Consider the following 72,089-nt stretch of genomic DNA (forward strand, 5'->3'; position numbering starts at 1 on the left):
TGACAATCAAAGCTCGAAACGTAGAAAACTTCTTTTGGAAAAATATAGTGTGCCGCTTCGGGTTACCTTGGGTACTGATTTCTGACAACGGTAAGCAGTTCGAAGACATTAAATTCCAGAACTGGTGCCAAGACATGGGAATCCGACAGAACTTCACTTCAGTCGCACACCCTCAAGCAAACGGTCAAGCAGAAGTTACAAGTAGAGCTATCCTCCGTTGACTGAAGGCACGGTTAGACTGAGCTAAAGGACAATGGGCAGACGAGCTACCCAGTGTTCTACGGGCTTATCGAACCATAGTGAAGACCACCACAGGAGAGACCCCCTTTAACCTCACCTACGACACTGAAACAGTCATCCCAGCTGAGATCGATGTTCCCTTGCTACGACTAGAAGCATATGACGACAAGGCAAATGAAGACGAGCTACGTACCAACCTCGACCTACTTGACGAAGTAAGGGACCTCGCACATATCAGGATCGCAGCCTACCAACAAAGAGTAGCTCAGTACTATAACACCAGGGTCAAGAAGCAGAACTTCCGCGTTGGCGACCTGGTCCTTCGTAAAGTTATGGTACCTGAGCTCGGTGTTGGCAAGCTCAGACCAAATTGGGAAGGAGCCTACTGAGTGAAACGGGTGCTCAGGGAAGGAACATACGAGCTCAAAACCCTAGAAGGGAAACAAGTACCTCGGGCGTGGAATACTGTCAACTTAAGTCAATATTACCTATAACTACTGAGTAGACCACGAGTCACTCTCAAAGCCTAAGGGCCACAATGCCGAGCTAACGCAGACCTCGGCGCGATAAGACCCAATCGCCTCTATGGCATGGGTGAACTATTGAGTAGACCACGAGTCACTCTTAAAGCGTAAGGGCCAAAATGCCGAGCTAACGTAGACCTCGGTGCGATAAGACCCAGTCGCCTCCATGGCATGGGCAAACTCCAAGAGTGGACTATAAGTCATTCCCTCAGCCTAAGGGTTAAAGCGCCGAGCTAACTAAGACATCGGCACTGTGAAAGACCCAACCGCTTCATTAGCAAAGGCTAAATATTAGTATCAGAGGCATATGTAGCTTGGGTGTGAACCCTATGAAGCGTAGCTCGTCTCGGTATACTGGTTGAACCCAACAAGGAACGACCTGTGAACATACAGATCGGGCATACGTGGTAATTACTTTGGGGTATACTATAAAAATACCTCAAGCACCAAGGGACAGCTCGGGGTAACAACTACCAAAAATCCTAATTCGGGTATGTAGCTCTAACAGCTCGAGTGATAAAATCACTTCGGCAGAAAGTAAAGAGCACACCATACTTAGTAGAAAAAGAGAAAACATTTCATTACTAATTTATATAAATAAAAAATCGGACTTAACAGCCTGGGAAGAGTTCAACAAAAACAAATAAAAGTAGGGCCCAACCGCCCAAGAGAAAGATATTTAAAATCGGGTTCTAATACCCGAGAACCACCAGAATCCATCCAAGAAGAAGAAAACAGAAGAGCAACCGTCCTCAGGGATCCACCGCCCCCACATCATCATCGTCCTCTGGAGAGTCAGGCTCCTCCTCCTCCACTAGGTCCGTCGTCTCAGGATCCAGACACTTCAGTGTTATGCCATCGAGGTTGAGCCCGGAGAACTTCTTTCGGACCAGCCAGTGGCAGAGTTTGAATCCAGAGGGGTAGGAGCTCGAGACATACTCCACTTGGAGGTCGTGGTACTCCTGGGAGTCCTTTGAAGTCCCACACCACCTTAGCCCGCTCAGCCTCCACCATGGAGTCGAAGTTCCGAGTTCGGTCCTGAAGCGTGGACTCCAAATCTCGAACCTGTTGGCGAAGAAGCTCCCTCTCCACTACCACCCTCGACGACTCCTCCCGGTAGCGAGTACTCTCCTTAGATATCGAGGCGATCTACGCCTCCTAGTCCAGGACGAGCAGTTCTTGGGCCTCGCTCCCCTTTCGAGCCTGAAGGACTTCACCTTGGGCCCGATCGAGCTCGCCCTGGAGCTTTTGCACGTTGACCTCTGAGCACGAGCATTGCTGGAGTGAATGTTGGTCTAGAGGGTCATGAAGTGGATGGCGGAGTTCACCTGCCAACAAAAGACTAAGGTCAGAAAAGAGAAAAGGAGAGAAAAGAAAGAGAAGGAAGAAAAAGACCACTTACCACCATGTAGTGAGTGGAGGCTAGCTTGGCAAGCTCCTTGGGGTCCATCCCTCCCCAGCTGGCGACCTCCTTGTGGCAGACCGCCCTTCGGCTCTTTTGCGCAGCCACGATGAAGTCATTAACACTCACCCAGTTCCCGGTAGGGAACTGCGGGAAGGGGAAGGGGCGAGATGGCCCAAACGGAGGGAACTGCCCTTGCCCCGGGAGCTCACCCTCCTCAAGGCCACCTTCCGTGGCAACTCCCGCGAGTGGGACCGGTGGGACCTCGGGTAGTGAGGAAGCAAAGGCCGGATCAGCAGCCTCGAACTCAGCGCTCCTAGAAGTGGAAGCTCGGTCAGGACGCGACCTCTTCGCCTTGCGCTTCTGGTTGCTGAATAGAAGGCGGCGTGAGTCTACACCAGACATGATGGCTGTCAAAAATCACAAGGTATTAGTCCAGTAAAAAAAAATTCACAAGGCACTACGTGACTTAAAAGGCAACCTACCCGGACTCAGGCTGGCCTGCACGAGCTTGTCCTCGTCAAGTAGTCCGACCAATGGAAGCCAACCGCTGCCCAGGATTGCAGCGTTTCCCGAACTTTGGGTCCAAGTCAACCCCCAAATCCTGGATGGCGGCCCTCCAGTGAGTTAGGAAGGGCCACCCTTCGGGCTTCCAAGCCAGGATCTTGTTCGGCAGATCGTGTAAGAGCTTGAAGCCGCAGCGGGGAAAAAAATAGTAGGAACGCCTTTCTGGAGGCGCTCCGGGAGAAGCATTCTTGATGCAAAGGATGGTAGAGAAGATGCCGAGGTTAAGGGGAAGACAGTACTCGTAAAAAAAAGAGATAGTCCCAACTACATTTCGGATGGAGTTGGGGTGAAGCTGGTCAACAGTGACGTTGAAGTGGTTCAAAACCTCCACTATCAGAGTATGCAAAGGAAGACCTAAACCAGCCACAAGCTGTTCTTGGAAGATCACGATCTCGTCGGGACCGTGCTCCCAGGGATAGTCACCGAAAGGGAGACTGTAGATAAGGTCTCCGGGAAGGTTAAACTGAAGGACTAAGGCCCTAAGTCTCTCCATCGACATGGAGGAAGGACGAAAGCTATCTGGCTCCCTGCCCCGAGAGGTGGAAGTCGTCTCACCGGAGGCCTCCCGAGCCTTCGAAGCCTGCCCCCAAGATCCCCTTGAACCCGAGGGGGCATCATCTTGGTTACCGCCCCGGGAAAAGACGTGGTATGGATATCTAGATATATTGACAAAATGATAAGACTCACTAGGAAAGAGATGAACCGAAGAGATGGTGTGAGCAGAAGAAGAGCTCGAGCAGCTAGATGGAGACGTGACCTCAGAATCTGAAAACAAGGCAAGTTAGTGTAAAAGAAAATGAGGCCTGGGGCCCTCCTATTTATAGCCATTGTGCCCTCAAATCGACGGCCCGGATTAAGACAGATCTGACGGTTCGCAGCCAAGTTGACCGCACGTCTTCTGAAACCAAAACGTGACTGGATGCACGTCTCCCATGATTAAGGTAATGACGGATGCACGACTTCCGGAGTTAAGAGCCGCTTCGGCGCATTTTTCGGCATTCGAAAAGTCCATAAATCCCCTGACTTCCGCACGCACATTCAATGTGAGTGGTCAATCAAGTTTGAACTTCGGGTCAAATCCACCCGTCACACTTCATGAACTCCTCACGCTAAGGTAGCACCCTTAGCCCGAGGAGTGAGGGGCAATTGATGGAGGGTGATTTGACACGACCCCTTGAGACGGTGACACATGGACATGATTCAGCACAAGTAACAGCTCAGCACCACAGCCTGACCGCGACTAAGTAACGAGCCCGCAGGACAGCTCGCTACGCCACAGCTCACGCAGGGGTGAGCTCGCTACAGCGCGAGCTCGAGGACCCCCGACGTACTGAAAGGGAATACTCCAGGACAAGTCTATCCCAGCTCGCGAGCTAGGATAACCAGCTCGCTTCAATACTTAGGCAGAAAAACTGCCTCAAGGGCCACTTCAAGAGGAATCACCTCGAAGTACCCCCAGGAGCTCGCTGCAAGGTAGCTCGCTACTAAAAGACGCGACGTTTTCAGGAAGCTTCTATCTGACAAGACCGTACCCATCAGACTGCACCATGTCTCCTGACTGGCGGCACAGTCCCTGCCAACCCGATAGACTGCTCCCACGTCCCTCGACAGATGGTGGTGTGTCTGTCCTTCTGAGACGTGTCACTCATCCGATTGGGTAGTACTCTGCAACGGTCACCTGTGCAGCCCTAGCAGATAACGGCTGTGACAGAGGTCCAGTGGCGGTTACACCCGATTTGACATGTACGCTCATATTTAAGAGCCCCATGGTCGAAGGGGAAAAGGTATCTTGAGTATATCTGAACTCTATCTTGAGCTAATCTTGAACATTCAGTGATCCAGCGCGACCTGCACTCTTAGCCTTCTTCGCACTCTTTATTACTTTCTCCAGCGTTCTAACTTAACCATCAGAGTATTCCCACCAGGCAAGTCCCCCGGGAATCCTTCACCGTTTTCTTCTCAGGTACCGTCCGTCGCCAGCAGGAGCCAGTCAGCTGCCAGCTAGGAGTGCCCGGATTGCGCACCATCACTTAGTATATCCTTTTGATCATTTTTGCCATCAAATTGAATATTGAGTTGATAGGGAGTGGGTGCCTTGCCTTGAACCCACTTGACACTAGGGACAGGGTGTGGAAAATTTGAGGATTCCCCATCCTTGATGAGGAGTGGGTGCCTTGCCCTGAACTCGCTTGACACTAAGGACGAAGCGGGGAAATTTGAGATTCCTTGTCCCTAACATAGAGTGGGTGCCTTCCCTGAACCCACCTGACACTGAGGATGGGGCGGATATGGGGTAGACTGTCTTGAATATGGGGCAGGGACAAGGATTGAGTTTCTTGCCCCAAACCTGCCCCATTTCCATTACTATATAATTGTTAATTATTAGTCAAATTAATAAAAATGTTAGCTTTGTAATTATTATTATTATCATTATTATTATTATTTAAAGTCAATCAAAATTTCATTTAAAATAATGAAAATAATAACATTTATTAAAATTACTACAAATGATTAATAAAATTAAATTTATTAAAAAATATTTGTTTGTATTCAATTAACAATAATTTTTTTCTTTAAATCAACATTAAATGAAAAATACAATTATTAAAATTGTAAATATTAGCAATATATTTGAATATTTTTAGTTAATTAACAACAAATTTTGATTATTAATTTACCCTTTTCTCTCTTCTCTCCTTAAACCTCTCTCCTTTCTCCCTTACCCTTTTCCAACTCTCCCATTCACTCTATCTTTCCTCTTCTTCCCTACCCAGCCCACCCATTAAGCCACAAGGCAAGGGAGTTAGTTATCAAGGAAAGAAAGAGAGATTTGGTTTTATAATATATAGCCAAGTGGCACCACTATCCCCACCTTCCCCTAAATTACATAATATTTTAAACACAAAAAAAATAATATTTTTATGGATTACTCTATTTAATAACTAAATAATATTTTAAAAATTTAAATGACAAAATTATTTAAACGCTATTCACATAATAAAAATCTATAACTAAAAAATATTATTTAAATATTTCAACAACTAAATACTTAAAATAACAAAACATCAAAATAGATAAATAATTATATAACATAAAATAAACAAATTTTAAATATATTACATATTATTTAAATATTTAAATATTTATTATAAACACAAATAGTATTTTTATGGATTATTCAATTTAAAAACTAAGTAATATTTTAAAATTTTAAATGACAAAATTGTTTAAATGTTATTCACATAATAATATTTAAATAACTAAATATTTTAAATAACGAAATACTTAACATAACTAAATTTTAAATAGCTAAAATAACGAAATTATGCAACAAGTTAAAAAAATTTCTAACAAGTGGAAAAGTAATCATAATATATTTCATAATATTTGCAATAATAATATAAAAAATTATATAATAATAGTATAAGTAGTAATTTTACAAATTACAAAATTCAATAAATAATTAATATTTTAAAAATATAAATAATAACATTATTTTAATAAATTAACAATATTACAAATAACTAATTTTTAAATATGCTAAGTATACAAAAAATTAATAACTACATCATATTTTGAATATTAATCAAAAACTATATTAAATAAGGAAATTATGTAATAAAATTTAAAAAATAATATTTATTATTAATAATTTTAAAATATTTATCTATATTTATTATATATTTTTATATACTAAAATTAATATTTAGTGTATTTTCAATAACTATTTATTGTATTTTTGTGATAAATATATTTTTAACAATTATGTATAAATCTATTTTTGTTTTTGTTATTTAATAGAAAATTTTCAATAATTATTGGAGATTAAAATTTTATTATTTAACTTTTAAAATATTATTTTCAATAATTATTGGGTTGGCTTGGCTTGGCCCATTCAAAATCGGGCTTGGACAACATTTTAAGCCCATGGGCTCAAGCTCGGGCTTTAAACATTGGGCCTGACTATTTTTTGTGCCAAGCTCGAGCTTTCCCAAATAAGCCCGTCCCAAGCCCAACCCAATAATATTGTATATAATAAAAAATATAATATGCATTAATAATACAAAAATATATATTATATAATAATAAAATTAGTAGTGAAAAAGGAATTATATATTATAATATATAGATAGAACGCTATAAAATATATAATATGTTAATAATAATACGTAATTAATAGAATATAAAATATTTGTCTAGATCGGGCTTTGGGATTGGGCTCAAGATCTAGGCCTGAAGGTCAAGCCAAGCTTGGGCTTAGGCTTGGTCATTTTCTATTCATAAAGAAGAAAAGCCCAGCTTGGGCCTACCCGTGTACAAGTCTACCCGAAACCGACCAACCATTAGTAAAAATCAACCTAATTCAAGTGAAATTAGGTCGAGTTGGTTGGTTTCATCGATTTCATTAGTTTGATGAACCATCCTAGCTGAAATTAATTATTGTTATTTTTATATTGAAAAAAATTATTACAAGTATTATATAAAATATAATTAATTATTGATTATTTAAAAACTTAAAATATAAAACAATTGTATACTCTTATGTATTTGTATTATTTAGCTTTCACTTAACAAAGCCTGTGCATCGCACAGGTCTCACCGCTAGTATATATATATATATATTCTTCCAAAACAAATGTCCCTTAGAAGACCCACTTCCAATTTCATTGTAAGGAGCTTGGATAAGACTTCCATATAGATAGTATATATAAAGATAGGGTTAAATGTTCTACTTACAGTATCATTTAACAAGATAGCTAATTGAGGAGGGGAAATGCAATAATGAATTGAATAAGATCACAAAATTTTGCAACAAATCCCAAGGAGTTAAGAACCTTAGGCTCCATTCATTTTTTGGTAAGTTATTTACCTAGGTAAATGTAATTACCTGGGTAAGTTTCTCCTGGGGAACACTTAGCCAGGTAAGTGCATTTACCCATGTTCTTTTATTTCCCAGATAAATAAGGCAATGCTCATTTTAGCAAAAAACTCCATTATTAAAAAGAACGTTTTTGTCTCATTCAAGTGTTGGCAACTTTTCCCCCTAGGTGGGAAAGTTATCTACCCACCGAGTAAGTGATACATAGGAAATAAACTTTCCCTGATCCCCACATAAATTTGAAAAAAGAACATGGGATTCTTGGTCAATGGGAACCAAAATCCCATTGACCAACTTTCCTCCCTCTCAAAATCCAAAAAAAAAAAAGAACGCCCCCCTTAGGCCCCGTTCACTTTTTAGTAAGTTACTTACCCGAGTAACACTTACCTGGATAAGTGTTTCCCATGAAAGATTACTCAGTAAGTGCAATTACCCATGTTCTTTTATTTCCTTGGTAAATAAGGCAATGACCATTTTAGCCATAAAAATTCATTGTTAAAAGGGACATTTTTGTTCCATTCAAGTGTTAGTGACTTTCCTCCCAGGTGGAAAAGTTATTTACCCACCTAAGAGATGAGTATCACTTACCCGGGAAAATAAAATTTCCCTACTTCCAACATAAATCTGAAAAAGGAACATGGATTTCTTGGTCAATGGGAATCAAAATCCCATTGATCAACATTCTCCCTCTCAAAATCCAAAAAAAAAAAAAAAACAAAAAAAAAAGAACGCCTCTTAATAGAAGATGCCACTCAACTTGATCATATCTTTAGAACGATAAAGTTTTAAAAGTAAATATGACTGCTTACCTCTCTCTTTCTTGTTTCTTCATAGTATGAACTACTTTTGCAACGATGATATTGTTTGTGATGTGCCTCCCTGGTGAGAAGGTATTCTGAAAAGGGCAAATAAATTTTTGTATAAGGGATGTCACACTATTGAAAACACATTTGCATCATCAATTGCACTAGTTTATTACCAATAGTGTTCCAGCATTTCTGATGGTTAATTAAACTGCAGCTTGACTCCATCTGGGCCTGGGCTTCTAGGGAACCAATACCAAAAACTACATTTTTGACCTCCTCAAAATCTGGTATTTGACAGAGAGTACTGTTGGTTTTCATCATTTGTAACCACCGAAAGGAAGCCATCAAAATCATCTAAAGATGGAGAGGTGGATGTAAATAATTGTTCAAAAAGACAAAGTAAGAAGAGAAGAAACCTTTGGCTATGAAGAAAGTCCATCTACCATTCGCCTTTTTGAGCCAATGGATTGAGTTTCAACGCTTATATTTCAAGCCAAAACATGAAAATAGCTCGTGTTATCACCATCTTTTTTTTTTTTTTTCCAGTTCAACTGAGCTTTCTCTCCAAAAGATTGCTTGCTCTAGAGGTAGGGATGAAAACGAATTGGATCGGATTCGAATATACTTTATTGGATTTTCAGATCTGATTTGATCCAACTTATTTTCTTTAAAAATTAATAAATTATTAAAAGAAAAATAAAATATATCAATTTAAATAAAAACAAAAAATATAAGTATTTTTTAATTATTTTCATCATATATATATTACATATTTTTTATAAAAAATAAATAATATAACAAATTTATAAAACTACAATATAAGTAATATATTTATAAATAAATAAATAACACACACATATATATATATATATTTATAAATATATAACACATTGGATCGGATCTTTTCGGATCGAATAGGAGGGTGATCTAAATCCAATCCGAAGATCCGACCAGGGGTGATCCGAATTCGACCAAATAGGATCGGACATTGGATCATGATCTGATCCATTTGCACCCCTACCTAGAGGGAGGTTCTCCTTGAACTAAAAGCAATTTTGCTTCTCAATTTCAGAAACCTTAGGCCTTGTTTGGTTTGTGGGAATAGAGGTCTGGAATCAGAATCGGGATGGGCTATTCTGATTCCAACTATTTGGTTGAGCAGAATCGGAATCCCATTCCCATTCCTGCTGGAATGGCATTCCCCCATTTGAGGGAATGGCTATTCCCTGCCCCTCCTTTGGGAATGAAATCCTACTCTTACCGATTCCAATTCCCATTCCCATTCCTGTCTGGACCAAATAAACTATAGGAATAGACCATTCGGATTCTGATTTCGATTCTAACTACGAACCAAACGGACCCTTACTTCTGATAGAACTAGTGGCTCTACCCCTTGCCGCTGGAGCATCTGCACTGAGCCATGTGGAATTGAAGACATCATTAAATGCAGGATCTTCAAACCATATTGCCTCAAACTAGCTACCTTTACTACTTCAATTACTAAAGAACTGTAGAAGGATGGGAGAGTGGTCACTTGGCACTGCTATACAAGGTGATGAATAGCAGAATTCAGGAAAATTGAAATCCAATTTGCATTAACTATGACTTTGTCCAGTCTCATCTTTATTGGGTAACTGTCTCTATTGTTATTCCAGGTAAAATTGGGGGCTCATTAAAGCCCAAATCTAACAAACCACAATCAACCACTACATCTTTGAATTTAAGCATTTGAGATAATGAGGGAGACTGGCCTCCATTTTTTTTTTTTTGCTAACAGGCCAAGAATGCAATTGAAGTCCACCATAATACATAAAAGATCATTAATTAAGGACACTTTCACTTGCTGCCAGTGAATCAAAGAAATGTCGTCTACCATTCAATACTTGGATGCACATAAAAACAACAGTTATAACATCCAAAAGTTTTTTAGCTTTCCTCTCCTAGCACTTTGCTTCTCAACACCATAACACTACAAGAAAAAACGGTGAAAGCCGGCAGTCGGAGGACCGCTGCCTTTGACATTTAGACCGCCACCCTAGAGGTAAGGCGGCGGTCATGAGTCCGCCCCCTAACTAAACCACTGCCGGCCTACGTCAAGACCACCGACTTAGACAGAAAAGACCACCGCCTTTAAGGACCGGTCTGATGCAGTTCAATCATACCTAAGCCGGTGGTATGTCGCAACCGCCGCCTTAGAGCTCTTTGGACTGCCGCCTTAGGTCTGTCAATATATTTATTCCATTTTTAGGTGGCGGTTAGGATCGCCACCTTAGCTCCGTCAATATGTTGCTTCTGTTTTTAGGTGGCGGTTAGGACCGCCGTCTTAGACCTCTTTGGACCACCGACTTAGGTCCACCACCTTAGGTCCATCGATATGTTGCTTCCATTTTTAAGTGGCAGTCAAGACCGTCGTCTTAGACCTATTTGGACCGCTGCCTTAGAGCTCTTTTATGTCTAAGGCAGCGGATGCATGACCACCGGCTTTGATTTATTTTTATTATTTATATCAATTTGATTTCAGCATTTTTTTGCACCAGTTTAATACAAATTTCATGATAGATAATGCATAAAAATTAATTTAAATAAAAAAGTTTTATTTAAATTAATAATTATTATAATATCCAAAAACAAATTACTTAAATACAATATCCAATTAACATAAAAAAGTACAAAAACAATATAAATGCAATTTGAAAGATTTATTTCCATTCAAATTTTTTCTACCAAAAAATTAATACATTCCAATTACAAATTAATACATGTTAAGTTCCAAATGAATACAAATTAATATATGAGAAATATCATGGCATTATGCTTGTGTGGGCTCAAGAACAATAGTCAATGGAACACCAGCAACTAGAATGGCAGATGTCAGTGATAAAGCCTCTTGCATGCTTCCCAGTTTCATGCATGCTTGGATTTTTGGAATTGAATCACTTCTTAAAGCATCAAGAACTCTTCCATGTTGCTGCATCCACATTGCCACTTGTGCTTTCTCAGTAATAACTTGTTTCATTTCATGATAGCTTTTGGAACTTTAGTCGGAGAAAAAAAGAAAGAAAGTTTATTTTGTTTAGTGCACATTCACAGTCAATTCTGTTTAGGAAACAAGGTTATCATTCAGAGAAAGAGAAAGCGTACAGTCAATTCCATTGCTTCAACCACCTTTGCTTTCAAGGCTTCAGGTGACTCCAACAAATGCAAAACCTCAGTCAGGTCCATCTTTAGGAGCATGCCTATCACCTTGGCTGCCATATCATGCTCCAACTGATCCACTAGAGGGTAAAGACTTTCACCAAGCATCTAAAACAATAAAAAAATATAGAACAAAAAGGTTGAGGAGAAATTACTAAAAACCCCTAATTTTTAAGTTGGAGGCAGCCCTGGCCAAGTCTTGGAATTTGCAGTTCTCACCTTTTTTCTTCAGTACAACCTTCTGACTAGGTTGGGTGTCTGGGCAGACCTGAAACCAAAGTAAAGTTAATCATGCCAGGATATTCAATAGTCATTCTTCATAAATAAAAATGGCCCCTAAAATTTACATGTTTCCAACTTTGGATTGCACAGACTTTATCAAACAAAAACCCATGATTTTCTTTTTAGACCATGTTAGTTTCGAGTCCGGATCTCTTGCCCACGAGAACCCTGCCCACATCTACCCACAACACACTATCCCCCGTGAACTGGGAACATCACCCCCTACATAATATTATGCAGAGGATGAGATGTTCTCTATGTGTGACTATGATAAATATGGGCAGAGTTTCTGTGGGCAGGAGATCTGGGCTCATTAGTTTCGTTGCTGAATAAGATAAATCTATTTGATTAGTAACATGATTGATATTTCAAACAATCTTGAGAACACCATCACCTGTGAGAGTAGGGACCTGGATGTTTCCTCCTAGAATTTCCTACACAAGGAACAAATACCATTTAATAAATGGACCACAATGACTAATAAAGAATATTAATATCACTTTTGAGGGGGAAGATCCTGTAAGAGGAATCAGATTGAGTCGGCCTCTTGGCTTTTAAAAACAAAAATTGAAAGCCAAACCGTTCAACCTATGATACCCAGATACCTATACAAGTGTGTTGTATTGTGTTGGATACCTCAATTTTTTTTAGTTTAAATTTCATATCTTATACCATATCAAGCTGTTTCCTTGCCATATCTAAGTGATATAGTTCATAATTGATGCAGATAGAAAACCAATATAAAATAAATTCAGGTAAATCTACCAAACTTGACATAAAAGAGTCAAAGAATGGTATAGGTCATGATATATTTTGCAATAGTTTAATAAAATAGTTACTATTGATAAAAAAAAAGAATAATTTGCAAATTGGAAGACTTTGTGGCTTTTCTTATATTCAGCATGAAGATCATCTACAGAAAAAAAAAAAAAAAAAGAAAAAACATTTTTTACATATTGATAATGAAACACCACCTCAAGAAACTATCTCATATTGTACTCATTGGAAAAATCAGTTTATTTGTACATCAGGGAAAAGAAGGTTTCCTGGAACAACATCAACATGGATGTCAGAGCCTTCTCTCAGAAAAACAAGATCTTCTCGAACCTAGAAATGAAAAATTCCATCAAACTCTTAGAACCAAACAAGGTATGACAACAAAACATTGGCAACAAGTTGAAATATAATACATGATGAAAGAAACTAGATGACTTGCCTTAATTGTAACATAAAGATCACCGGATTAAGGAGGCATTCTTTACATCCATTTGATATAAAGGCCACGAGTAATGGACAGCAAGAGACATGATCACACGAATAGAGTTCATTTTAGCAACTGGAGCAAAGGTTTCCAAATAATCAATGCCATAAGTCTGAGTGTATAAACCCACTTACACCCAACAGGAATCTTATCTTTGGGGCAAGAAACAACCTCCCAAGTCTGGTTCTTTATTAGGGCCTCCATTTCTTGGTTCATAGCTTCCTTCTAGTGGGGACATTGCATTGCCTTTGTAACACTGTGAGGGATAGAAACAAAAGAGATAGCAGAAATATAGGCACAATAGGAAGGTGAAATAGCATCATAAGACACATAATTAGTGATAAGATACATTTTACATGTCCTCTTCCCTTTTCGAATGACAATAGGAAGATCGAGGTTAGAATCAATAATAGGATTATCAGGAGGTTCAAGATTACCTGAGTCCGGGGAATTAGATTATAATGGGATTTCTACTTCAGGAGCCACCCTCTTACTACGCCTGATGAAAAATTGCTGCCAGGACCGAGGTCGATACATTGGAGGAGGAGGAGGAAAAGGAATAAAGGTAGGAAGAAAGGAAGGATTAGAGGTAAGAACAAAAAGGCAGAAGGGAATCCGATCTTCACTTGCCTTCTCCCCCTAAAGAGAAGGACGGTGTGACTAGAAAAAGGAAGAGGATTCCAAAAAAGTAACATCCTTAGAGACATATCTCTTGCTAGAGAGAGCATCAAAGCATCTATAGCCTTTCTAGACTGAAAAGTAACCAAAGAATACACACTTAACTGATTTAGGATCAAACTTGTGCCAAAAAGAACTCATATCATGAACAAAACAAACACAACCAAAGACCTTAAGGGGTAGATTAAAAGGAGGCTCATCAGGGAAGAGTAGTTGATGAGGAGAATGAAGGTTAAGGACCCTTGATGGGAGTCTGTTAATGAGATATACAACTGTCTCAACAGCATCACCCTAGAAATGAAAACATGAGTTTGGAACAATAAGCCTTGAACAACATCAACCACATGCCTATTTTTTTTTTCAGCCACCCCATTTTGTTATGGAGTATGACTACATGAACTTTGGTGAATAGTGTCTTTGTCTTCAAGAAATGTATGTAAGTGATGTTCAAAGTATTCCCTGGCATTGCCAAATCTTATTATCTTAACTCTTTTCTCAAATTGTGTCTTGACCATATTCATGAAGTTTTGAACAATCATAGAAACTTCATTTCTACTTTTCATCAAATAAAGCCATGTATACCAACTATAATTATCAATGAAGAGAATGAAATATCTGTACCCTCCATACAAGGGACAACATATGGGCCCCAAACATCAGTATGGATCAAGTGGAAAGCAACATTACTTCTTTTATTGCTTGCAAAATATGTGTTTCTATATTGTTTAAATAAATGACAAACTTCACATTCAAAATTCAATTTAGACACAAAATCCAACAAGTTTGGAAACAAAAACTTGACAGAATTGACAGGCATATGACCAAGGCGACAATGCCATAATTTCAAAAGACTCATTTTCTCATTGGAACAAGACTCGGTCTGGCTTGACAATCCATTCTCTGAAGGTCCATCCAGGAGGTAGACTCCATCCACTATATGCCCACTTACAATCATCTTCCCCATGCTCAGGTCCTGAAAAATACAATGGTTGGAAAAAAATGTTGCTGGGTAATTGTGGGATTTTGTTAAAGAATTAATAGACAATACATTTTTTTGTAGTTGAGGCACATGTAGAACAGAGTCAAGAGAAAGGTTATTAGTGATTCTGACTTCACCCTAACCCGAGATTGAGGTCTGAGATCCATCGGCAACATTAATCTTGCCCTTCCCCGGGGTTAACTTATATGAGGTAAAATGTGAAGGCATACCAGTCATATGGGCACTAGCCCCAGTTCTACAATCCATGGGCTAAAGGGGGTGGAACAAACAAGTGTAGTACCTGTCTTAGCATATGAACTAGAAAGATTACTAAGTCCATAACCATATGAGGAGGATGTACCTGATGTACCACCCTTCTCTAGCTGTAACAATATATTCCTGAGTTTGTCCATCACATCAGAGGAGTTAAGCACATTCGAGGGCTGAGCATCATTACCAACTGTAGCCAAGTGAGCATTGCCCTTCTTCCTGATTTTGTACTTTTCCGGCTTTAGATGAGGATTGAGCTTCCATCACCTTTCTTTAATGTGTCTTGTCTTCTTGCAGTACTTACAAATAACATCATCGACCTTATCTGCAATGGGATGTTTGCTAATATTTTGCTTGGGTCGTGATGACATAGAGGCAAAATGATCACTCAAAGAGGATTGCATCATGGCGGTTCTTCGACTTTCTTCCCCTTGTACAAGAGAGTAAGCAGTAGTAAGAGAGATAGCGCCTGCACTAAGAATGTGTTGTCTGGTGAAAGAAAACTCTTGGTTTAAGTCTGCCAAAAAATCAAAGACTCTATTCTCTGTTATGTTTTTCCGATACTGTTCACCATCTTCAGAGTCCTTCCAAACTAGAGATTTCAAGTGATCAATTTCTTCCCAGATAGACTGTAGAGAAAAGAAATACATAGCAACAGATCTCTCCCCTTGACACATACTGTAAGTTTCCCTCTGGAGTTGATACACTCTAGCAGTATTGTTAACTTGGGAATAAGTAGCAACCACCCTACCCCAGATATCCTTGGCAGATGGAAGAAACATGTAATTTCGGACAATATGAGGTTGCACTGAACAAATCAGCCATGACATAACAAGGAAGTTATCATGTTCCCACTTTGCAAATTTCGGGTCTTCAGGACTCAGCTTCACTTCCCTTCCTGTGATGAATCTCAGTTTACCTCTCCTAGTATGATAAGTTTAGCAGACTGAGACCACTCTAAAAAATTAGTTTCATCTAGTTTAACAGTAGTTATCATACCAATGAAAATATCTACAGTTCTCGAGAGCATGTTAGGAACCAATTTAAGCTTTTAGGTGCAGTGGTTCTTTGAGAGAGAGAAATGTAGCTTCAGCCCAACTTAAAGTTGATGATCAAAGATGCATATCTCCCCCCTCATTACCTGTCCAAGGCCTCTGCTCGGCCTTAGGGAGACTAACTACATATCAGTTGGAGATATAACATTGCTAGCATATCCTTTACAAACCTATGGGCCTAAAAGTACACTCCAACTTAGACCTAACCCCCTTCAGTGCAACAAGCTCAACTATGAAAGGAACTATCTCAAGGGTCTCGCTTTCTAAGGGGAATCCCAATCTAGCAGCTCATACGCCTTACGCTCTAAACCCAAAGACACGTTAAAAGGGAGGAAACTTGCGGAGACCGTAGTGGATGAAGTAGGAAGACGAAGATGATTTGAGATGAGCTGAAGAGAGCTGGATAACCTACTTAAGAACAGTGGAGGAGAAGCAAATGGTGAGAAATTTATCTCCACTCTCTCCACTTTTATAGGTGAGAATCATGTCACTTAGTCTCCCTATGCTAATAGATGCCACGTGGAGAGCCTTGAAAACCGAAACAACACCTCATCAGCATGCTAATTCCTGAGTTGTCGCTTTGCGTCCCAAGCTTGACAATTTGATGGTTCGACGAATTGGAACTGTCTCATTCCACCAATTCCCAGACCACATGAAGAACTTTGCATCAGTGCGATGGGCTTTCTCTCAGCCTAACCATATTACTTCCTTCACCCAAAGCCAACCTCAGAAATGGGGGCATGTGATATAACTAAATTGTTCAGCTCAATTGGTGTGTAATATGTGGCAGCTTTGGGTGCAGCCTTGTCCTTTCACAGGCTTTGAAGGGCAATTGTGAGATTTAGCCCATCTTAATGGCGACCTCCTTCTGTCCATTATGACCTTGTCCTAGCGCCCAAGCTCATTAAATGCCAGAGTAACGTAACGTTCGGCCACATGGTCTTTGTTTTTGATGGGGTCAGCATTCATTGCGAGCCAACTTCAAGAGCCACTTCAAAGCCCCTTTAATATGACATTCAATAGGGCCTCACCTACAAGAAACTATAGGAATCCCTCTTACACATTCTTGCTCTCTTACTCACTCTTGCTTTTAATGACCTCAACTAACTTGATTTGTCGAAATTCTCACCCCTGGCCAAGACTACACCCTAGAGACTATCATATTTTTTGCTTACAAGTGGGATCCTCGGTCCTATTTATATATATTAAGTTAATGATATGCCATGTCAGATAGCCTCTTTGTGCTCCATTATCTTAATAAAGTAATTCTAGAGGGGGTGCAAGATTTCCTCTAAAAACCTATGGAGTTGCTATCTAACATGCTAAATTCCAATTTTCTTGCCCAATAAATTAGGAAAGTGAGAGTGAGTAAATCCACCTTTAAAATTCAAGTCTATCAACTAACCAAGAAAATTGTTAACTACAAATACATCTCACCTAAACACATAAGGCCATCTAAGTTGGCTTTTCTTTAGCTATTTTAATTTTTTTTTTTTTTAATTTTGGAGAACACACATCTAAACAAGGTTTTAAAACCCAACCCAGAACTGAAACCATTATGTCCATCGATTTCTAGGTCAGCGGTTCGACCATTTAGTTCGAACGGACATCCCATTCCAACTTAAAAAATTAAAAAAAAAATAAAAAATAAAATAAAGATAAAATAAAAAACAGCCAAAAACTATTGAATAGGTTGAATGGGTCAACGGTTTGAATGCCTAGGTCAGCGGGTCACTAACCAAATCAATGGTTTTTTGCCAAGGACCAGGTTAAGGGTGAAACGGGACTGGTTGCCTAGACAGTTCCCAAGTGGAACAGTCCAACCATCTGGGTCAACGACGGTGAGAAAACACTACATCTAAATGTGTAAATCAACATTCCCATAATTAAATATTTTAAATAACAAAATATTAAAAAACAGCTAAATCATAATAACTCTAAAATAAATAAAATTTAAATAATAAAAAAATTAAATATTTTACATATTATTTAAATAACTAAGTATTTTACATAATGAAATAATGAACATAACTAAATTTTAAATAGTTAAAATAAAGAAATTATGTAATATTTTGAAAAAAAAATCTTAAAAATATAAAAATAATTATAATAGATTTCATAATATATATTCAAAATAGTATAAAGTATAATATTATGGATTATTAAATTAAATAAATAATTAATATTTTAAAATTTCAACTAATGATATTATTTAAATAACTAAGTAATATTGTAAATAGCTAACTTTAAGTGTTCTAAATATCAAAAAAAAAATAATAACTAAATCATACTTCAAATATTATTTAATAAGAATATAAAATATAAATAATTTATAAAATAATTAAATAATACTATAAATAAATAATTTTTAAATATTTTAAATATCATAAAAATTAATAACTAAGGCATATTTTAAACATTATTTAAAAAATAAAAATAGGTTAAATAATGAAATTATGTAATAAATTTAAAAAATTTATTAGAAACACAAAGTTAATTATAATATATTTAATTTGTGTATTTTTGCTATAAATTTTCAATAATTATTGGAGATTTAACTATTGTTATTTTTTAGAATTAAACTATTAATTTAGTTGAAATTAAGAGTTTTCACCGATTCGTTTGGTTTGGTTTAGTTGCATATTGTTTGGCCAACCAAACTAATTTGCTTGGGTTGGAGAGTTTGTTACTTGAAACCGACCGATCACTAGTGAAAATCAACCAACTTGAGTTGTATCGATCAATGTTTTAAAAACTGACATAGATACCCACCCACTTTTGCATCTAGGTTACGGTCACCAATTTAACTGTGCAAAAATAGTTGGGCAAGGCACGCATGGCACCTTGGGCACATAGATACTAAAAAATTACCCAAAATAAAAAAAAAAATCACCTTAATTAGGCATCGAAGTGTAAAGTTATGGCCTTTGAAAGTTTGCACATACATTAACTAACTGTGCAACCCGCAACCTAGTGACTAGGTCGAATGCGTCAACGGTTAAACCATCTGGGTCAGGCGGGTTTTGACCAAGTCAATGGTTTTTTACTGAAAGGGCTTGTTTTAATAAAACCAAACCTAGAATCAAGGTTGGGTGATGCTTGAAAGGGTTCAACCGGTTGGGTCAACAACAAATTAAAAACATTGGTATTGGTTTGGGTCGATTTTCAGTTTGGTTAGCCGGTTCAAAAAATTTAAACCTTAAAAATTAAATTTAAATTCCAAAAAATTAGAAGGATATTATTAAAAAATAAATTTAAAATCTAAATTTACAATATAAAATATTTTAGATTAAGAAATAAGGGAATTTTCCTACTTTCCTATACTTAAAAATTGTATTTAAAATATAAAATGTTAATATATATCTATGGTCGGGTCGGTTTACAAGTGGCCAAACTAAAACTCATCTAACATGGTGAAGTTGGGAAATTGCTGAACTGAAGCTGAACAGAAATACTAGAAAGTGACTAACTCGGGTCGAATAAGGTTGGTCTGGTCGGTTTCATCGGTTTGATGAATAACCTTAGCTATAATTAATTACTGTTATTTTTGTATTGCAAAAAAATAGTAAAAACAATATATAAAATATAAATAATTATTGATTATTGATTATTAAAAAAATTAAAATATAAAATAATTGTCTACTCATATATTTCTATTGTTTAGCTTCCGCTTAAAAAATTCCTTGCAAGACTCGAGTCACCACTGGTTCAACTCTCAATTTATGTATCACGAGAAAGGTGAAGGCTTCTAGGGCCAAGCTACCTAGGCTTGCGTAGCTCCTCTTTAATTTCTTAAAATGAAAAAAAAAAAGAAGAGGTGAAGGCATCATTGAGTTCGCATCAGTGTCCCATAGACGACCCACACAATCAAACAAGGGCATTTGTCCCCTGCACAAACTCTATCTCAAGTTCACATCTGCACCCCACAATACCCCATAGCACATCCCGACCTTGTATTTAGAACATCTCTCGATAATGTCTTATCATCTCCCATACTTATCATCAAGAGATGTTCCCAATACAAGGTCGGGATGTATTGTGGGGCATAGATGTGAATTCCTCTATCTCTAATGCGTGCAGACCCAAATTTCACCCAAAAGGTGAAAAAAAAAACCAAAAGCCCCTATTTTCGCTCAGCCCTCTCTCTCGATTTGACTACGGAGCACCCCTATTCAGCATCCTTCCATCTCCACTTCCTTCTCTAGTGCCGGTGTTCGTTCTGGCATCACTGGTGACCACTGGCACCATTGAACATGTGCAGTTTTTTTTTTCTTCTTCACTCTATTTTTTTTTTTTTTGTATTTTTCCCAACCTATTATAATGTTTTGTGTTATAGAATACATCACCTGAGAATATGAAGGTTTGTTTTGCCTCTTCCCTCTTAGCATGGGCAAGAAGCCTCTCAAACATTATGAATAGAACATATCCAAGTGGTGCCACTTCTTTATGCAGGTCCAACGGATACTCCCTCACACATTGGCTGATTTATTATCTTCTTGGAGAACGTGCCTATTCTCAAGCACAGGAAAATTCATATGGAGCTGTCTTCTTTTTTGCCATCTGTTGGATAGTTTGGAAGAAGCTGAATTTTTTAGGCTACATTTGGATGCGATGTAAATCAAGAACCGATGTAAAATTTACATCGGGGTTCAGTTTTGTATGTATTTGGAAAGAGGGTGTAATTATTATTGACGTAAAACTATACTCTGGTTCAGTTTTGTGTATGCTTGGATGGAGTGTAGTTTTACGTCGATAATCGATGTAAACCCTCATCAACTCTAAAGTTTTACATCGATAATCGATGTAACAGTCACTTTCTAGTTTAGTGTAAAACGTCATCAGTGTATTTTTACACTAATGACATTTTACACTGATTTCAAATGTAGCCTTACGTTAATTCTGCTCTGGTGGAGGTGATCATAAGCAAGGTGGAATCGACTATTCAACGTTTTCTGTGTAAATTCTGGCTAGTCATTTCAGCAATCATTGGATTCCCTTATTTTTGACTGGGATAAGTAGACTGCAATCCACTTTAGAAATCTGAAATTACAGTCCCCTCCTAATCTACCAGTAGTCCCCCTATAAACAACATCCTCCACCATCAAGATTCATCTCACCATACAGTATGGTGGGGGTCAGATTTCTGGGGTGGACTAAACAATAAAAACCCCTTTTTGATTTCAATATATGGGAACTTCATCTTCGAACGATGTGACTGCGGGAATGAACTCCAGCGCCGGAGAAGGAAGTGAAGATGGAAGGAACGTTGACATGTTGAAATTATTGGAAATTGGGTTTTTTTTCACTTTTTTGGGTGAAATTTGAGTCCTTGAAATTTGTGCTGGAGGACAGATATCCCCATTGATTGTATGGGACGCTTATGGGGGCATTGTCCACATGATAAACGTGGGAATATCCTTGGGTTTCAAAGAAGGGCAACTTTTGGGGTTTAATATCAATAAAAGTCATATATTTTAAAATATTTCAAAAATATGTTAACTTTTTTAAAATAACATCAATAAAGGGCAAAAATATTGTTCATCTTCTTTTTCTTGCCATTTGTTCACCAGATTCGCCACTGCCCGCCACCAACTTCCATTGCCGCCTTCGCCCACCTCCACCTCCAGCAACGTTGCCAAAGGTGGTCGGAGGCAGAGGTGGTGGCGGCGGTGCTGGTGGTCATTTCTCTGCCCGCTGTCGCCGCCACCTACCTCCACCCATTTCCAGCAACATTGTCGGAGGCGGAGGCGGAGGTGGCAGCGTTGGATAGAGAAACCACCAACGTCGCCGCTGCCACCTCTGCCTCCGGCGACCTCTGGCAACATTGCTGGAGGTGGAGGCGAAGGTGGGCGGAACCGGCAAAGGATGGCGGTGGTGGGCGGCAGTTCTAGTTAAAAAATGGCAAGAAAAAGAAGATGAACAATATTTTTGCCCTTTATTGATATTATTTTTAAAAAGTTAAACCTAGTTTTGAATTTTTGTTCAATATATTACTTTTTGATATTAAACCCCAAAAGTTGCCCTTATATTATGTCAATTACCATGGATGTTTACCGGAGAGCCACGAGAGAACTTGGCATCAAGCCAAATATCTTTCCTAGTTCTTCATGCACCTCTCTAGTGTCAAATCAATGTAGCATACACCAATTATTGCTCTCCCATGCCATTATGTCAAAAAAAAAGGTAAATTACAAAGACCCCCCCGTACTATGGGGTTTGTGACAGAGACCTCCCTATACTATAACCGTGAGACAAAGACCCTCCTTGACCGTTAAGTCAAATGACAAAATCCGTTAAATTACCAAAATACCCCATTAAACTCTTTCAATTTTCTTTTTTTTTTTCCCTTTATCTCTTAAAACCTATTTAACCTATTATTTTCCCTTCCTTCTCTTCTTTTCCCTTCCCTCACCATCCTCTCTCATTCTTTCTTTTCCCCTCCTGCATACTTGGAGAGCGGGAGTCGTCTCCCCTACAACACTTGCAGTTGCAAAGGTAAGCCGAACTCAAATTACATTTGATGATAGCAATCCTTTCAGCGTCACATCCCGACCTGAAGGACCTGTTACTGCTGCTAATCCTTCCTTTACCGATGGCGTTGTGACCAAGGACATCCACATAGATACTTTCACCTCCGTCTCCATTCAAAACTCTAATAGAGTAAACAAAAATAAAAAATAGAATAAAATAAAATGGGCTTGATGAATGGTGAGTTAGTTTCTATTTTCACTCTCTATCCAATAACAGAAACGTAGGATAAAATCGCTGAGGTGAAAAAAACACATTATTGGATACTATGGTAAAACTACACCAGACCTTCTTCCTTCTACTATTTCCATGGCTCCTCCATCGATGATTCCAGCTTTGGAAGCCCTAAAAACTGAAAATCAAGCTCATCCGTTGTCATGAGATTGCTTTTGGACATCTAAGTCAAGATTGAAATCTCCCAAAACCTATTTGGAGCTTGGTTGATGTTTGATCTGGTACTGATCTGGTACTGAAGAAAAGGGTTAAGTAGAACAGATCGGTTTTGATTTACTAGCTCTAAGAGTTTGAATCCGATTTCTGTTCTCAGTTTCCGTCTAAAGAAGCTCTTACGGTCATCTTCAACTGTAAATGCTGTTAATTTACACGTCACTACTTGGTTTTTAGTCATGGTGAGGCCTCATGGACGGCAGCTCCGTACTTATTTTTTCTTTTTCTACTGAATAGTTTCTGCAATTTCACAGCTAGGGAAGCAGGCAGATGGAGAGAGAGAGAAATCGGGATCTGAAGAAAGCAGTAATGGAGAGAGAGGTTGGGATTGAATTAAATGGGTTCAATCCCAATGCTCTTAAGGGGAAGGGGAAGAAGAGAGATCGGGGGAGAGAGAGAAATGTGAAGGAACAAAAGGGTAGTATTAAAAGGTCGGGAAGATGAATAGTGTTTTTCTCGTCTAATTATTCCAAGGATAGTATGGGGATTAAAAATATTGCAATGACCTTTTGGATGGAAGACTAACGGAAGGGGGTCTTTGTAATCTACCCAAAAAATTGCCCTAGAGAAAATTCCCAATTAGTATCATGTACTTTGAGTCCACCGCCACTTTGGTCCTTGAACTTTAAAATGCGACAATTCAGTACCCGAACTTTCAAAATGTGTCTATCCAGTACCTATCGTTAATCAACTATTAATCAGTCGATAAGTGGCATTTCAAAAAGACAAAAAATGCCCATCAAGTGTCATTTAATTTTCTTTATCAACCATTCAAACGTTGATAAAAAATTAACAATCCCAAATCCTTAACTTTTCTATTCAAGAACATTGACAAAAAATTAACAGACCCCAACTTTCTTGAATAGAAAAGGCAAGGATTTGGGACTATTAACTTTTGTCAACATTTTGATAGTTGATCAAGAAAATTAGATGACACTCAAAGTGCATTTGTGTCTTTTTCAAATGCCACTTAACGGCTAATTAACAGCTGATTAAAGATAGGTACTGGATTGGCATATCTTGAAAGTTCGGGAACTAAATTGTCACATTTTAAAATTCAAGGACCAAAATGACAGTAAGCCCAAAGTACAAGGTACTAATCGGGAATTTTCTCTAATTTTTATGACTTTTATGATAACAGTTGATTGATTATAAGTGTTTTTCAATATTATATTTAAATTAAATTATCTTAAAATTTAAGGCATAAGTGTTTAAAATTGGCCATGACTTTTCAGTATTTCCCTTAAGTTCATCATAATTTTTCAAAATATCGAGGAAATCTCATGTCAATTTGTTTTCCAAAATTCACCGTCTGTTAGATTATCGTTAGCATTCATTGATAGAAGTTGTCCTTGTCAAGATAAATACAAACCGCCCTTAAATGGTGAATCAGCTTTATTGGATAGATATATATTTTATGACTATAATGCCCTAAGTGCCCAATTGCCTTATATAAGATTTTTACTTGTTGAGGGACCTTTTGCTCTCTTTGTGCTACTTGAAAATATTCCAAGAAAGCTGAAAATGGGTTTTGATAATAATAATAATAAAAATAATAATAATAATAGATATATTTCTGAAATATTAAAAAATAGGTCTAATACAGAAAGGGTAAAATAGTAATCTATTAACACCATTAGTCCGTTTAAGGTGAAGTTACTGACATGGGTTGCCCGAGCCTTTAGAAAAATCCTGAGTTTTAGACAATTTCTCTTTATAATAATGGACTAAAAATAAAAGACTATATTAGAATTGATGTGGCAGTGGATTTCTTTCTTATTTTTTTATCTAGTGATGAAGGGAAATTTGGCCCGACCTCGCGATCGCCCAACACGTGGCAAAGGCAAGCAGCTCGGGATAGTAGAGCACCCAAAGCGAACATCGGAAGCAAGTCCAAACTCACTACCGAGCCCGAACTCCAGACCGCTGTACTTAGTCCGAGCTCCTTGTTAAGAGCAAGCTCCCTGTCAAAAGTCCGAGCTCCCTAAAACCCGAGCTCCCTAAGTCCAAGCTCGGTACTAGGAGCCTGAGCTCCCTAAGAACCCGAGCTCCCTAAATCCGAGCTCCCCACTAGGAGCCCGAGCTCCCTGATTAAGAGCGAGCCCCCTGTCAAAGGTTCGAGCTCCCTAAAACCTGAGCTCCCCAAGTCCGAGCTCGGTACTAGGAGCCCGAGCTCCCTAAGAACCCGAGCTCCCTAAATCCGAGCTCCCTGTTAAGAGTGAGCTCCCTGTTAAGGGTCCGAGCTCCCCAAGTAAGAACCCGAGTTCCCTAAAAACCGAGCTCCCTATTAAGAACAAACTCCCTACTGGGAGTCCGAGCTCGCTATTAAGAGCGAGCTCCCTACAGAGAACCCAAGCTCCCTGCAAGGAGCTCGAACTATACTGGGCCCCAAGCCTCACAAAGCTGACCCAAGCTGACCCGTGGCATCTCGAAACATTCCAAACCGAACTCAAGGCACCTCGCTCGCCACTCCAACACTTCACTTCCAAAGCACCAGGCCAGCCAAACATACCCGACACCAAGGACGTCTTTATCCAAGGGCGACATACCTGACTGATTTGGGATCTGACACCTGACAGCCGCATTTCAAACGGCTTCCTACCACCGCCACCTGCAACCGTCGTCACTAGCCGCAGAGATGGCTCCGACAAAAGGAACAGTGGCGGTTCTGTCCGACCAGAGGAAATGACACCCGAACTGGCAGGAGTTCAGAAGTAATCATGCCCGACCTGACGGAGGCCTGGAAAGGAGTGCGCGAGGTGGTTATAAAAGGCTTCTACCCCCCCAGGGACGAGGTATGCTAACTTTCGCGCTATCTGGTTATTCTTGCCTTTGAAGGATTCTAACTTGAGCTTCGGAGCCCTTACGCCGAGTTCTCCCCGGAGCTTCTCTTCTCCTTCCACTTCAGGTCCCTGTTACTCAGTTCAGAGGCAAGATCATCGACAGCTAAGACCGGCCAGATTGTGCATCATCAATTGGCGCCGTCTGTGGGAACGCTTCAAAAGGCCTCCCTCCAAAACTTTCATACCCTTTCCTTCTTCTCTGAAAAACTCATTATTCATGGCCTCATCCAGCAACGCCGGACGTGGCACAGAGACAAACACCACCGGGGAACAGCTCCAAGTTCTCATGGTGTGTGTTGGGCAGTTCACCATCCCCCTCACGGTGGATGGAATCCCCAATCTGACTACGCCACAAGCAGTGGCACCTGTAAGCCTACCTTCCGCAAGCATCCCCTTCCCTCTTCCCATCGAGACTACCTTCACTGAACCAACCGCCGTCCCCCTGGCAGCTAGCCAAAATCGGTTGGACGACTTAATGCAATGCATGCGGGCAATGCAAGCCCAGATGCAGCAGTTTCAGCAACACCAGCTTCACCAGCACCAAGTGTTGCACAACCTCTCCCAATACCACTATCAGCAGCAGTTCCCCCAACTGACACCGAACCAACCACTACTTCCACCTCGCTACCCTGCCCCGAAGCCAGTAAAGGCCTCTCCGCAGGATGGGCGCCTCCACCAAGGAAAGGCCTCCAGGCCCCAGAATCCCCCAAACAGCCAGGCCTCGACCCCAAACAGCCAGGCCTCGCGGCTCGCAGGCGGATCAGGAACCTCGCCCGCGAGGTCAGCACCTCGGGTCTCCAAACCGGAGTCCCCACTGGTGGGAAACCGATTCGGCGCACTGGCAGCAGCAGACTACCAGCACTCCGAGCCCATCGAGCTCGGCAACACGGAGGCCAGCAGCGCTAGCACAAGGCCCACTCAGTAGCGAAGACGCCGTCGAAGTCGACGAACCGCCACCCGCGTCTTATCCGAGCTCAGAGGCAAAGGCGAGACGAGCTCGGACGAGGTAGGAGTCGCCCCGATTCTCTCAGTTCCTTCCCCCATCGCCTCAGAACTCCTGGCAGTCCCCTTCCCTAGAGATTTCAAGCTCCCGCCCCTAGACAAGTACGACGGATCCTTCGACCCCAACGACCACATGGACGCTTTCCAGTCCCAAATGCACCTCACCAGGGCCAGCGAATCATGCATGTGCGTGGCCTTCACCACCACCCTCAAGGGGGTAGCCCGCACTTGGTACAGGAACCTGGCCCCCGAATCGATAAAGTGTTGGGCTCAGTTCATGCAGGTCTTCACTGCACACTTTGTCACCAGCAAACGGTGCCCTAGAGCAGAGGAAAGCATCTTCGGAGTAGTCCAAAGGGAAGGAGAACCCATATGGGGCAACATCAAACGATTCAACGAGGCATGCCAGATACCTCGGTTAGACCCCGCGGTACAGATCGCCGCAGCAAAAAGAGGGGTGACGCACAAGGAATTCAAGTGGCACATGGTAGCTAACCAGCCCGCGGCCGTGGCCGAGTTCCTCAAGCTCGCAGACAAGTTCATGAGGACGGAGGAGGAAATCAACCAAAGAACCGAGGGCGGAAACGAGAAAAGAAAGAGGGACGGCGAGCCCTCTAGCTCGGCCGACCGAAAAAACCCAGCCCGGGACCGAAAACCGAACCAGTCATTCCGAGCTCCCCTGCCAGCTCGGACGGATTACACGCCACTGAACACGAGGCGGACCAAGATCCTAAGGACGATCAAGGACGCCCCCTTCGTGAAATGGCCACCTCACCTAAAGGGAAATCCGAACGAAAGAAACAAGAATTTGTATTGTAGTTTCCATAGGGACCACGGTCACAGTACCGAGCAATGTAATGACCTCCGAGACGAGATAGAGGGGCTCATCTGTCGCGGATACTTAAGAAACTTTGTACAGCACAACAATAATAGCAATAAAGCGGATCAACCGGGCGAACACTTAAAAGACGCCCCGGAGACTAGCAGCAGGCCTGCCGAACCGATGCAGCGACAGCCTCCGGCAGAAAGGCCAGTTCGGGGAACCATCCATGTAATTGTGGGAGGTTCAGTGGTGGCGGGGTGCACATCAGCGGCAGCTCGGACCTCAGTTCGCGAAGCGGTCCGCGAGGAGCGGAACCCCCCGAAGAGGCCGAAGACCGAGGAGCCGATCCTCTTCACAAAAGACGACACGCGGGGAGTTCGCTACCCTCATGACGACGCACTTGTCATTAAACTCAGGATCAGCGACTTCGAAGTTAGGCGCGTGCTCATAGATTCAGGCAGCTCGGCGGACATCCTATTCAAGTCGGCATTTGATCGGCTACAGCTGCCAAGGAGCGAACTAAAACCTGCAAGCACTCCCTTGGTGGGCTTCAGCGGGGAGGAAGTCAGGCCCCTTGGAAAGATAACGGTGCCCGTGGAAGTCGGCACGTGGCCTTGTGCGGTCAGGCTCAACCACGATTTTCTGGTGGTCGCGACCCCCTCCCCATACAACGCCATAATAGGACGGCCAATCACGCATATCCTGCGGGCGGTGGTCTCTACCTACTATTTGGCAATGAAGTTCTCTACGGACTTCGGTGTGGGGGTAGTGTGGGGCGACCAGCTCGAGTCCCGCAAGTGCTACGTCGCTGCCCTAAAGGGCAAGTCCAAGCCGGCGGACGACCTCGATCTGGAGCGGCCTACGGAGCAAGGCGAAGAACGAGCCTCGCTAACAGAAGAAACAATCGCGATCCCGACCTCACCAACGGACCCAGCTCGCACACTCCAGATTGGTGCTTCTGTCAAGGAACCCCTACGGACCGAACTGGTAAGTTTTTTACTCCAAAATTTAGATATTTTTGCATGGTTCGTGGCTGATATGCCCGGTATTGACCCTAGTCTTATAACTCACAAACTTAACACTGACCCTTTAGTCAGACCCGTTAGACAGAAGAAACGGAACTTAGCCCCGGAGCGCTGGAAAGCGGTCGACGAGGAAGTCGAAAAGCTCCTCGCGGCAGACTTCATAAGGGAAGTCCATTACCCGAGCTGGGTGGCCAACCCTGTGCTGGTGAAAAAGGCGAACGGCAAGTGGCGCATGTGCGTCGACTACACCAACCTGAACCGAGGTTGCCCGAAAGACTGCTTCCCCCTTCCTAGGATCGACCGCCTAGTGGACGCGACCTCGGGACATGAATTGCTAAGCTTCCTGGATGCCTACTCAGGCTACAACCAAATCCGGATGGACCAGTCCGACGAGGAAAAAACCAGCTTCATAACCGAATTCGGTCTATACTATTACAAGGTCATGCCCTTCGGGTTAAAAAACGTCGGGGCGACCTTCCAAAGACTTGTAAATAGGCTGTTTCGGCCCCTGATCGGCACAAAGATAGAGAGCTATGTAGACGACATGGTCGTCAAAACACAGTTTTCGCAAGAATTAATACAAGACTTAGATTCTGTCTTCCAAATCCTGCGTCAGTATAACATGAAATTAAACCCCAACAAATGTGTCTTTGGCGTCACCTCGGGCAAGTTCATGGGCTACGTTGTCAATCGACGTGGCATCGAGGCCAACCCGGACAAAATACAAGCCATCCTAGATATGAGACCACCTCGGAAAATAAAAGAAGTCCAAAGGCTAAACGGCCGCATAGCCGCCCTAAGCCGCTTCATGTCCAAGTCGGCAGATCGCTGCCTACCCTTCTTCAAAGCAATCAAAGGCAAAGGGTTCGAATGGACCCAAGACTGTCAGCTCGCATTTGACGAGCTAAAAGGCTATCTTGCCAATGTGCCAACCTTAGCTCGGCCCGAGGAAGGCGAAGTCTTAGAGCTGTACCTCTCGGCTAGCGACGAGGTGGTCAGTTCGGTACTAGTAAAGGAGGCAGACCGGGTCCAACGACCCATATATTATGTTAGTAAAATCTTGCAGGGAGCAGAGACGAGGTACCCGCAGATAGAAAAGCTAGCGTATGCCCTGGTGGTAGCAGCACGGAAACTCCGCCCGTACTTCCAGGCCCACACCGTCATCGTCCTGACCGACAAACCTCTGAGACAAGTTTTACTCAAACCCGAGGTTTCCGACCGGCTGACGAAGTGGTCCATCGAACTCAGCGAGTACGATCTCCAGTACAAGCCAAGAACTGCCATCAAGGCCCAAGCCTTGGCAGATTTTATCGCAGAGTGCACGTTCAACCCCGAAGCCCCTGAGCTGGTCGAGCCCGAGGTCCCCAGTTCGGGCGAACTCGGAGCTCCCAAGCCAAATGAGTCCGAACCCCGTGAAGTAGCAGCCAGCGTGGCTTCCCTCTTGGTTAGACCAAGCGCGAACTGGGATGAGGAGCCCTGGATCCTTCACGTAGATGGCTCCTCGAACCAACAAGGCAGCGGGACTGGAATAGTGCTACGCGGCCCGGGCGGAACAAAACTGGAATACACACTACGCTTTGAGTTCGCGGCATCCAACAACGAGGCGGAGTACGAGGCACTGATAGATGGGTTAAACCTAGCGCGCAAGGTCGGAGCAAAGCACATGGTTATCTGCAGTGATTCCCAGCTCGTGGTCAACCAAGTTACAGGCGAGTACGAAGCACGCGAACTCACTATGATTGCGTACTTAGCAAAAGTAAAGGAAGCTCTGCTCAACTTCCAATCACACTTCATCAAGCAAATCCCGAGGTCAGAGAACGCTGAGGCCGAAGCCCTGTCCCGACTGGCTAGCACGAGCCACAACGCCAGGAGAACCGTGTACGTAGAGGACCTGCCGCGGCACAGCATTCTCGGGGGGGCAGAAGAGGTCGCTCCTGTCACCGAAGCAGAGCCGAGCTGGATCGACCCACTCGCGAGCTTCCTGTTAGACGGAACCCTCCCCGCGGACCGCAACACAGCCAAGAGGGTGCAGTGCTAGGCAGCCAAATACGTCATGATAGACGAACGGTTGTACCGACGATCCTACACGCTCCCCTATCTGCGATGCTTGCGCCCAGCCGAAGCCGAGCTGGTACTCTGCGACATCCATGAAGGCTTGTGCGGCGGACACCTGGGGGGCAGAGCCCTCGCCCAAAAGGCACTTCAACAAGGATACTACTGGCCAACGATGAAGACAGAGGAAATCGAGCTCGTCAGAAAATGCGGCAAGTGTCAGAAGCATGCCAGCATCCACCATCAGCCCGCTGCCGACCTCAAATACCTCACCAGTCCATGGCCCTTCGCCCAATGGGGCATCGACCTCCTGGGGCCATTCCCACCAGCGACAGGCGGGAGAAAATTCCTAGTGGTGGTAGTAGATTATTTCACAAAGTGGATAGAAGCCGAACCCCTGGCAATAGTTACAGCCCGAAACATACAAAACTTCTTTTGGAAGAACATCGTATGTCATTTCGGGCTACCTCGGGTACTGATCTCCGACAATGGCAAACAGTTCGAAGACATCAAGTTCCAAGAATGGTGTCAAAGTATGGGAATTAGTCAGAACTTCACATCGGTCGCACACCCGCAGGCAAATGGCCAAACAGAAGTAATGAACAGAGCCATCCTCCGCGGACTGAAAGCGCGATTGGACCGAGCCAAAGGTTTGTGGGCAGACGAACTACCAAGTGTTTTATGGGCACACCGAACCACGGAAAAGACCGCCACGGGTGAGACCCCCTTTAACCTCACCTATGACACCGAAGCGGTGATCCCGGCGGAAATCGAAGTGCCTACATTGCAACTAGAAGCGTACGACGAACGGACAAACAAGGGCGAGTTACGCACCAACCTCGACCTACTGGACGAAGTGAGAGACCTCGCGCACATCCGAACTGCGGCTTACCAACAAAATGTAGCTCGGTACTACAACGCGTGAGTAAAAAAGAGGAACTTCCGCGTCGGCGACCTGGTTCTCCGTAAGGTTATGGTGCCCGAACCCGACGTAGGGAAACTTGGACCGAACTGGGAAGGACCCTACAGAGTAATGAAAACACTCGGTGGGGGAGCGTACGAGCTCGGAACCCTAGAAGGGAAACAAGTACCCCGAGCATGGAACGTTGTCAACTTGAGAAGGTACTATCTATAGGCCACCAAGGCAAGTATGCCGAAGTCATTTCATAAAACGAACTGAAGGACCGAAATGGTTAGTTCAGCAAAAAATATAGCTCGAAGACACCAGTACATGAACAAAAAGACATTTCATTTCAAAACAGATGTGTACAAAAAAAAAGGGGAGACATTTCATTTCACAAGCCTGGGGCTACTTCATCGTTATCAGAAGCCTCTCCGACAACGCTCGAAGGACCTGCCTCCCCCTTAGAGTCTGGTTCGGCATCCACAGCATTAGCCATCTCCGGAGTGATGCGCGAAGTGGATATGGTGCTGGTATCGAGGTCGGGGTACGTATTCCGGATCATCGACCGACTTAGCTTGAAACCCCTCCTGTAGGAGTCTACCATCAGGTCATCGAAATCCGGCGAAGCAATGTAATCGCTGACAGCCTTCTTCTTCGCGTCTTCGATGCCTTGAGAGAAGATCTGAGTCCTCTCCCTGATATCCTCCTGAAGATACTCGACCTGGTGCTCCAAGTCCAGCTTCATTTCCGCCATGCGCTGCACCACCACTCCCATGGCCTCGACATCCCTCTGAGACCTCGCCTGCCTAGACCGCGCACGGCGAGCAGCAGCATCAGCGGCACGAGCATTCTCCTCGGCAGCTCATGCCTGCCGCAAGCATTTCTCCACCTGGTTCGCCAAGGCGTGAATGGAGGAGTTCACCTATCAAAGGAAAACGAGATCAGTGAAACGAATAAAAGAATAGAAGCCGAGCTCTAAAGAAGGGATCACTTACCACCATGGCATGAGTAACAGCACGGCAGGCCACTTGGTGCAGAGGGAGCTCGGTCCACGCCGCAACTTCCTCAGGAAACATCGCCTCCTTACTCCGTTGAAGAGCATGCACAGGCAACAGCACGCTCCTGAAGTCCCCCGGGGCCTCCGAGCCCGACGGCCCAGCTCGCATATGAGCGGACTCGGAATAGATGGGAGCCCCCGTGTGTGTGGTTTCGGCATAAGGAGCCCCCGCCAGCCCCTGCATAGGAGGAACCATCTCGGGCTCCTCTGCCAGATAATCCGGCACCTCAGGCTCCGCAGCTCGGGATGGCTCAGCACGAGCTCGCTTGGCCACCCGCTTTCTCCTCTTCATCCCCTCGAACAAGTGCGCACCTCGGGACCCTCGAGAATCCATTGTACCGGCGAAAAGGAGTTCGGCATCAGTAAGACGTAAAAGAAGAGCAAGACAAGATCACTAGGGAAAGAACCTACCCGAACTCAGGCCTGCAGCAATAAGCTTGGCCTCCATCAGATACCATTGGCAATCCAGCCCAAGCCGCGCCCATTGACGGGGGCCCTTCGCCGTCTCCTCATCAGGTGTGATGCCAGAATCAGGAGCGGCCACCCCCCAGCCGGTCTGAAACGGCCACCCCATCGCACTTCGCACCCCGAAATAGTCCTGCTTCCACGCCGGGACCTTATTGGGGAGTCCGTGTAAGAGCTTGAAGCCCGGGCAAGGGGACAGGTAGTATGCCCGCCTAATCCCAAGAAGGGGACCCACTTGCTTTTTCAACATTAAGATAGAAGAAAAAATCTCCAGATCCAGAGGGAAGTTCTCGTCGCAAAATAAAGAGATCGTTCCCACTAAGTTCCTAATAGAGTTCGGGTGAAGCTGACCAACCGTCACACCGAAGTGGTTTAGGACCTCGACAAGAAGAGGGTGGAAGGGCAGTCGCAGCCCCGCGGCGAGCTGTTCCCGGAAAATCACCATCTCATCAGGACCGTGTTCCCAAGGAAAGCTCCCCGTTGGGATAAAGTAACCGTACTCACTGGGCAAATTATAGTAGTCTACAAGGGTTTGAAGTTCCTCAAGCGTCATAGTCGAAGGGCCGAACTGATCTACAACCCGGCCACGACGGGAGGTGGATGCCGACCTACCGGAAGCACCTCGGGTGGTAGGCCCGACCCCTTCCTCAGGACCTACATCGGGCTCACTTGAACTACCGTGGGATGCAAACTGGTTCGTAGAACCCACATCAGACCCGCTTGAACAGTCTGAACCCTCCAAACCAGACATCGTGAAACGGAACGGGATTCCAAAAACACTCACCCGGGAAGAAGACTGAAGCAGACCACGAGAACTCGAACAAGCAAGAAGACCTGGGACGCGAGCTGAAAAGCCTGGACGCGAGCTGAAACTTAAGGCGCGAGCTCAAGATGTACAACAGTAGCAAGGACGGGTCCCCCCCCCGCGCACTATTTATATCCACAGCGTACGGAAAGCGACGGCCCAGATCGAAGCCAATCCAACGGCCCACAGCCGCACTAAGCCGCATGTCTTCCAAGACCAATCGGCACACGTCTTTCCAAAACTGACGGAACGTCGCGCACGTCTTGTCAGAGGACAGGTGTCGGCACGCGTCTTCCCGAAACTGACGGGGTAACGGCGCACGTCTCCTCGCAATAAAAGCGTCTGCAGCGCAACTCCCGAACAACTGCCGTCACGACTCCCAAACGCGCGCCCTTTTTTGAAAATCAAATTAGAGCAAGCGCGCTCAGCATGGACCAAAACCCTCCTGCTACCTTGCAAACTCCCCGCGCCAAGACGGAACCGTTGTCGCAGGGAGTGGGGGGCAATTGATGAAGGGAAATTTGGCCCGACCTCGCGATCGCCCGACACGTGGCAAAGGCAAGCAGCTCAGGACAGTAGAGCACCCAAAGCGAACATCGGAAGCAAGTCCAAACTCACTACCGAGCCCGAACTCCAGACCGCTGTACTTAGTCCGAGCTCCCTAAAACCCGAGCTCCCTAAGTCCGAGCTCGATACTAGGAGCCCGAGCTCCCTAAGAACCCGAGCTCCCTAAATCCGAGCTCCCTACTAGGAGCCCGAGCTCCCTACTAGGAGCCCGAGCTCCCTGATTAAGAGCGAGCCCCCTGTCAAAGGTCCGAGCTCCCTAAAACCTGAGCTACCCAAGTCCGAGCTCCCTAAAAACCCGAGCTCCCTAAATCCGAGCTCCCTACTAGGAGCCTGAGCTCCCTGTTAAGAGCGAGCTCCCTGTTAAGGGTCCGAGCTCCCCAAGTAAGAACCCGAGCTCCCTAAAAACCGAGCTCCCTATTAAGAACAAACTCCCTACTGGGAGTCCGAGCTCGCTATTAAGAGCGAGCTCCCTACTGAGAACCCGAGCTCCTTGCAAGGAGCCCGAACTATACTGGGCCCCAAGCCTCACAAAGCTGACCCAAGCTGACCCGTGGCAGCTCGGAACACTCCAAACCGAACTCAAGGCACCTCGCTCGCCACTCCAACACTTCACTTCCAAAGCACCAGGCTAGCCAAACATACCCGACACCAAGGACGTCTTTATCCAAGGGCGACGTACCTGACTGATTTGGGATCTGACACCTGACAGCCGCATTTCAAACGGCTTCCTGCCACCGCCACCTGCAACCGTCGTCACTAGCCGCAGAGACGGCTCCGACAAAAGGAACAGTGGCAGTTCTGTCCGACCAGAGGAAATGACACCCGAACTGGCAGGAGTTCAGAAGTAATCATGCCCGACCTGACGGAGGCCTGGAAGTGAGTGCGCGAGGTGGTTATAAAAGGCTTCTACCCCCCCAGGGACGAGGTATGCTAACTTTCGCGCTATCTGGTTATTCTTGCCTTTGAAGGATTCTAACTTGAGCTTCGGAGCCCTTACGCCGGGTTCTCCCCGGAGCTTCTCTTCTCCTTCCGTTTCAGGTCCCTGTTACTCAGTTCAGAGGCAAGATCATCGACAGCTAAGACGGCCAGATTGTGCATCATCATCTAGTTTATGATAGCCTCCTTAGTTTACTGTGAGTAGGATCTCAATTATCTACAGCCAGTGGATGCAATATTGTTTTTGGAACCACGAAATGGTAGGTGCATTTCCATCTCTTTAGATTTTTAAGTTTGTTATGAAAATTTTTCTTACTGAAATTTTGGTTGCTTGAAATTATTAGAAAATAGTGTTGGGCTGGAATAGAATTTGCGAAATTGATAAGAAATCTAGGAAAACAGTGCTGGGCTGGAATAGAATTTCTGTTGCTTGAAGTTATAATGAGTTTCTACAATTCTTTGGGATGAAATCCATACAGTTCCATGATGATCATATGACATGGAATTTTGAAAAGGCTAGTCAATGCTATTTGAATTGTCTGATTTCTAGAAGATTTGGAGATTGATTGTGAGTGTTTTGACACTTAGGAGTAGTCCTAAAGAAATTCTCAGAAATTGAAGAAAAAACAGAGTTGTGAAGTCTTGCTTGGTTGAAGCTTAGGGAGCAGCATTTGGCATGGTGCTTGGGTACAAATTAATATAATTTTTTTGATCAATTAGGTAAAATTAATGTATATTGAAGTCTTTTAGAGATCAATCTTAGTTGCATAGCAATCTGACATTCTAGAGTGAATGCTCCTATTTCTCCCCTTTTATTTTGGTGCCAGGGGAATCTATCCCTTTGAATCTTGATTTTAGGTCAAGGATATTTGCATTTTAGGATTTAACATTCTAGAGTTTTTTTTTTTGTATTTTTTGCAATTTTCTGTATTTTTTGTTTTTTTTTCTGTATTTTATTTTTATATTTTCTATGTGTTTTGTACTGTATTATTTTTTATTTAGATAGTTTTATGTTCTGTACTTTTTCTGTTTTTTATTTAATTTTATGATATTTTTTTATTTTTAATTTATTTATGGCATCACGGGTCGAACCGCTCAACCTGGATGGTTGAACCACTTAACCGGAAACTGGTCCTTTGACTTGTTCTGTTTCCCATTTGTTTTTAAAAACCATGGACGTGGGAATTTAAAAGCCCATAAGGGGTTCTTAGAATATTCTCCGTAACAGTGGGCTGATACAAGAATCTGTTTCACAACATAAGGGGTTCTTAGAATATTCTCTCTCTTTGTTAAAGTTCAGTTAAATGAATGTGAAATCTATTGAGTTGGCCAATACCTTATTAAAGTTTGAACGTTATGAAGTGAATGTTATTAATTTGGACAATGCTTTATTTAAGTTCTAAGTGAGAGATCTGTATTAGAGAAAGAAGACTGCAATTTGTATATTTCAAGAAACCTTCTAATCTAAGTAAAAAATAATACTTAATTCTAATTGTAATTTGTTGCCTATTTGGTGTAAAAAACCATAGAAAATAGGATCCTTTGAATCTTTTCTTTAAATTTTTTCAAAAAAATTCTTTGTCTATTTGTCGTCGAAGCTATTCTCTACGCTGAGAACCTCAAACTCACCAGAGATGGGAAGGACGTTTGGATCTTCGACATCGATGAGACCATCCTCTCCAACCTACCTTACTATGCCAGACATGGATTTGGGTATGTATGTAAACTTTGTCAAGAATTCACGTTTGATGAGCATTATATAATGGACGACCACTAACTCTCCATAATTTTATTTCAGGGTAGAACCATTTAACTCAACGTTATTCAATGAATGGGTTAATACTGGAGAGGCACCTCCACTGCCTGAGAGCCTGAGGCTTTACAGGAAGTTGCTCTCCTTAGGTTTGAAGATTGTCTTCTTAACAGGAAGATCTGAAGATCAAAGAAAAGCCACCTCAACCAATCTTAAGAAAGCAGGATTTCATACTTGGGAGAAGCTCATACTAAAGTACAATTTCTTCTTAATTTCTTCTCAATTTTAATTTGTATATATTAATGGAGATATTGCTGATGACAAATATTGTTATATATATATATATATATATATATATATATATATATATATATATATATATATTTATGTTTTTGGTGACAGAAAATCATCCAATCAAGGAACCACAGCAGTTGTGTACAAATCAGGAGAGAGGAAGACGCTTGAAGAGAGTGGTTACAGAATTGTTGGGAACATTGGAGATCAATGGAGTGACATCTTAGGGAACAACACTGGAAATAGGACCTTCAAGTTGCCGGATCCTATGTACTACCTTAGTTGATTTTTAGGGTTGTTACTTATTGGTCCAATCTTTTCTTTTCTAGATTAATGAAATACCTGGATGTTTATTAATTAAGTAGTTAGAGCCAAAATGAAGATATTAAGGCAATAAATTTGTATTATTAATTAATAATTAGCTAGGCTAAAAGACTCTTAAACCCTCTCTCTGTGGTGAAGGGGTAGTTCGACCCCACAAATCCTTTCTGATTGTAAAAACAACGTGGGCAGTTGTGAATGACATCTCATAATGAGCGTACTATTTACACTCAATATTTTAAATAAATGAGTAAGGTGTCACTGGATTTCACTCAATATCTCGGTGAAATCACACCGACAAATATGACTTCCTCTTTCTTCTCAGAATGGATTAAGGCTCCCTTCACCGGTCTGTCAAGCTATGTTGTTAAAATGTGACACACATTTTAACTGAGTTCCAGTTTAGCCCAGAAACAACGTGGGCACTTGGATATGGACCGTTCAGCCCAGAAAGATCGAACTGTTGACTCGTTTGATTCAGACAACGGTTCACAGTTTAAAAAAGTTGTAGAAAGGAGAGAAACAAACGAACTCAGACCTGAGTTCTAGTCTGAAACACAAATTCAGATCTGAGATCCAGCGTGCGCAGAAGAAGAAGAAGACAGACGTTGCAGAGAAATCGATCTCAAATCTCAGATCTGCATCTGTTGCCACCGTCGTAGTTGTCACTGAGCATCAAATCATCCTCCTCCTCTTCCTTCTTTTTTCCTCCTTCCCTCCTTTTTCTTCCCTCCTTCCTTGCTTTCTTTTTTTCTCTTTCTCAGCTGACGGCAGTCTTTTCTCCAGTTCTCCTTTGAGTCCTTTCTCATATTAGTATTTACCTTAATACAAACAGTCTGAACTTTTCAAATCAGACGGTTGAACTGTTGACCTGGAAACCGGTAGTTAGAACGATTTCATTTCTGGGTTAATTTTTAAAACCTTGATTTTACTCACCTGAAATAGCAATGTGATACTCATCCAGAAAACCCAGAAGGCATGCATGGTTAAACTTGAACATTCATGTCAATCATGCAATCGACAAGTAACAATCTCCAAAACCAAATCTATAGTATCCTTCAATTCTGCTCTGACCCAGAACGACGATTACATTGAATCCATTATCCAAATTAATCTTGAAATACCTTGCCTTCTTCTCCTCTCCTAGATCTTTGCTTGGCTAGACAACCCCGAGACCTCTGTTAGTTATTGGTAAATAAGTGAATTCTAACTAGAAGACAACAGTGGCATCACTAGATTAGCTACTGATCGAGAATGACTTAGGAGAAGTCCACAGCAGCTTCATAGCTCTGCATTAACTCAACTGCATCAAGATTTCTTATGGGTTAACTAGTATTTTCTCCCTTTGTGGAATAAGACTGAATGCAACTTGTCTTCTTCAGATAGCTTAATTATCTAATTTTTTATGATAATGGATTTTTTCTTGATTATCTGTAAGTGGTCTCAAATTTAAATCAGATTTTACATTTTAGTCATAGTTTGAATTTTGTTGTTGCTGCAGATGTAGGGCTGGTACGGGTGGATAAGCACAGCAGTGCTGTAGGTTGGGAGGCCCCGGGCTGGGCTGGGAAGGGTGCAACCCGAACTAGGCTAAAAGTTTGTTGATATTTGGTGGTATTTACCACTAATATTTCATTTCTAAAATTGGGTGGTTGCGGGAACCAAATCCACATCTATGCTCGAACAATCCAATTAATACACCAAATGAGTCAGCCCTCAGCCGGAAACTAGGCTACCTAAGGGTAGGCCAAGATTGAAGACCGAGGTTAAGGTGGTTTAGGGTTTTGTGTTGGTGGCCAAAGGCTAGGAGGGTGTTTGGTTCTTCATGTAACCGTTTTTGGTCATGTATCAATTTTTTTTTTTTTTGTGATGTACCAATTATTGGCTAAGTACTTCGTCATTTGACCTGCTCCTAGGTGGCCTGTGACTCAGAAGATGATGGATCTCCCTGGTGGCGAACTCCCTGGTGGTGAGCTACTTGGTGGCGAACTCCCTGGTGGTGAGTTACTTGGTGACGAGCTCCCTGGTGGTGAGCTACTTGGTGACAAGCTCCCTGGTTGTGAGCTACTTGGTGAGGAGCTCCCTGGTGGTGAGCTACTTGGTGACGAGCTCCCTGGTGGTGAGCTACCTTGATGAGCTGTTGGGTGCGCTACCTTGGTGGTGAGCCTCCTAGTGTAGTGCAACCCGTCTACCCTCTGCATGAGATGATATGCTCCTCTTCATAAACGGCGGGAGCCGATGAACCTGCAAGAACTAAATTAGAGGACCCGTGGGTGTTTACCCGACGGGGACACTCCGATGCTTAAGTTAGCACTCTGATAGTAGAGAGCTTGAAGATGATATTAGAGAAATGAGAGAGCTAGAGAGCAAGGGTTACCTCCATTTTTCATCCCCTTCCCCTCTGGGGGGTCGGAGCTCTTACATAGCGGTGTTCTAACAGATTTGGTGTAACCACCTCTGATTCTCTGCCGTAGTCGTTACTTGCTAGGGCTGAGCAGGTGGGCGCAGGTAACCATTGCAGGGTACGGTCCTACCAGGTGTCGAGCTACCTGTGAGGTGCCAAACTAACTAAGTGTCGAGCTACCTGTGAGGTGCCGAACTAACCAAGTGTCGAGCTGCTTGTAAGGCGCCGAGCTGACCAGGTGCCGAACTACCTGTGAGGTGTCGGGCTGACCGGGTGCCGAGCTACCTGTGAGGTGCCGAACTGACCAGGTGGGTGCCTTAGAGATATGATTGCGCTGCATCAGCCTCGTAATTCCAGTCACCTACTCCTACAAGAAGCTACTAGGAGCTCGACCTTCGGGGGCAGCACTACTAACTTTAGGTCGCCAGCTCACATGGGAGCCTTGGAAGGCTCGACCAGCAAGGGCGCCCGTGCAGTCTATTGGCCGCCAACTCCTGCGGAAGCCACGAAGATTTCGTCTTTGTAGGGGGAACCTCACGAAGAGGACTGATGAGGTTTTATCTGAATTGAAAGTAAAGTTGGTAGAGCTGCTTAGCCTGTTAGCTCCCTACACAGTCTTTGAGTTCATACAAAATGGAAACTATAAAGCGAGAGCTTCAATTTCTAAAAAGTGAGGACTTAGCTTTTTGGGGGGAGAGGACTTGGCTTTTTGCAGGATGAGAACTTAGCCTTTGTAGGATGAGAACTTAGCTTTTGTAGGATGAGAACTTAGCTTTTTGTAGCGTATTCCCACAGACGACACCAATTGATGTAACCGTTTTTTGTCACGTACCAATTTTTTTTTGTGATGTACCAATTATTGGCTAAGTACTTCGTCATTTGACCTGCTCCCAGGTGGCCTGTGACTCAGAGGATGATGGAGCTCCCTGGTGGCGAACTGCCTGATGATGAGCTACTTGGTGACGAGCTCCCTGGTGGTGAGCTACTTGGTGACGAGCTCCCTGGTGGTGAGCTACTTGGTGACGAGCTCCGTGGTGATGAGCTCTCTGGTGGTGAGCTACTTGGTGACGAGCTCCCTGGTGGTGAGCTACTTGGTGACGAGCTCCCTGGTGGTGAGCTACTTGGTGACGAGCTTCCAGGTGGTGAGCTACTTGGTGACGAACTCCCTGGTGGTGAGCCACCTAGTGTAGTGCAACCTGGCTGCCCTCTGCATGAGATGATCTGCTCCTCTTTGTTCACAGTGGGAGTTGATGAACCTGCGAGAACTGAATTAGATGACCCGGGGGTGTTTACCCAGCAGGGCCACTTCGATACTTAAGTTAGCACTTTGATAGTAGAGAGCTTGAAGATGATATTAGAGAAATGAGAGAGCTAGAGAGCAGGGGTTACCTCCATTTTTCATCCCCTTCCCCTCTGGGGGGTCGGAGCTCTTATATAGCGGTGTTCTGACAGATCTGGTGTAATCGCCTCTGATTCTCTGCCACAGCCGTTACTTGCCAGGGCTGAGCTGGTGGGCGCAGGTAACCATTGCAGGGTACAGCCCTGCCAGACAGGGGACGCTTGTCAGGGACTAGCAAGCACGACGCTGCCTGGCCAAAGTCATGGGAGCAGTCTCCAGATCTGGCAGGTACGGTTGCCAGGTAGGAAATCTTCCTGCGATACGCTGAACTACTCTACAACGAGCTACCTTGCACCGAGCTACTTTTCACCGAGCTGCTTTTCACCAAGCTGTCGGTGATGTGCCGAGGTGCTTCCACCCGAGACAAGTCTTTGTGGCCTGATAGGAGGCGAGCTACCTATAAGTGGCCAGCTTTCTGTAAGTGTCGAGCTACCTGTGGCGAGCTGCTTATGCTGAGCTGCCTGTAAGTGTCGAGCTACCTGTGGTGAGTTGCCTATGCCGAACTGCTTGTAAGTGCCGAGCTGCCTGTAAGTGCCGAGTTGGCCCTAAGTGGGGAATTACCTATGCCGAGCTACCTATAAGTGCCAAGCTGCCCGTAAGTGGCGAGCTGCCTGAAGGTGATGAGCCCCCTGTAGCTAGCTCGAGTTGTCTAGTTGTCAAGAGGTTGCACTTAGTTGGCATGAGGTGTCAAGTGTCATAATTTCGTTGGAGGGTCAAATCCGCCCTCATCAGTTCCGTTTACGTTTGTTAAGTAAATGTTTTGTACTTGTGTGACTGCAAAACCAAGAAAAGCAATTAATGAGGGCATTTATGACATGTAGACGCCATTAAGCACCACATCAGCAAAATGTCAATAAACTCCTACCCATTTCAGGAAGCTCCAAAATGAATCTTCTTGAAATGGGAGAGGCACACAGTTTTGCAAAATTTGATACATACAAATGCAATTAATGAGGTATTTGCTGGTGGAGCGCCTATGTGGCACCGTAAATAAACGTTTACTCAATAAACATAAATGGAACTAAACATATACGAGGTGGGTTGAATTCATTGGTTGAGGCTAGGCATTGGGTTGAGCTGTGGTTAGGCCAAGGCAAACTAGGGCCAAAGTGAGCTGAGTATGCGGAGATGGCCTCGGGCTGAGTTTGTCTAGGTGCCTTCAATTACAGCTGCAGAAAAGGCCAAGCTGGGCGAGAACAAGTTGGAATCAGGGGGAAGCTTAAACCATGAACTGATTACCATTACCAGTGTGGCATCACACACAAAAGCTACAGATTGTCATCACGAACTAGTTGCCATAATTTCAGTGACAAGTGTTAGTGAACAATAAGGGGAAATAGGTCGAACACTTTACTGGCAAGTTAAAATCGACTTCATATGTTTGCCGCGGTAAGAATTTGATCAATGAAGTTCTTAGACAAGTTTAGAAAGTTAGATTGCAAGATAGAGACATGGTTCGTACCCAGAAGCATTTTACGGTGGAAGTCAAGCTCACCATGTAGCTGTCATGGGTCATCTGGTGGTTGGAAGTCTAGTTTTTGGCATAACTTAATGGTTTTCTTCTATTTTTGAAATTGACAGCTCCGGTCTTTCAATTGCCTGAGACTTTTAAATTTTAATTCACTAGTAATTAATCACGTGCAAATATGAAATTTTTTTTCATATTAATTACGTGAATTTTATATATATCGTAGTTAAGATAGAAATTAAAAATTAATACAAGTAATAATATGATTAAAAATAAACTTAAATACTTGTACTAAATGTGCACCTTCATAAATTTCAAATTACAATAGCAATTATTATTATTATTATTATTAATATTATTATTATTATTACTACTACTACTACTACTACTACTACTAAATTTTATATTCTATTTCTGTCTTAAATAAAAATAATTTTTATTTTAACAATTATTTTTATTTAATATGATGATATATAACATTAGAAATGTCACGATATGTCTTTGACAAAACTCCATACTTTTTTTTGTGTTCTATCTTTTTTAAATATTTATTATTCAATTTATGACATCATGAATTTCTTTGAAAAGTTGGATCATTGACACCACCATTTAAATAACAAAAAAGCTTTGCCTTCATATCAGTTCAATTTTAAATTATATATTTCACCAGCATTATATAAATAATTTTTACTTATCACCATTAATTTTTGTTTGACATAATTAATATATAATTTTTTATATATTCCTTTGATTATATTATATCTTATGTATAATATTTATTTTTTTTATTCTTTGTATTTTCTATTTTAAAAATGTTATTGTCATTTTTAGGTTGATTTTAATTTTGGGTCCATTTTCGTCATTTATAAAAATACTTATTACATTTCATACTTATTTTTGTTCAGTATAATGAATATACAATATTAGTGACATGCCCAATTCTTTTTTTTATTATATATTTTATTTATTTTAATTTTTTATTATTTTATTATGACATTACTTATTAACGCATTTGACTCCTTATGATTGAATTGCTTACCCACCACTGAGAGTGAAGAAAATGGTTTTGTTTTTAAATTATTTTTCAAAATATTTATTTTTATATTATTAAAATTAATGTTGTGGATTTAATTAGTAGAATTCTATGATGAGAAAAATATATCTTAAATATAGGATTTAATAAGAGAATATACCTTAGATATGAGATTTAATGAGAGATAATAGGAAAATAGTTTTACTTCCAAATTCCAATTGGTTTTAAAATTTACATTCCATTTCCATCATTAATAAAAACATTTCTTATTTATCATCAATGTTTTTAACCTGTTATTGATTATGGGTTTGGTTTTATTGAAACCCCCCTTTCAGTTAAAAGCCGTCTAACCCAAATGGTTCAACCATTGACCCGTTCAACCTAATAAGCAAGTCGTAGGTTGTGCACTTAATTATGGGTAAACTTTTGGAAGCCATAACATTGCACTTTGATGTCCGATTGAGGTTATCTTTTTTTTATTATTATTTTGAGTAACTTTTCAAAATCTATACATCCTAAGGGCTTTACGTACTTTGCCTTGCCATTTTTGTGAAAAAAAACCCTTTTTTGGGCCTCAATTGCAATTTTTAAGGCAATAAATGTGTATTATTAATTAATAATTAGCTAGGGTAAAAGACTTTTAAGCCCTCTCTCTGGTGAAACCAGAGAAGATGGGGTATAGTTCGACCCCACAAATCCTTTCTGTTTGTAAAAACAATGTGGGCAGTTGTGGATGACATCTCATAATGCATGAGTGTGGGTAAAATAGTATTTACACTTATTTTAGACAAATAAGGATCTGAATTAGCTAATGAGGATATGCTGATGTCATTAGACAAAGACTTCCCATCCCCCTTCCCTCACCCTTTGTCAACCCCCATTATTAAAATGTGACACACCTGTTAATTTGTTTTCAAAATCCAACTAACACACCTATGGGTGGTTGCGGGAATCAAATCCACGTGTATGCTGAAACAATCCAACTAACACACCAAGTGAATCACCCCCGCAGCTGACGATCTAAGCTAGCTAAGGGTAGGCCAAGATTGAAGACCGAGGTTAGGCGGTTTGGGGTTTCGTGTTGGTGGCCGAAGGCTAGGTGGGTTGGGTTCATCGGTTGAGGTTAGGCATTGGGTTGAGTTGAGGTTTGGCCGAGGCAAACTAGGGCCAAAAGTGAGTTGAGTATGCCGAACTGGTCTTGGGCTGAGTTTGGCCAGGTGCTTCAATTACAGCTGCAGAATAGGCCAAGCTGGCCAAGGACAAGTTGGAATCAGGGGGAAGCTTAAACAATGAACTGATTATCATGACCAATGTGCCATCACACATAAAAGCTATGAGACTGAATCTGCTCCTCACACCTGGCATCTTAAAGGCGCCGAACGTTTTCAAATTGCCGTTGATACAGACAGTCGGACCCTTCGGCCCATGAACCGTCCAGGAAATCGTTTCTGTTTTACCTAAAATCTGAAATCTGGTAAAAACTCATTGAAAAAGTCAATAAACCATTAACCCGTTGACCTGTTTAATGATTTTTGACTATTTTTTTAATTTTTTTTAATTTTACTATTAGATCAGGCCATCCATCAAACCATTAACCCAAAAATCGATGGCCAGAACAATTCCATTTCCAGATAATTTTTTAAAACGTTGCAGGAGCCTCACACACATCCTACCATGCATTAGAAACATCTCTCATACTTATTAATTATTATTCACGGGAGATGTTGTGAATGTGCATAAAACTATTTACCATCGTCTTACCATAATTTCAGTGGAAAGTGGTAGTGAACCAAGGTAAATGGAAACGTCAAATCCGTAAGGGGAAATAGGTCGAACAGTTTACAGGCAAGTTTAAATCGACTTCATATGTTTGCCGCCGTAAGAATTTGATCAATGATGTTTCTTAGACAAGTTTAAAAAGTTAGATTGCAAGATAGAGATATGGTTCGTACTCAGAAGCATTTTGCAAATGGCGTAAAACAAGAAAACTACCTTTGCTTTTGTTCAAAACACAGAGACGAGTGAAATACAAACACGAGTCTTAAAAGAGAGTCGAAAGGGGCCGTAAAGAGTCTAATATTAATCTGCCTTCCCTCATGCTTCACGAGTCGAGGCACAAAACCTCGCGTCAAGTGTAGTCTACGGAGCCTGACTACAGGCCGTTTACGGAATGACTTAAGGACTCTGCATGAGTCTTAAAGCAGCGAGTTCAGTGCGTAAGACCCTTTAGAGAGAGGGTCGTTAGAGAAGAACGGGCCATCTGGTGGTTGAAAGTCAAGCTCACAATGCAGCTGTTATGGGTCATCTGGTGGTTGAAAGTCTAGTTTTTGACATAATTGAATGGTTTTTTTCTATTTTTTAAATTGACAGCTCTCGTCTTTCTATTGCTTGAAACCTTTTAATTCATTTAGGGTTTTTAAATTGAGGTCGGTTAATGGTTTCTTCGAGCAAGCAAGTAGATCTGAAATCTACAGAAATCTGTACAGTCTGTTCGTAGCTTCTGGTTTGTGTTAACGATGTTTGTATGTGACTGTCTAACAGGTCTACAATTTGGAGATGCTGCTGCTGCAAGCGCCCAGCCGGTTGACGAATCTGGGGATGACCCAGAATCGCAACCTCAGCCAATTACTTAGCCAAAAGCTGGTTCCAACCAAAGAGCCCAACCCCATCAAGCGATACTACCGGAAGGCGGCCTACTTCCTAGAGGACAACTGGAAGCGAGTTTGGGTGCTGGTGCTCTGGGTTTCCATCTGCGTCGACCTCTTCACATGGAAGTTCATCCAGTACCGGCGTTTTCTTCATCATTCTGTTCGTTGGTGAACTTGGTAATTAAACGAGGAAACTGGGGGCATTTCGATAGTTCTAATTTTTGGCTTTTCTCTGTCAAGTGCGAATGGAAGAGACAAAGTAGAGATGGAAGATGGAAGGGATCATGATGTGTATAGAAGCTGAGATTTTGGTAAATCTTATAGTGATGATGATGTGTGTGTAAGGAGGACATTTGCATCGCTGGAATCTTTGTAATCTTTTTATCTTTCTTTCTTTCTTTTTGGGTTTGAAGAAGGAGAAGAAGAGTGTGATATAAATGTGAACCAGGACTTACAGTTTGCACCACCCATTACTGTATTCAGCAACCAGTTGCAGTGGCTTGGGAACGTATGGACGTGCTCAAAGAACATCATTTCATTGGTGAATGGATCGATGATTTGACGGGCGGTGGACCTTACTTTGACCACAAGTGGACCAGACTCAGGCTTCCGAAACCCCTCAAGAAGCTTATTGGTTTCATTGCGTTCTGGTACTCTGACCACCTGTTTGATGCGAGCGCTTGATTCGCGCCTTCAGGTCTGGCTATAAGACAGTGAAGATTTTGAAGGTAAGATCAAATCTCATAAAACCCAATATTATATTATCAATTGCAAGATATTACAATGGAGATTCATTAATTCCTTGTGCATACTTCTGTTCATTTTCAATTCCTCAAGTTGCCGTCTATCCAGGATATGTGCTGTCACTCAATGTGTCTAAACCCCAAGGATTTGAGTACAGAAGTGGGCAATATATCTTTGTCAACTATTCAGTTGTTTCTTCTTTGCAATGGTACACACATAATTGAGCAAAATTCCGTTTGGCTTCTACCATATAAAAATTCTGCAGTTGGTTGAAGTTGTTACTGATGATCATGCTTTGTTTCTGCTATGTTCTTTCTTCAGGCATCCTTTCTCTATCACACAACCAACCCCCGGAGATGATTATCTGAGCATTCATATTCGCACATTAGGTTACTGGACATCGTAGCTCAAAGCTGTATTTGCTCAGGTACACGATTGCAGATTAACTCCTCTGTCTGTGTGTGTATGTGTGTTTTAGCAAGCAATTAATAATCATTCATGTCTACAGCCCCGGCACAGGACTACAAAGAATATGATGTCTTGCTCCTTGTTGGGGTGGGGATTGGAGCCACACCACTGATCAGTATAGTTAAAGACGTTTTGAACAACATCAAGCAACAGAACGACGTTGAGGAAGGTGCCGTAGAAGCTGGATCCAAGGCCAACAAGAAGAAACCTTTTGCCACGAAACGAGCCTACTTCTACTGGGTCACCCGTGAACAGGGCTCATTTGACTGGTTCAGGTTCAGGGGAATACTGAATGAGGTTGTAGAATACTGAATGTGGTTAATGCACGTCGCTGTTAACCACACTGATACATATAAAATTTGTATTTCTTTTAGGAATTATAAGTTTAATAACTTTGTAAGATTTATAAAATTTGTATTTCTTAATATATGTTTTTCATAGATTAATTGGTTCATTACATTAGTGATCCGGATTTGGATTCCACAACTATAATTTCCGATTAATAGATACATAAGATAATAATTACTGTAATTAATTACTGATTATTACACTAATTTAATAAATATATAATTAGTGATTATAATTAATAATTACTGTTATTATTATAAATATGGTTAATAACTAGATATTTACTTTAATTTTAGTTTAAATTAAAAAATACTATTAATAAATTTAGTAACCCAGTTTTAATAATTACTGATTATTATAGTAATTTAATAAATATATAATTAGTGATTATAATTAATAATTACCATTATTATAAATATTATTAGTAAATAGATATTTACTTTAAATTAAAATTATAAATACTGTTATTAATAAATACTATTAATAAATTTGGTAATTATTGTTATATTAAAAATAATTAAAAATGTTATTAAAAGTATTGTTATTGATTGTTTAATAAAATATTATAAATCACTGACTATTACTAATAAATACTATTAATTTTATTTTATTTTGGTAATTATTAATTTAATGAATATTGTTAATAAATCTTATTCATAAATTTAATAATTACTGTTATATTAAAAATAACTAAATAATATTATTAAATCTATCATTAATGATTATTTAATTAAATAGTATAATTACTTACTATTATTGATAAATGTTAATAACGTTCTAAAAACTGACATTTCCACCGTCCGATTCAAACGGATGGCCCATTCTGGCAACAAAAATTACAAGCAAAAAATTACAGAACCATTCTGGCCACTAGTTTTCGGGTCGACGGTTCGAATGAATAGTGTGTTCTGACAACAAAAATTATAGGCAAAAAATTGAGTTTGTAAGGTCCATTAACTAGTATCATACGTGTTATGCCATTCGAGAGTGTAACTCATACAACCTAAAAATGGAACCGTTCTGGCCATCGGTTTTTGGATCGACGGTTCGACCGTTCGGTTTGAACAGACGACCCATTCTGATAACAAAAAATTATAAGAAAAAATTTACGGTACCGTTTTGGCCACCAATTTTTAGGTCAACGATTCGATCGTCCTGTTCGAACAAACAACCCATTCTAACAACAAAAATTACAAGCAAAACATTAATGTGTCATTCGAGCGTGTAACTCATACGACCCGAAAATGGAACCGTTCTGGCCATCGGTTTTTGGGTCGACGATTCGACCGTCCAGTTTGAACAGACAACCCGTTCTGACAACAAAAATTAAAAAAATAAAAAAACAGTCAAAAACCATTGAACAGGTTAACAGGTTGACGGTTCGACCACTTAAGTCAATGGGTCGTTGACCGATTCAATGGTTTTTGGCCAAGGACCAGGATTGGGGTAAAACAAAACTAGTTGCCTAAGGATGGCCCATTCTGACAACAAAAATTACAAGCAAAAAATTGAGTGTGTAAGGTCCATTAAGCAGTACCACACGTCTTATGTCATTCGAGCGTGTGATTCATACAACCTGAAAACGGAATCGTTATGGCCACTGATTTTCGGGTCAATGGTTCGATTATGTTCAGTTCGAACGGATGGCCCGTTCTAACAATAAAAATTAAAAGCATAAAAAAAAACAACCAAAACCTATTGAACAGGTCAGCGGTTCAACCGCACGAGTTAATGGGTTGTTGACCGATTCAATGATTTTTGGCTAGGGAGTAGGGACTGAGATTAGGATAAAATGGAACTGGTTGCCTGAATGGTTCTCGATTAAAAAAAATAAAAAAATAGCCAAAAACCATTAAATGGGTCAACGGGTCAATGGTTCAACTGCTTAGGTCAATGGGTCATTGATTGGTTCAACAGTTTTTTACCAAGGACTAGGTCAACGAGTCGACGGTTCCATTCCATCCCCTGCGAAGCAAAGCCCCTCCACTTGTTGATTATTGAAATGGATTAAAACATGATTATTGGAATGAATTAAAACCAAGCCTGGCCCAGATCGACAGCGGATTAGCCAGAGACAAAAACATATACATCCGACTGAATTACTTATGACCAATATCATGGTTGAACACACCAGTGTTTAGTATAGTTGGGTCCCAGATGGAGCCCACAATGAGCATTAATTTGTTCAATTATGATAGGCAGTTCAGCCGGGTGTGTATGCTTTTGTCTCCAATTCATCCGGACTTTACATAGCTATTATCCATATTAAAACTTGGGAAAATTCCCGATTAATACCTTGTACTTTGGGCCTAGTGCCACTTTGGTCTTCGAACTTTAAAATGCAACAATTCAGAACCCGAACTTTCAAAATGTGATAACCCAGTACCTGTCGTTAACCAGTCATTAAGTGGTATTTGAAAAAGACACAAATGCCCTTCGAATGTCATCTAATTTTCTTTATCAACCATCCAAACATTGACAAAAAATTAACAGTCTCAAATTCTTGCCTCTTCTATTCAAGAAAGTTGGGGTCACCAAAATGCCCATACAAACATGACCCAACTTTCTTGAATGGAACAGGCAAGGAATTGGGACTATTAATTTTTTCTCAACGTTTAGATGGTTGATAAAAAAAAATTAAATGACACTTCAAGGCATTTGTGTCTTTTTCAAATGTTACTTAATAGTAAGGACTAGCTCTATAAAATGCCATCCAATGTTTTGTGGTGATGCACGATCTGCTCTCTCCCCCGTGTCCAATGACTGGGATCGAACTAGGATCTGATTTGACAGTGTTGAGTTGTGATATCGAGCTGGAAAGAGCTGTGAAGAAAGAAAGGTTAGAGTGCTTGGGTAGGTTTTACCCAGGAAAACACCTCGATGCTTAAGTCCTAATTGGGGTTTCTGTGAGGATATGTGAGAGAGTTTAAGAGCTTTAGTGCGCATACCTTTTAGGGTGGATTTGGAGTATTTTTTATAGCTATCTAAGGTTCTCTTTCCATCAGGCAACGTCTCTGAGTCTTGTGGAACTGTTTCTGTAGTTTAAGGCATGCTTGAGCGTTAGTTGCTAGATTCGCGTAGCAGTTACAGGTTGTCTATGGGTCTTGTGGCGAGCAGTTTGGCAAGTTGTTCCAATGGTTGTGGTAACGGTAGCCCGAGCTTGCCCTAGCTTGGCTACACACCTGATGTCGGTTACCACATGTTGACTTGTCGAGCTATCTTGCTAACTTGGACATTGTGTTGTCAGCAACATCCACGTGTCGGTAGTTTCATGGGGTAACCAAAATGCCCCTCATCAATTGCCCCTCACTCTCAAGCCACTGCCCAGCGGGTGAAGAGAGTAGGAACTTCTGGGGCGTTATGGGTCTACTTGCTTTTGTTGGTGGTTCAGTTCGTCTGGTTTGGGCTTGGCCCGAGCTGCTTCTTCTGGAATCTTCTAAAGCAGGTGGCTTCGTGCACGCGGCGTTCGTGGTGGGCGATTTGAATTTTAAATGCGCACCTAAATTCAAACTGAGTGTGTGCACTTGTTTTTGAACTTTCAAATTGGTGTGCTCTTTTGAACTGTTGCTAGGCTGTCCCGCACCTGTGCCATTGAATTCCTGGCTGCGCGCCTCTGCCGGTTGTAGTCCCCATCTGGGCCAGCAATCCCACTTCTCGCGAGCTATAAATATGGGGGCCTAATCATATTCACTGTTTTTGGACTTTTCCAGAGGAAGAGGGTGTTCTGCAAGTTGGTTTCCAGCACCGAACTACTGAGATGAGCTTTGTTTTTTAATGGCAAGCTATTCTTTTTCCTTATCTTGACTATTGTTGGATTGAGCCTACTGTTAGTCATTATCCTTGGGACCAATGTAGAGAGGGGTTGTGTGCTTACGAGGAGTCTCTGGTGGTTGGCCTTCGTTTTCCCCTTCATCCTTTCATTACTGCAATACTGAGGCGCTACATGGTGTCGTTGGGTCAGCTCACCCCTATCGGGGTTAGGACATTGGTTGGGCTGATCAGTCTGTTCCACCACCGAGGCTTCCTTTGTGTCTGGAGGCCTTCTCATCTCTGGTACAAATGAAAAGAATTTCTGGCCCGTTTTGTTTTTACCTTCCTTTTCGCAGTGGGAGGAAGATTTTTAACTTCCCAAACAAGGTCAGGGACTGGAAGCAAAGGTTCTTTTTTATTGAGAAGGATGGTGGTTGGGGTATCGACATTACCTAGTACAGTAGTTGCCAAAAGGTCATTGTATGCAAGAATGTTGAGCTACAGGCTGCTATCCAACAGCTCGCCTAGGAACATGCTAAGATTGTAGAGTTTCTAGCTGAGTTGATGCTTGTGTAGGCAAGACTTAGCTATATAGGTGGGTCGGTTGTCAAGTCGCATGTTGCATGTTTTCTTCCGGTCATATATTTACTTATTCTCCTTTTCTCTGTTATCTCATCTACTGATGTTCTGTCTTTATCTGCAGGTATGGCGAGCTTGTCTTCTATGATGTCAGCTGAGGAGGAGTTGAGGTCTTCTCGTAAGAAGCGTTGAGCTGAGCGTAAGTCATCCAGGGGGAAGGTTTCTTTATCTAGAACCCTTCCAATTGTCGACCTGGAGGGGGAAGGGGACCCGATGTGCACTGAGCAGCACCCGCAGGAGCCGCAAGTTGCCTAGGAGGAGTAGGAGGCCAGCCTTTATGTATCCAACATCCCTCCCTTTATCCCCAGCATCCCTGATGTGTCTGTGATCGATCGGTCGAGCGATGCTCGTGTAGCTTTTCAATTGGGTAGGGGCATACATCTTCCTAAACACTTGCGGTGGTTCAGTGAGTTGGACCTTGTCAAGACTGGGGCCTGGTTGACCCAGTGTATCATCCAGGTTTGTTTCTTTTTCGGCTGAAAACTTCTTGATTTCTTTCTGCGGGACACCTTACTTTGTTTCTGATTTTCGCAGGTGAACACTTATGGCCAAGTTCTGTTGGACCGAGCTTGCTCTAGGCAGAAGGAAAGGGCTAGCATGCAAGCTAATATCAGCCTACTTAACGCCAAGGTGCAGAAATTCAGGATTGATTCAGAGAGGGAGCATTTCTTATGAGAAAGCTAAATAATAGAAAGGGTCATGTATTAAAACACCTCCTATTGCTTCATGGATTTACTAAAATCTACCCTATAGTTTGAATTTTACTAAAACACCACTTATAATTTGTAATGGATTTAATCAATCTTCCATTAGATGATAGTGGAAAATGATAATGTCGACCTTATGTTCATTCATATAATTTAATCAAAAGAAAATAAAAAATACCATTTTTACCCCTAATAAGACATGGGCAACCACTCTGTTGGCTATATTTGGTCAATTTCATTTTCTATAAAAAGTGTTAAGGGTATTTTTGGAATAAAAAATCATGGGCCTAATGGCAAAACAAACACTCCTTAATGAAAGGTTGATTAAGTAAATAAGTTGTAAAATATATGGGATATTTTAGTAAAATAAAAACTATAAGGTAGGTTTAAGTAAATATGTAAAACTATAAGGTGTGTTCTAGTAAATGACCCTAATAGAAACACATAAGAGTAAACAATTATTTTATATTTTCAACTTTTTAAAATATTAATAATTATTCATGTTTTATATACTACTTTTAATAAATTTTTTATAATACAAAATAACAATAATTAGTTTCAATTAGGTTTATTCATCAAACTGATGAAACCAACCAACCTGATCAACTTGACCCGAGTTACATTGGTCAATTTTCTAATATTTTAGGTTGGCTTTGGTTCAAAAATTTTCCCACTCAACCAAGTTGGATCAGTTATGCTTTGGCCATTTGTAAACCAACCCAGATCAGATGACCTGACCATTGATATATATTAATATTTTATATTTTAAATATGATTTTAATATGGAAAACTGGGAAATTTCCCATATTTTTTAGTCTAAAATGTTTTATATCATAAATTTATTTTTTAACAATTGCACTATAATTTTTAAAATTTAAATTTAATTTTTAAGTTTAAATCTTTTGAATTGATTAACCAAACCAAAAAGTCAACCCAAACCGATACAATCTGAGTGAGTCGATTGTCACAAATGGTCAATTGGTTTCAGCTGACCAACTCCCCAACTTGACTAGCTCAATTTGGTTGGCCAAATAGCCTGCAATCGAACCGAACCAACTCATGTACACTCATAATTTCAACTAAATCAATAGTCTCATCTCTCATAAGTAACAATACTTTAATCTCCAATAATTATTGAAAATTTATAACAAAATACACAATTTTTGTTAAAATATATTCATAATTAAAAATATAATAATTACTAAAAATATATTAAATCATACAATAAATAGTATAATCTCAAATAATAGTTTAATCTCTAATAAATATTAAAGTTATAACAGAAATACAATATGTACAATAAACAAATTTAAAATTTTCAATAATATTAGTTTAAACCCAACAATTATTGAAAGTTTTCTATTAAATAATGAAACAAAAATAATTTTATCACAAAAAACAATAAATAATTACTGAAATGCAAAAAATATTAATATTAGTATATATAATCATATAATAAATATATATTAAGAGTTTAAAATTATCATTTATAAGAATTATTTTTTATGAAAGTTATTTTCTTGAATTATTAAATGATATAACTGAAATTAGTTATTTACAATATTATGTAAAAATATTAAATTATTATTAAAGTTATTTCATTATTAATTTTGTAAAATATTAAATTATTATTAATTTCAAAATTATTTTATAACTATTTTTCTACTTTCTAGATTTTTTTTAAAATTTATTACATAACTTCTATATTTTAACTAATTTAAAATACATTTATGTTAAATATTTTGTTATTTAAATACTTAAATATTTTGTTATAATTTATACTATTATTACATAATTTCATTATTACTTTTGTAAGATATTAAACTTATTATTAATTTCAATATTATGTTATAATTATTTTTCTACTTTTAAGAATTTTTTTAAATTTATTACATAATTTTGTTATTTTATCGATTTAAAATCTAGTTATGATAAATATCTAGCTATTTAAATATTTAAATAATCTATAAAATATTGAAAATTTTTTGTTATTTGAATTTTATTTATTTTAATCTACTACATATTATTAAATATTTGAAAAACATTTGAATTGATAATCCGAAAAAACATAATTTATATTGTTATTACATATTTTTCGATATATTTTGTTAAGATGTAAAATTATTTTTGTGTTTTTAATAAATATTTTAAAGTTATTATATTATTTTGTTAGAATATTTAAATAATTCTTAGGTTTTTTTATCCAAGATTTTTTAGATAAATATAGATAAAAAGTAGGGGAGAGGATAAATAAGAATTAAAGATAATTTAGTAGAGAAACTCTCTACTAAATTAGAGACAATTTTGAAGATAAATAGGAATTAGAGATAGTTTAGAAGATAAATAGGAATTAGAGATAATTTTGGTGAAAGTGGGGATAGTGGGAGAGGTAGTTTAGGAGAAATTTTAGGAGAAGAAATTATTTAGGTTATTGAGAAAGTGCATCTCATTTGTTGTTTCAAAAATGACATGAAATGAAGAAAATAAAAATTCAAAAAAATGAGAAAATTTCTAGACTTATTTATTTTAATATATATAGAGAGAGATTGGGTTATCATATTACATCAAATAAAAAGAATAAGAAAAAAAAGTTAATTAATAATTATATCTTTACCCATGCATAGCATGTATCATTGCCGCCATGTCACTCTCAAATTTTTCATAATAAATTTATTTTTTATGAGACCAAAATGCCCTTACATTAAAAATCTATATAAGAACCTCTAGGCAGTCTGAAATGGTAATAGTGAGCCCTAATTCCATTTGATTGTCAGTCATGGAAAGGATTTTACCCTTCCTCATTGCCACAATCCTCGCAACTTCTCATGCTTCGCCTAGTAGTAGTAGCGAACCTCATCTCATCCACCTTCTCCGGCCAAAACATGGCGCCGGTGGCCACGCCCTAAAAGGTGTATCATGTCTCAGCTGGCGCTTCGGCGTTGAGACTAACAACATCCGTGGCTGGAAAACAATTCCATCTAAATGCGAGGACTACGTCGGCCACTACATGCTGGGCAGTTTATACCGGAAAGATTGCAAAGTTGTCGTCGACGAAGCTATTCTCTACGCTGAGAACCTCAAACTCACCGGAGATGGGAAGGACGTTTGGATCTTCGACATCGATGAGACCATCCTCTCCAACCTACCTTACTATGCCAGACATGGATTTGGGTATGTATGTAAACTTTGTCAAGAATTCACGTTTGATGAGCATTATATAATGGACGACCACTAACTCTCCATAATTTTATTTCAGGGTAGAACCATTTAACTCAACGTTATTCAATGAATGGGTTAATACTGGAGAGGCACCTCCACTGCCTGAGAGCCTGAGGCTTTACAGGAAGTTGCTCTCCTTAGGTTTGAAGATTGTCTTCTTAACAGGAAGATCTGAAGATCAAAGAAAAGCCACCTCAACCAATCTTAAGAAAGCAGGATTTCATACTTGGGAGAAGCTCATACTAAAGTACAATTTCTTCTTAATTTCTTCTCAATTTTAATTTGTATATATTAATGGAGATATTGCTGATGACAAATATTGTTATATATATATATATATATATATGTTTTTGGTGACAGAAAATCATCCAATCAAGGAACCACAGCAGTTGTGTACAAATCAGGAGAGAGGAAGACGCTTGAAGAGAGTGGTTACAGAATTGTTGGGAACATTGGAGATCAATGGAGTGACATCTTAGGGAACAACACTGGAAATAGGACCTTCAAGTTGCCGGATCCTATGTACTACCTTAGTTGATTTTTAGGGTTGTTACTTATTGGTCCAATCTTTTCTTTTCTAGATTAATGAAATACCTGGATGTTTATTAATTAAGTAGTTAGAGCCAAAATGAAGATATTAAGGCAATAAATTTGTATTATTAATTAATAATTAGCTAGGCTAAAAGACTCTTAAACCCTCTCTCTCTCTCTTTCTGTGGTGAAACCAGAGATGGGTAGCTCGACACCCCACAAATAACAACGTGGGCTGTTATTGGGCTACACAATAACAGTGTTCCATCCCAAACCCGCAGGTAGCTCGACCTTAAAAATTACAAATGGATTAGGTCCAATCGAATGAACAATTTGGACCATTTTGGACCGGTCCAATTCAATGTTCTGACTGTCTAATTTGTTTAATTTTAATTTAGATTGGTTTTAATCTAAACCCAGTTCATTGATACCTATATTTTTATCTTATATCAATGGACCGAATATTGGCTTAATCCAATCAAATCTAATATAAATTTATTATGAATGAATCAGGTCCAGTCCAATCTCATAAATATTTTGGACTGGATTCATCCAATCCACTATGTTTTTTTAGTCCGTCCAAATTGATGTCAATCATGGTTAAACTTGAACATTCATGTCAATCATGACATGGACAAGTAACAATCTCCAAAACCAACAGCAACAAAGAAGAGATTTAAATAAAAAATGAAGGAACCAAATCTATGGTATCCTTCAATTCTGCTCTGACCCAGAACGACGATTACATTGAAGCCATTATCCAAATTAATCATGAAATACCTTGCCTTCTTCTCCTCTCCCAGATCTTTGCTTGGCTAGACAACCCTGAGACCTCTGTTAGTCATTCATTGGTAAATAAGTAAATTCTAAGTTGAAGACAACAGTAGCATCACAAGATTAGCTACTGATCGAAAATGACTTGGGAGAAGTCTACAGCAGCTTTATAGCTCTGCAACTCAAATGCATCAAAGTTTCTTATGGCATAACTATTAATTTCTCCCTTTGTGGAATAAGACTGAATGCAACTTGTCTTCTTCAGATAGCTTAATTATCTAATTATATATGACAATGGATTTTTATTAATTGATTATCTGTAATTAGTTTTGTCTTTCTGTAATTAGTTTTGTCATTATATCATATATTTTTAATATTTGGTTACCTTGGGGACATGATTTGTGCCCTTTCATTGATTATTGAAATGAATTAAAACATGATTATTGGAATGAATTAAAACCGAGCCCACATAGCTATTATCCATATTAAAACTTCAATACCTTTTCCCTTTAATGTGATGGGACTTTCTGGTTATGGGATTTATGGCCAAGTTTGGTACAATGCTCCCCATCCAAAATGGGAGAAAATGGGAATACCCTTTTGTTTCTGCATGGAAACTCGTCTGGTTAGAGATTTTGGTGAAGTTGTAATATTTTTTTTGGTTAATTTGAATGAATCGAATAATAATGTGTTAGATTGATACAGTTGAAGTGGTTCTTTATGAAAATTTGAAAAGTAATTATGGGTAAAATAGTCTTATAGTCTTTTCATTGATTGTGTCCAATATAACTCCACATTTTACTAACATGGGAGGTTTAAATTGTATTATAAATCAAAGGGGAGGTATAAGTATTTGTGAGAAAACTTGTGGAGGTCTCAGTCTTGTACCCTAATAATTAATACCTTTCTAATCATTCATTAATTATTAACAAGTCAGATCATTAGATAGCAGAGTCATTTATCGATTTTCTTGTAGAGGGTTGGCCACGAGCCGAGTCTTTTACGAGTTATTCGAATTCGGTTCGGCTTGGTTTAAATCGAGTTTTGAACCGAATTCGAGCCTAATATATAAGCTCATTTGCTAATCAAGCCAATTTCAAACCCAACGAAGTTCGGCTCGTGAGACTCGCGAGCCTAGTATTAAATAAATCATTTTTATTATATATATAGATACATACATACTTACATATATGTATGTATATATACATATATATATATAATATTATATAATATGATATATTTTTATAATCATTTTTATTATATTTTTTATGCATAATAGTAAATAATTTTTATAATTCTTAATTTTTTGTCTAAAAAATAAAAAATAATAATTATATACATATAATTTTTTATTTTTCAAAAAAAAAACTTGACTTATAGTCGAGCTTGAACTTACAAGCTATGAGCCGAGCCAAGCTCTAGCTCAAGCATGAAACTATTCCTGCAAGCCGAGCTCGAATAGCCAAGTATTCGGCTCAGCTCGACTCAACTCCACCCCTACTTGTAGTTAATAAGACAGTTAGCCATTTTGTAAGCCTACTTTGGCACCAAGTTTGATACTTTTATAAGGACTAGCTCTATAAAATGCCATCCAATGTTTTGTATGGCAGTTTTGGCGTTGTGGACTCTAGTTTAAAGACAGAGAGACAACAAAATCCTTTCAGCTCCAGCCAGAGCAGAGGTTAGGTTACTGCCTCTACGGGATGTGAAACCAAGAGGTTAGCGACACTGTGCTGCTTCAGTCATCAATTGTTGAAACAAATCTTGCTACCGTCGGTTTTCTCCATGAGATTGAGACTTTTGAAACCAAGAGATTTTCTCTATGAGATCAATTGTTGAAACATATATATCCACTTCGATTCATATAGCAAGGTGCTCATTCCAAAGAGGGTCATAGCTTTTTCAACTTGTAGTCAATTAGGCTTATATGATCTTGCCTCTTCATTCCCTTTTACCTATGCCATAAGAATATATTGAATATTATTACATTAAAAATATTTATATTGTTTATATTATTTATATTATGTATATTAATATATATTTTAAATATTACTTATATTTTAAATTTTTTATTTAAGTAAATATATTTTTCAAAAAACTTTTAATTAAAACAAATCTATGATTTAGGTCCCCTACAAAAAACATGTCTTTGTCAATGGTCGAGGATGGAGGGTAACTTTTATTCCTTGTAGAAACTGGGTCAGAAATCAGGACTTGTTTAAAAGTAGGGGTTCGGGGACAAGGATTATGGTTCTTGGCCCATTGCCACTCCTTGGTCATTTTCTTTCAACCATAGTGACTTGGTTTACATTTCTCACAAAATAGATTTGTCAAAGTAAACAATATCCAAAATATGACTAGGGCCTTCACCAATCCCAAGTGCTAGAAAGAACTGAAGAGCTATTTTTAGCAAGTTGTTCAACAACTTGTTTGGATGAAAATTTTCCCTGTCCAAGCCGGGTACTCAACTTCTCCGACCCCATCGAGTCAAGGATGGAGATTGCCTTGGTGGGGACAGAAATTGATAGTAATACCCAATCAGGGATGAGGATGGGGATGGAGAGTGAATTCCTTGCCTTGCCCTAACCCTAATTGTATGTATTAAATATATATTATATATTGAATATATACATGTATAATGTTATTTATATTATATATATATATATATCAAAATATATTTAAAATACTTTTATATTTTAAAAACTTCCCTTACTTTAAGTAAATCTATTTCCTGAATGTACTTTTAATTAAAAATTTTGGGGATTTGGGCCCCCTATAGGGATAATCCATCTCTATCGGGGTTTGGGGATGGAGGTTCATTTTTATCCTCAATGGAGGGACAATCTGCTTTATTTCCATTCCTACCCATGATTGAGTATCAAAGATCATCAATTTGCTTATAGTAGATATAGATGGAGGTCAAGCATCAATAGCCACTAACGACTTATAACTATAAACTAGTCAGAAGCGATGCACAAGCTTTATTAAGAAACATTGAGCAAGGAGCTCTATGACATAATTAAGCAATGGCCATCAATGTCCAATTCAAGCAATATTTTTTTGGGTATTGTCAAATTTATTCAGCCCTAATGCAAGTTGTGCTTTATTGGGAGTGGCCAATTTCCTATGCTCTAGATAAATTTGATTTTTTTTTGTATTTTAATGCTACTTTTTGTTAATTTTTAAACTTTATTAATTTTTTATTGTTTCCATATTAGTTTTTAAGTAAAATTTAAAAAAAAAAAAAAAAAAAAACTCCTTTTATAACAATTCTATAAACCACCCTTGTGTTTTGGTCCTAACAAAAACCTACCCTACAGTTTTGATAAACAAATGCGATTTTGAATTTTTGGGTTGTGATGGGTTGAAAGGAATTGCGATTTTGAATTTCTGAGATGTTGTGGGGTGAAAGGAATTGCGATTTCGAAGACTATGTGTTTTGGGTGAGACCTTGATTGCAATTTTGGTGAAGATGCAGTTTTGGGTGCGGTTTTAGATGCGATTTTGGCAAAGGTACAATTTTGGGTGTAGATTCGGGTGTGATTTTGGCATAGGAACGGTTTTGGATGAAAGTTTGGTTGTGATTTTGGCACAAGAATGATTTTGGGTGTACAAGGAAGAGATCTATCACGCCAACGAACACTAAAACGTAGGTTTGAATCGCGCTGGGAAGGTCTATCACGTCCAACCTTCTTGAGGTGTGATATTGAATTGCACGAAATTGAACACCCTGTAAAGGTCCTGATAATTCCCTAATGGAGTTGCTAGTCGTGAGCTCCGAAAAGCTCATGGCTGGCTCAAAGAAATGGAGTCGCCACCCATTTTCTCAAGGAAATGAGCCCTCATTTTTAGATTTGAAAATTTGATTTTAAGTCTTTGATAGTGACTTCATTCTCCATGGAAAAGGCACACAACCGAAAGATTTTGGATTCCGATAATTAGGAGAGGGAAGGTGTTAGGCACCCCTCTCTCCAAGCTGCTGCAATGGCCTAATACAGGAGTTGTTCGGGCTCAAATTCTAGTGAAACGCGAATTAATAAGATTGCTCAAAGCTCTTGAAATCTGACGAAAACATTTCCAACTTTGCCCAAAATTGATTTAAGGTGATTCTATCGGGTCTTAGGTACTTGTTTCCCTAAGACCTCACCTCTCTACCTCTTTTCTCAATCTGGAGGAAGTTGAGAATGCAAGTTTTCCATGGTTTTAAAACTTTAAGCAACCCGAAACTAAACTAAAAGCAAAGAGACTGTGGAATGAGAGACATACCTATTGTGTGTGACCTTGAAACAAACTTTCCAACAGTGAGAAAGACTTCAAACGAAGCTTGAGTGAGTTACAGAATTGGGTTGAGCGTTTCTGGTGTTAAGTTTGGAAAACAAGGGAAACAAATTTGAGGCTTGAGCTTGGCTTTAAGGATTTTGGGATTTCAAGTAAAATGCGTGTATTACAAAAGTTGGGAAACTACTCCCCCCCCCCCCCTCTTGAGCTCAAGTTGGGCCTCTATTTATAGAGAAAAAAGGAGGGGAAAGGGTCTAAAACTCATCCAGCTATAGTGCTTGGGACTCAACAGCGATTTTTCACAGAAATCGGCAAAGATTCTTCAAAGAAACAAACGCCCTGTCAAGATTTCCTATTTGGTGAAACATTTTCTTCGATTTAGGGGTGGTTTTCATGGGTTTTGTGCATCTAATGGGAGCTTAGGGCGTGCCTATCATGGCAATCTCATATTTGGGACTACCACTGGCAGAAAATATAAATTTGATGAACTTTAAAATGTTATTTTGTCTTTTCTTGGTTTTAAGTGGGGATATATTGGGGCTTTTTGTATTTTTTTATCTATTAGACTCTATTTCATTGGTCTAAGTGTTCTGTTGGGTCAACATTTGGGTCAGACATGCGCCATCACCCTTTTGAGGCTTCAGGTTGGGATAAATGATGTGGAAATTTAATCTTGTGCGTCAAAATGGTATCTTTCTAGTTTAATGGTCAAACGGATGAACCTGATCACGAAATTTTGCATGTTGGAGTTTTTGGGTCTTTGAACATAGCAGTGATGTCTAATTGGTCAAATAGGGTTATGATGATCGAGATCTATGGCTGGCAAGTTCAGATCAACGAGATTTACCAAAATAAGATCTTGGTTTTATGAATTGTCAAACAAGGGAATTTTGGGATGAAAATTGGTAGGTAGGCACTTTTGATCATCCCAAATCTGAATGAAGCTACAGATCTTTGATTAGAGGATTGGAATAACAGATTTAGTTTAGATCTTGGTCTTAGCTTATGGTTTTCTAATCAACAAGAGGGCTCAAAATGGAATCTTACTTTTTCAACGGTCAAATGGAGGTGTTTGGTCATGAAATTTGACATGCTGGGTCTTTTTGAGTCTTCGAACACAATGCTGATGTTTGATTGGTCAAATAGAATCAGGATGATAGATGCTAAGCTCTACTCGATGAGATTTTTTAAAATAGGATCTAGGATTGATGGTGGGTCAAACGAGGAAAGTTTGTGATGAAATTTTGTGAGTAGGTACGGATTAAGGTAAGGAGTCAAGTGGATGGTTCTGATCTAAGAAAGATATGGTCGATCTTGCTAATTGTTTAGGGCCATCAAAATGGAATGTTAATGTTTTCGCAGTTGATCATCGTATATTTGTGGTGAGATTCGCTAGTTGATTGCTTCTTAGTGATCTTGAGGTGATGGGTGTGTTGGATTTGATTTTAAGGAGTTGGAATTTGAATATCGCATAGACTGGGACCGTTAAAAAGGGAGTTGGTGTGATGAACGGTGGATCTTTAGAGTTTAGTTATGAAAATTGATATATAACTAAGTTATAGTTTTCCAAGTCTGGGGATGGTTTTTGATCGAATGTTGATGTTGATCTCAAGGTTTTCATTCGTCCCATGGATTGTGTTAAAGGAGGGTATTTTGGGGCTTTGGAAAGTCTCAAGTTAATCTAGTTGTATTTCCAAGTTTTTGGGGTCTAAGAAGAAGGTACGTAAAGGTAGGGTGAAGGGACCGAGCAAAAATTAGGTGCTGACAAATGGTTAATGGTAAGTTTGATACTTTACAAAAATTAATGCCTTTACATCAATGTTTTCCATTTGGAATGCTGACAAAAGGAAGGTATTTTCACCTTTTTTCAAAACAATAGGGGAAGTTTTTGTTATGGACAAAACATAAGGTAACTTCAAAGGATTGTTAGAAAAACCAAGGAGATTTTTATAATTTCCCCTATTTTAAATGGAATTTAAATTAATTAACATATATTTAAATTAATAAAAATTTTATAAGTTTTTGTTTTTATTAATCTTTAACAACTTTAATTAATTATACTAAGCCTTTATTTTTAGTGAAACTTAAGTTGGTTTGGAATTATTTATAAACTAATAATTGTTAGACAATTTTATATTAGTTTTGTATTAATTTTAAATAGATATTAGTTTTTAATTTATCTTAATACCTTTTATTAATTTATTTATTTTTATTATATTATAAAAATATTTTCATCAATAATAAATATATTTTGTTTAACTAATTCACTAAATTATTTTTACTATGGTTAATTAATTTTTATTATTTCCAAATGCAATATAAATGCTTTATAATTTTTATGATATTTTATTCAATGTTTTCAACCTGTATTTGACTTGGATGATTGAACCGTTCAAATTGTGGCTCAGCCCTATTTGTAATTCTAGATTTCCTAAAACCCACTATTTTGTTAAAAACCATTGATTTGGTCAATACATGTTTGAACCAAGTGGTTGAACCATTGACCCTTTTGACCTATTCAATTAGGTCATGGGTTACAATATAGAATATGTTGAAAACTTCTAAAGGACTTAACTTTGTTCTCAATTGTCCATTGGGTGATCTTTTTTTATTTTGGGTAACTTTTCGCAATCATTGCAACTCCAGTATCCAAAAAAAAGAAAGAAAATCAATTTTTGGCCTCAAATTTCAATTTTGGGTCTTTTATTTATAAAAATTAAAAACTAAAATAAAAGTACAAATTAGAAATATTATATGCATACATGTAAAATGTAATTATATTATATTCTATACATATACAAATGGATAACATGACATAGTTTGACTCATCCAACTAGCACAATTGAATTGTTGACTTGTTACCTAGAGGCAAAAACTATTCAGCCTCTAAGATAGTTTTTAAAAAGCAAATTACTTGATTAATTAACTTAAAAATTAAATATCTTTTAAACAAAATAAGATTGTTTTGCCTAATAATATAAGTAATAAGTAATATAATTAATCATTAAATATCTTAATTCAATATAATTAATTTTATTCATAATTATAGTTTATTGTAAATATATCTAATGTATCTAAAATTATAATTAAATTGAAATGTACATAGATAAAGTCAATGGATTTAATGGTAATGGAAATGAGAGAGAATTAGTGACATGAGTTATTGAAAGAAAGAGTTAATGGCAATAATTAATGATGAGAGATAATTAATTAAAGGAGTTAATTAGAAAGAGGAGAGAGAGTGGTGAATCAATGATGAGAGGTAAAAGTCTTAAAGGTGATTGGCCAACTAAAAAAATTAGAAAATTTAAAAAAAAAAAAAAAACAAGATAAGTGTCTTTCAAAGACAACCAAAAAGTAGGAAAGTGTCACCTTGGCACATTCTATTTTAATATGTAGACAATTAGACATGGATGGATGTGATCTAACCTCCAACCATCGCTTATGATCCCACACACCCCTTTATTGAGGACATACATCATTATTACACCTTTTAGAAAGATCTCATTCTTGTTTTAAGGCCTAGTTCATCATCATTGAACTAGATTTTTTCAGAGAAAGCGTGATTTATTATTCCCTTTCTTGGATAAATACATAATTACATCATATTATGGACTAAGACAAATTAGTATTATTCAAATTCAAATTCTTACACTCTTTCGGGCTCTATGCATCCTATCTCCATCCATCTCAAACTCTACCATAAATCATAAAAAAAAAAAAAACCTAAGAATTTTGTTTTAGGGTAACTCAACGTCAAAACACTTAGATGGGGGAGTGGTGATGGATTGTGGTATGAGTCAAGAACACATGCATGAATTCACATGTACAAATTTTATGCGTATGGATCAATGGCATATATATAAACACGCAAATGTGTGGATTCCATTAATAGAAACATCTGAACAACACATATATGTGGGCCCCACCAGTACATAGAATTTGTACAAAATAGATATGCGGTCCCCATTAACATACAAAATCAATACTAGAAAATAGATATTTGGAACCCAACGACACAGAACTTGTACAAAAGAGATATTTGATTGCTTTCGTTGACTCAAGATCCATACACATCACCACAAAAAGCCTGTAAAACACATGAAGTGTGATCAGATGGAACCATTTGAGTCTCTACCATGATTATCTGATCCAATGGTTTGCGTAGTTTGAATACAACTCTTAAATTTGCATTTTAGGACTCTTGTAAGAGTGTAAATGGATCAAATTCGAATTGGATCAGGCAATATTTGAATTCGAATTCGGTTATAAAATCTGATATCTGAATTTGATTTGATATTTGATAGATATTGAAAATTAATATCTGAATTCGAATTCAATTAAATATTCAAACATTCGATTCGATTTGAATTCGATTAATTAATTATTTTAGATAACTAATAAATATATAAAATAAATATTTTATTGATATAAAGTATGCAAATATATAACTTAATTATTATTATTATTATATATATATATATATTACATAAAATATTTTATATATTATATATAAGAATTAAATAATAGGTCGAATTCGGATATTTATCGAATCGAATCAGGTCATATCTGAATTCGAATCTGATTATCTATTCAATATGAATATGATATCCAAATTCAATCAATTAGAAATTCAAATTATCTGAATTTGATTCGATTATATTGAATATCGAATTCAAAATCGGATTTTCGAATACCGTTTACACCCCTAGACACTTGATGATGAAACGGATGGAATGACAAGATCTAGTAGGCCATCGATGTCTTTCCTTCACCCTAATTTGGATTAGATAAAACAAAGCAAAACAAATTTTGAAGTATTTCTTCCTTTTTTTTCAGTTAAAGCAAAACAGATAACAAGAAAAATGAAAAAGATGCATCACATAAAAGGTAGTTATGCTTCTTTGACGAAGAACATATATTCTTTGCTATGCTTGTTCTCCTTTGTCAAGGCCAAGAGATGGCAATACATATAACTTATAAAACTAATAAACAATTAGGAGTAAAGAAAAAGAGCATGGTCTTGGGATTTAGCCAAACTACTTGCTACTAGGCATCGAAGGTAATGAATTATGCTGTCAACAGGCCAATCTTCTTATAAGTCCCCCTTTCCCAACCCCAGCACTTGCATTAAAGAAATATTAGCAGGATCTCCTAGACTGAGGGTCTGTTTGTCTCGCAAGCAGGATCAGAATCAAAGTCGAAATCAGAATCCCTAGAATCAAAATCCAAATTACCTATTCCTGACGCTTGTTTTGGTTCAGTTAAGAATCATAATGGCATCCCAATTGTTGTTGTTTGGTTCATTAGTTATTGAAATCTGATCAACTGAAATTTTTCAATTTTGTATTAGTACTTTGTTATTGTTACTTTATTTGTATTTAATAATTAATATCTTAGTATTTATTATTAATTTATGTTTTTTATTAATATATTATATTTTATTATTGTTTCTTGAATTGTTTTTATTATTATTATTATTATTATTATTATTATTATTATTATTATTATTATTATTATTATTATTATTATTATCGTCATCATCATCATCATCATCATCATCATCATCATACCCACTTCTACCAATTGATTCCAAACACCTATTCCAGGAAACAAAACGAACCCTGATATATGGGTTGAACTAACACAGCCATAATGGTCTCCTTCGTTCCCCTCAATCTCCTATTATATATATATATATAAAAATTAAAGTAAAATAAGAAAAGAATTCCCCCTTTATATGCAGGTATTTGTGCACCCTATTCTTATCCAACAAATTAAAGGAGATAATATATAATATTAAACACAAAGTTATGAAATACCTTTGATGATAAGATGATCATACAATGTTTACACTATATTTTGTTTCATGGTTTTCAAAACCGGACTGGACCGGATGGTCGGACTTAAAAAACCGGTAACTGGTCGGCCCCCAGGTCCGGTTATACTAAAAACCAGAAATTTCAAAAATAAAAACATTGAAAAAGTTAGAAAACCACTGACCCAGGCGGTTGGACTGCTAAACTGTTCGACCCGGGTAGCGGTTCACGGGTTACTTTTTTATTTTCAATGTTTTAAATAAAACAAAAAAAAACAAAAAATAAAATGCCTTTAATATCCCCAACCCAGAATCGAACTTTAGTCTCTTTAGGGTTAGAACCCCATTTTCGTTCTAACCCTTCCCTCCTCTCAAGCCTCACACCCAATCGACCACCTATGGCAGCTAGCACTTGTAGACTCCAATAGTAAGAGTTTGTGGCGGCCGACTTGCAGTGGTGGATGGCTAGTTTGCAACGGCTGTCCGACAAGTTTGCAGTGACGGGTAGGGAGAAGCACTTGCAGCAGACGACAGTAACACTACCATTGGGCATTGGCGATTCTGCAAGTTGGAGCAGCACTTGCCTGCGATCAAGCCCGAGCCCAATGTCACACCACCATTTTCAAGGAACTGTTTTACTGAGAAGATCCTGATGTTTTTGGTCAAGAGGAGCTCCGAAAAAGAATGTTGCACTACTCTACACTGGTTGGATGAAATATTGTTTTTGGAACCATGATATGGTAGGTGCATTTCCATCTCTTTAGATTTTTAAGTTTGTTATGAAATTTTTTCTTACTGAAATTTCTGTTGCTTGAAATTATTAGAAAATAGTGCTGGGCTGGAACAGAATTTGCGTAATTGAGAAGAAATCTAGGAAAACAGTGTTGGGCTGGAATAGAATTTCCGTTGCTTGAAATTATAAAGAGTTTCTACAATTCTTTGGGATGAAATCCATACAGTTCCATGATGAACATATGACATGGAATTTTGAAAAGGTTGGTCAATGCTATTTGAATTGCTTGATTTTTAGAAGATTTGGAGATTGATTGTGAGTGTTTTGACACCTAGGAGCAGTTCTAAAGAAATTCTCAGAAATTGAAGAAAAAACAAAGTTTTGAAGTTTTTTGCTTGGTTGGAGCTTAGAGAGCAACATTTGACATGGTTCTTAGGTATAAATTAATGTAATTTTTCTGATCAATTAGGTAAAATTAATGTATATTGAAGTATTTTAGAGATCAATCTTGGTTGCATAGCAATCTAACATTCTAGAGTGAATACTCTTATTTCTCCCCTTTTATTTTGGTGCCAGGGGAATCTATCCCTGTGAATCTTGATTTTAGGTCAAGGATTTTTGCATTTTAGGATTTAACATTCTAGAGTTTTTTTTTGTATTTTTTAGAATTTTTCTGTATTTTATTTTTATATTTTTTATGTGTTTTGTACTATATTATTTTTTTACTTAGATAGTTTTATTTTCTGTATTCTTCTGTATTTTTTCTGTTTTTTATTTAATTTTATGCTATTTTTATTATTTATAAATATTTTTTTATTTTAAATTTATTTATGACATCACGGGTCAAGCTGTTCGACCTGAATGGTTGAACCGCTTAACCGGAAACCGGTCCCTTGACCAGTTCTGTTTCTGATTCGTTTTTTAAAAATCATGTTTTGTTTGTGTGTTTGAGAGAGAGGGAAATAATTAAAAAGAAAATAATTACACGTCCATATTAAAGACTGTCAAAACAAGGAGAGGGAGAGAGAGAGAGAGAGAGATCAGTCAAAATAAGGATGTCAATGGACCGATTTTAGATTGGACCCCATCCAGTCCAAAACCAATTTGATGGATTGGATGGACTGACAAGATATATTAGATTGGACCAATCCGGTCCAAAATATTTATTAAATTAGATTGGACCCGGTCTGTCCGTAACAAGTTTATATTGGATTGGGTTGGATTAAGCCAATATCAGGTCCATTATTGATATAAAATAAGAATATATGTGTCAATAGACCGGATTTGGGTTGAAACCAATCTAAATCAAAATGAATTTGACTCAATTGGATGGTCCAGACATTGAATTGAATCGGTCCAAATTGGTCTAAAACATTTATTGGATTGGATTAAACCTGGTCCATTTATAATAGATTCACATTGGACTATATCGAATTGGACCAAATCCAGTCCAAATGACACTCCCTAAGTCAAAAGTACTAATCCTCTATACATGTAAATTGTGGTGGTTGTGGAGTAGAGAGCCTGAACCTCTTTCCTAAGTAGAGTGCAGAAGAAAATGTGGATAGAAAAAGAAAGCCCATCTTAATTTTGGGTGCAGCTTGGGTGGTCTCAGGTTGGGATTTTGTAAAAGTTTGAATGGGCCTGGCCCATAAATTCGAACCGTATAAAATTTTCAAAATGGGATATCTGACTTTTTTTTGGTAAAGAGGAAATGTATTGAAAAACGACAAAGGCAGAACACAACATAAAACAGTCTGAGGATCTCACTGGATAGAGATTGCCCTTCCTAAGCTAAACAATCTAAATCCGAGTAGTCTAAAAAGAACGATTCCTCTATCAGTGAGACCCCCCCTGACCAACGTTTTAAAAAGTGATTCAGAAACGGAACCGTTCTGGCCATCGGTTTTTGGGTTGATGGTCCAACCGTCCAATTTGAATGAATAGCCTATTCTGATAAATAAATTTAAAAAATAATTAAAAATTTAAAAATGGTCAAAATCATTGAATGAGTCGATGGGTTGACGATTCAACTGCCCAGATCAATAGATTATTGACTTTTTCAACGGGTTTTCACTAAAAATCAGGTTTTGGATAAAACAGAACCAATTGCCTGAACGATTTCCAGGCCAAACGATCCGACCGTCTGAATCAACGATGGTTCGAAAACCTTACCCGTGACCCTGAGCTAGAGAGTGTGCATCACTATTAAAATTCCTGTTTACAAAATTGAAAGAAAAGTCCAAATTTTCACCAAAAAGGATTGGCCTGCTGCAAAGTTCCTACTTTTTCCATTAAGCGCATCAACTAAGAATTGACAACAGTCTGATTCGAACACACACTTTCACCCCTTATTAATCTTGCCTTCTTCTGTCCTTAACCCACCATGTCTACTTCCTCATTTCTTTCACAACCCATCTCCTCTTCCAACATTATTCATTTTTTAAGTTAGGTTGTGTTTTGAGTTCCTAAATGCTTATTCATCCATCAGATAAAAGAAGTGTTTTGAGTTCATATGTAATGATTATGAAAGAAAATAATAATTAACATAATAAATAAATTGGATTTTTAACTCTAACAACTCCTAAATTTTGAGAAAAAGCCAATTTCAACCCTAAGGATTTAAAGGGTCATCTTTAACCCCAAACTTTGGAGAAAATGCCAATTGTAGGCAGAAACATGCGACATTTGAAACGGCGTTGACAGATTCGTTAAATAATGAATAAAATAATAATAAATGTTGGCATCATGGCATTATTCAACTCAAAAGAATGAACAATTAATAAATTTAATCTCACACATTATCAAGAATAAAATAAAAATTATTTAATATATAAATTAATAAATATTAAATATAACATAAGTGAATCTCATTTAAAATTATTAATGGATCCACTTGAAATTACAGGTGGGTCTCACATAAAATTTTCTCTTTTAAGAGAAAAATAATCAATGGATCCCACTTGAAATTACAGGTGGGTCTCACATAAAATTTTCTCTTTTAAGAGAAAAATAATCAATGGATCCCACTTGAAATTATATATGGGCCCTACTTAAAATTATGGGTGGGTCTCTCTCTACCATTTGGGCATTCAGTTGTTTCTCTCTCCCTTGTCCTCATTTTCACCCGCCTTAAGACTTCCCCCTTTTCTCTATCTCTCTGGCCGT

At 39.4% G+C, this 72,089-nt stretch overlaps 2 protein-coding genes and 1 long non-coding RNA gene across 8 annotated transcripts; all 3 read left to right on the forward strand.

The window, feature by feature from the left end:
* The first annotated feature begins 21,325 nt into the window (after positions 1 to 21,325).
* Positions 21,326 to 38,019, forward strand: LOC104598371 (stem 28 kDa glycoprotein-like). The gene is made up of 7 exons (XM_088892263.1): positions 21,326 to 21,403; positions 21,709 to 21,983; positions 23,214 to 23,295; positions 23,368 to 23,419; positions 37,191 to 37,305; positions 37,391 to 37,600; positions 37,748 to 38,019. The coding sequence occupies exons 1-7, from the start codon at positions 21,326 to 21,328 to the stop codon at positions 37,923 to 37,925; spliced, it is 990 nt and encodes a 329-aa protein (XP_088748389.1). The 3' UTR covers positions 37,926 to 38,019.
* An 8,189-nt stretch (positions 38,020 to 46,208) lies between these two features.
* LOC104598257 (uncharacterized) lies at positions 46,209 to 48,581 on the forward strand. 6 transcript variants are annotated; one of them, XR_016078296.1, is made up of 5 exons: positions 46,209 to 46,690; positions 46,806 to 47,640; positions 47,750 to 47,864; positions 47,978 to 48,083; positions 48,165 to 48,581. It is a non-coding gene; the product is annotated as an uncharacterized LOC104598257 (long non-coding RNA). The 6 variants fall into 6 exon arrangements; XR_735330.3 differs by having other exon boundaries at positions 46,210 to 46,607; XR_016078297.1 differs by having other exon boundaries at positions 46,210 to 46,572.
* Positions 48,582 to 56,344: 7,763 nt separating this feature from the next.
* LOC104598372 (acid phosphatase 1-like) lies at positions 56,345 to 57,425 on the forward strand. Its single transcript, XM_010260407.2, has 3 exons — positions 56,345 to 56,739; positions 56,825 to 57,034; positions 57,148 to 57,425. Exons 1-3 carry the CDS (start codon positions 56,345 to 56,347, stop codon positions 57,323 to 57,325), a joined length of 783 nt encoding a protein of 260 aa, XP_010258709.1. The 3' UTR covers positions 57,326 to 57,425.
* Positions 57,426 to 72,089: the final 14,664 nt, after the last annotated feature.

Source organism: Nelumbo nucifera, chromosome 7 (genome assembly GCF_055504915.1).
Source record: "Nelumbo nucifera cultivar China Antique chromosome 7, China Antique-T2T, whole genome shotgun sequence".
Taxonomy (NCBI): Eukaryota; Viridiplantae; Streptophyta; class Magnoliopsida; order Proteales; family Nelumbonaceae; genus Nelumbo; species Nelumbo nucifera.

Excerpts from the sequence above, each read along its gene's own strand:
- LOC104598371 (XM_088892263.1), top strand. The coding sequence starts at position 21,326 with ATGGGAACTTCATCTTCGAACGATGTGACTGCGGGAATGAACTCCAGC. Across the intron at positions 23,296-23,367 it reads CTACTTGGTTTTTAGTCATG|CTAGGGAAGCAGGCAGATGG; the intron begins GTGAGGCCTCAT and ends GCAATTTCACAG. Across the intron at positions 37,601-37,747 it reads TGGGAGAAGCTCATACTAAA|AAAATCATCCAATCAAGGAA; the intron begins GTACAATTTCTT and ends TTTTGGTGACAG.
- LOC104598372 (XM_010260407.2), top strand. The coding sequence starts at position 56,345 with ATGGAAAGGATTTTACCCTTCCTCATTGCCACAATCCTCGCAACTTCT. Across the intron at positions 56,740-56,824 it reads TATGCCAGACATGGATTTGG|GGTAGAACCATTTAACTCAA; the intron begins GTATGTATGTAA and ends ATTTTATTTCAG. Across the intron at positions 57,035-57,147 it reads TGGGAGAAGCTCATACTAAA|AAAATCATCCAATCAAGGAA; the intron begins GTACAATTTCTT and ends TTTTGGTGACAG.